The sequence below is a fragment of the Pseudonaja textilis genome, chromosome 3 (assembly GCF_049901715.1).
Source record: "Pseudonaja textilis isolate UNSWEBS1 chromosome 3, rPseTex1.2, whole genome shotgun sequence".
In the NCBI taxonomy this organism is placed as follows: domain Eukaryota; kingdom Metazoa; phylum Chordata; class Lepidosauria; order Squamata; family Elapidae; genus Pseudonaja; species Pseudonaja textilis.
Window position 1 is genome coordinate 144366287 of NC_141992.1, and position 66318 is coordinate 144432604.

At 36.0% G+C, this 66318-nt stretch overlaps 2 protein-coding genes across 12 annotated transcripts; one reads left to right on the forward strand and one right to left on the reverse strand.

Annotated features, from left to right (window-relative positions):
* Positions 1-8083: 8083 nt before the first annotated feature.
* On the reverse strand, positions 8084-41770 carry C3H18orf63 (chromosome 3 C18orf63 homolog). Of its 10 annotated transcripts, none has more exons than XM_087931010.1 (14): positions 41589-41709; positions 37554-37719; positions 35385-35463; positions 32808-32864; positions 24899-25010; positions 23709-23750; positions 22150-22226; positions 20947-21056; positions 19169-19265; positions 18960-19036; positions 16438-16621; positions 13278-13356; positions 12395-13176; positions 8084-9268 (listed from the first exon to the last, which is right to left on the reverse strand). In XM_087931010.1, exons 1-14 carry the CDS (start codon positions 41611-41613, stop codon positions 9185-9187), a joined length of 1971 nt encoding a protein of 656 aa, XP_087787136.1. In that variant the 5' UTR covers positions 41614-41709; the 3' UTR covers positions 8084-9184. The 10 variants fall into 10 exon arrangements, with proteins under 10 accessions (XP_087787136.1, XP_087787144.1, XP_087787138.1 ...); XM_087931018.1 differs by having other exon boundaries at positions 24899-24948; positions 41589-41669; XM_087931012.1 differs by having other exon boundaries at positions 24899-24948; positions 35441-35463; positions 41589-41668.
* A 107-nt stretch (positions 41771-41877) lies between these two features.
* On the forward strand, positions 41878-59107 carry CYB5A (cytochrome b5 type A). Of its 2 annotated transcripts, none has more exons than XR_015743157.1 (5): positions 41878-42163; positions 51274-51402; positions 52550-52862; positions 54420-54454; positions 58196-59107. XR_015743157.1 is itself a non-coding variant. In XM_026699454.2 (5 exons), the coding sequence occupies exons 1-5, from the start codon at positions 42014-42016 to the stop codon at positions 58272-58274; spliced, it is 423 nt and encodes a 140-aa protein (XP_026555239.1). In that variant the 5' UTR covers positions 41878-42013; the 3' UTR covers positions 58275-59107. The 2 variants fall into 2 exon arrangements, 1 of the variants encoding a protein (XP_026555239.1); XM_026699454.2 differs by having other exon boundaries at positions 52550-52579.
* Positions 59108-66318: the final 7211 nt, after the last annotated feature.

Here is a 66318-nt window from a genome sequence, read left to right on the forward strand (position 1 = left end):
ACACATAATCAAAGTCACTTTGAAGGATAGTAGCATTCTTGGTGGTGTTGAATAGTTTGATGTCATCTGCAAAGAGAACGCAGTTGCTTATAAGGTGATCGCAAAGGTCATTTACATAGAGTATAAAGAGTGTGGGTCCTAGAATGCTGCCTTGGGGGACACCTCTGTTAACTGGAGCAGGGTTTGATATAGCACTCCCTATTTTTACTTTTTGTTGCCTGTTTGACAGGAATGCAGTAATCCACTTATGGAGGGATCCGGAAATGCCATAAGAATTTAGTTTTAACAGTAGTTTGTCATGTACCACTGAATCAAAGGCTTTGCAGAAGTCTATGTAAATTGCGTCTCTAGCTTTACCCTGATCAAATAGAGTAATCCATGTTTTTGCGGTGTAGGAGTTGTAGATTGCAGGACAATTTTTTCCTGAAACCAAGTTGTTTTTTGGAGAGTAGATTGTTTGACTCTAAATGGAGTGGTGAATTGGTTAATGATTGATTCCATGACTTTGCACATGACGCAACACAGTGAGATTGGTCTGTAGTTTTTAACCAGGCTGGGGTCACCTTTTCTGAAGATAGTGATGACCATAGCTAAGGACCATAGGTTTGGTAAGGAACTGGTTCTGAATGATATCTCATATATAATGCTTAGGCATTCCGCTATGGCAGAGGAGAGCTTTTTTTAAGAAGTATGCACATAATCCATTGGGGCCAATAGATAGGGATGGTTTTAGGTTTCATAGTGCCTTTTCTACGTTATCTTCTGTAAAGTCAATATGTAGTAGGTCATTACAGTTAGTTGTGTTATGACTAGGAAATGTGGGGCATGAACCATTGCTGTTTACAAAGACTGAACTGAAGAATGTGTTGAAGAGATTGGCCTTAACAGCTTCATTGTTGCAGTCTTTCCATTTAGTCCTTTTAGGGGTGGGATGGTTCTTGATTCTTTAAGTTTGGTATTAACAAAATTGTAGAAGGTGCGGGTGGATTTTGTACGTAGGACGTTTTCCTCTTGCTTGCAGTGGTAATTTGTGCATTCTGCCTTTATCTGTCAACATAGGGTGTTGTATTGGTTTTTAAAGTTTGCTATGTAGCTAGTTTTGTTTTTACGCCATAGTGATCTTTTTTTTTTTTGATTGAAGTTTCCTTATTGTTTTGGGTAAATAACAATTATTTATTTATAACATAATTAATTTATTATGTTATTGAAGATTATCTCCAAGACCTATGCTGATTTTTCTGTGCCACCAGTGTCTAATGGTGGGGCCAGAAAAGAAGAATACCAGATACAATATTGGTATAATGTTCCAAACAAATGATTTTCACATTCATTAGCAACAAACTGAAATGTTTGAACTAGTTTGTTCAAAAGCAGGACTCATAGAGAAGAGTGCAATAATTTAGGCTGGATGCTAATGGAAGATAAATAATAGCGATAGATTTGCTTTTCACAAGTAAAGTCTTACATGCTGAACTGCTGTTTTTCAAAAATTCTGAATCTGGAAAAACTCCCAGTCGACATGATATATATATATATATATATATAATGTACACCGGTATCTATCAAATATTGTCTGATACACAGAGCATCTGACTTTTCTTCTTTCACTGAGCTGCCAAACTAGCTTAAACCATTTAATTAAGAAGATAAACAATATTAATAATTAAAACTGTTATAAATATTTTATTCTTTCTATATGCAATAAGAAATAATGATTGATGAGGTCTGTCTTTGTCTTCAGTGTAAGAGGGAAATGGTTATGCACATCATATTAAAAAGGAAGCTTTACTATTGTGCTGAGAATTCACTTTTATATGTTGTATTAAGCATTCATAATAGTTTCAGATGACACAAACTTTGGCTCAGCTTTCCCTTGAGAAACATTAGGAACTATGCAATAGGGAAACAGTTCTGTATTTTAGAATGTCATCTATTTTAAGAGGCTTCGGAATAAATATGTGATATTAAAAAGTACATTTTGAAAGTACTGCTGGCCATATCAAAGTCCAGTTTTCCCCCCATTCTAATGCTGTTTGACTTAGCAATTAATAGTAGATATTTCTAAAATCAATGTATTTCTAGCAGAAATATCAATTAGTTCAAGGGTGTCAAACTCACATCATCATGGTGGCATCACATGGCGTATCTGGACTTTCCCCCCCTTTTGCTAAACTGGGCATGGCCGTGGCCAGTGCATGACTCATCCGGCCCATGGGCCATGTGTTTGACAGCTCCGAATTAATGAATCCTAGCTAAGCCTTGAGAAGGGAGCATCTGGAGCAGGGATTCCCAAAAGGAGTGGTAACTTGACTTAATAAAATTATACAGTACGTTGCATTATACAATATCACTACCATTACACCACCCACCCATTAAAGAAATATAGATGGCATATTGGAAGACACCAGTTGGCCCAGCCCCAGTAAACTTATGAGAATCCTTTTCTCAAAAGAATTTATAGGGAAGACATATTCAGAGAGAAAAATTGAGGACAGCTCCAATTTTCCGTATTGTCTTAATTTAAATTCGCAACTCCTTATAAATTGATATTCCCAGTAATGGTGTACATGTGACATACTTGCAGGATCCTTGCTTTTACAAAAGGCATGAGCAAAACTGCAATCCCAATCTTCCCATCTCTGTGGGATTCAAGAAGCTCAAAATTAGAAAACAGAAAGTTTTGCTATCAAAGGGGCAGGACAGATGGAAGAAAATCAGCTTGACTAGCCATTAGGGACAGTAACATGACAGAGGGACCAAGGCAGGAGTAGGTAAAAATGTTTATACAAACATAAAAACATACAATACCTTCATAATGGAAAGCATGATAATGGTGATAATAGTAATAAATACTAATTAAATTATATGTACATAATAAATAATGATGAAAAAATATGGATCATGGAGACAAAACCATGCAAATTAATTTACTAATTAGTATATCTGATGCATATTCCCAAAACTAATGGAGGGGAGACATTTTGTGTTATCACTACAACCACTTCCACCACCCCTGCCTCCCTTACCCAAGTTCCCTTGTTATATTTGTCTTCTTGTGCATTTTAATCCTCTCTCGAAATCAGTGGCAGAGAGATTACCCTGTCAAAGAAAAACCAAGCAAGCATAATCCCAGAGCCTCTCGCTCTTAGATTCAACTTTCATCACAGGGTCATCAGGATGCTCCCAGAATTTGTTCTCTGAGCAACCTGGGTCTGTAAGATATGACTATGTATGGTTTTGTCCTTTGACTCAGTATATTTTAGCTTCTCCACCATTTTTTGTCTGTGGATCATTGCTGATCTCTGCAGGTGCAGGTAGAGAGATGGAGAAGAATAAAGTATATTTGAATCCTTGCTCTGGCTATTGGGTCAGCTTAAAATTTGCTTACAGTCTCTGTATATTTCGGACTCCCTTCCCTAAAGTATGAGACACCATAAGAAACACAATCATTTTGTGGAAATGTAGAACTGTTCTTGACAATGAATATATTTTTATGTAAAAAAAAAAAAAGCCCATTCTGGGTTACTTGCTAAATGGTATTTTAACTGCATTTTCTCCTGTTGTGGTTCCTATCTCTAATGTACAATTTCATGTGAATTAAATGACTAAAAACCTGCCCTTTGTTCTGGAAGTTGTTTAAAGAATATGTAAGGAATATTATACTGTATATTTTAGATACTACAAAGTCAATACAAAGAAAGAAAGAAAAAGCACATAAAGCCTGACTTCTGGATCCCACCCCATAATTATTTTACCAGGAATGCATTTTTTTCCGATATTGCATTGCTCTGAGTTCCTGCTCTCTCTTCATTTTGGACTCTCACTGATGTCTTTATCCTGTAGTTTTCAGAATTATCCCGCTGACAGAATTCCAAATGCCTTCACACACATTTCTTTCCAACTTTCCATTAGGTTGGAAAGAATAATAAGCTAGAGGAAGCATGTTGAGCATTGCTTTGGGCATTTTTTCTTTAATAAAAATTCTGCTTTAGAGCAGCCCACTCTAGGGGGCTAAGAAAAGAATTATTTCTTGAATGATATTGACCTGTCCCATGAGAATCTAACCTATTTTCAAACTGATTTCTTTTGGCCCTCCCCATTTGATTGCATTTAATTTCGGTTTCGGAGGGTTATCCCACTGACAGATGGATAGAGGCCTGAACCTCATAGATTTTTTTTTTTTTTTGCATCTCCACTGTTGCACTACAAGCTCTGCCCTTATTGTTCATGCATGCTCATAATGAAGAGGTAGATGTTTTTGATGAGGAAACACTATTTTTCAGCATTCTTCCCTCTCTGCACTCTACCAATGCTGCTGCATATTGTTCTATAGTACGTGAGGTGTTTTTCCAAATTTCTTATATAGTTTATCTATTTAACACATTAAAGCATAAATGAACTGTTCCTTTTTCTGTTCTGAATGAAATACGATTTATCTTGGGGTTAGGTGATTCATGACATTGTACCTTGTGAATTGAGCAGTAATATCCACAGAAATAATGGAAATTCTTACAGTATTTGATGTTTCGGCTCAGCTGCAAAAATCCAGAGATCTTTTCAAGAGTTGCCTTTGTAGAACCAACCAATAAGTGGTCCAATAGAACTAATGACAAAGCATTGCTGAAAACTGAACAGTTCTTTGCTACTTAAAATAAGCCTGCCTACCTAATAAGCAGTCTTCTTTAAAACCATTCTTCTTCCAAGAAAGGTAAAGTAGTGATGACTGAACTATTCTTTAAAACAGCATGTAGGCCCTAATAGAAGCCAAGCAGAAAATATAAAGTGACCTTTTCCCAGGTCTTCAGATACTGTGTTTTCCGATAGCCTTTTTATTAGGCTAGGAAAAAATGGCTAATAGATTAAGGATCTCTCTCTCTTTCACATACCCATACTTTTTCTAATTATGAAGGCAGAAAGAGTGGGTTGATTTCTGTTTTATTTAATAATTGAACTGAATAAAGTACCCAAATCTACCACATCCCTTGCCTTTTTAAAGATATTTGATATAGCATCGAAGGCCTGTTTTTCTAGGATTAATGGAGCAAATGCATTCCACACCTGACATTTTTTGGAAATGTGCCCAGATGTTTTCAATTATTGTAGTGCACTGACTTCCTCGCTCCACATTCTGAAATTTATTGGTCATCTTATTCTTAAATATCTCAGCAGCAGATATTGACATTAGTCCATTTAATCAGATTTTTATCAATAGGGCAAAGCATGGTATCTAGATACAGTATAGCAAAGCATAACACAGGAAAGGTAACATATGCCTTCCAGCATAATCCTACTCAAAATAAAGGGCAATTAAATTGAATGGAGTTCTCATGACTTTAATGGAGTTCAGACTTGAAGCTTAAAAACTAATTACCAAATTTAACTTGAAACATGATTATATTAAGATTCCACAGCAGAGTCTATACAAGAAAAAAGGACATATCTTCAGAAACCTATTTTTATACAATATTTTTAAAGCATTTTGGAACATGCTGCATTAGAATAGAAACATGAACTTCTAGATCTGTTTCAAAATAGGGGGAAACAGTTGTGAATTTCAGCTGTAATATTAAGAAGAAAATGCCTGGATTTTTTTTTTTAAATCCAGGCTCTTAACGTTTCTTCTGAGTTTAGGAAAGAGTATTTTATTGCTGATTTGAAATAATGGAGAATCCATAGAGAGGGGGATTTTGAGACATGACCTTCAGTAGCAATAATCTATTCTAAACCAAATGTGGACCATTTCTCTGCATGTGATGCAGACTAGAAGAAGAGGGCTCAATATCACTCCTGCCTTATAGCAAATCAATTTCTCTTTGTTATGTCAGCTTTTCAATTCCATGTGTATGTTTTAAAATTTTTGCAAATACAATGCAGGAGATTTGTTGGGCAGGGATATTAAACTATTATGATTTCTGTTCATCTGCTTAAAAGATGACCTCTGGAGTCACTATATGCTTTTACATTTCTACAACAAGAGATCAGCATTACAGCAGGCAAAGAAGTGTCCTTATAATTCATTTCTGTTTTTGTGTTTGGATTCATAACTTTTAAGAGATTCTGTGGAAAATAACTCTGCCAGAAAATTTAAAGGACATTAAAAGGCAGCTTGATGAGCTCAACCATATGGGTGATTCATATAGCTAAAATACTGTTTGGACCATTTTTAAGGGTTGTATCTTTTCTGAACTATTCTTTTCCAGAGGAAGATTCAGAGTTACCTGAATGCTGAGATTATCTGTTGTTAAGGACACACCTTTGGCTCATTCAATTATTATTACGGAAACTATTTACTTTAAGAATGACCATCTTCAGGTCAACATTTAACATATAACTGATTGAAAATCATGTCATTGAAATGATTTGCTATATCTGATCAGAAGGTCTCTATTCTTAAACTAAATGATTTTAATAATTATAATTTAATATCCACCATCTACTTCAGGATGGCTATCCTTGAACTAAACAATGCTAAAATTCTGAGATTCTTTTATGGGTCTTTTTAATTATATTGAAGATATTAATTTAAAAATGGTAGTACTTATTTGCTACATTTCTATAATGTTGTATTCCCATAGGACTCGTGACAAAATGTTTCTATTATCACTGATGCTGCCTTTTTTGACATTATCATTGTTTTGCATTTGCTTTCTTATGGTTTCATTACAATTCACTCACATCTTAGTATATTATTTAAGATTTTATAAATTGTACAATCCACAAATTAAATCTTAGGACAATATATACAGTAAACAATTTTGAGAACTGCTACAAACATGTACAAATCTGCTGTAGTATATACACACGTGTACCCAGAGAGAGTGGAGGTGGGGAAGAATCAGGAAAAGAGTGAGCTAAAAGACAGGATATAAATGAGAATAAAGAAATAAATTAGCTAGCTAGCTAATTGACATGCTGAGTGGGAATTCTGGAAGTTGCAGATCTAATGCTTCTACAAAATGCTAGGATGGAGAAAATAGGCATAAGTCAATATCCCCCTGGATACAGTACAGTGAAGTTACCTCAAATTTTAATATTAGGTATGGAACAATTATATGTGCAGATATTACTCCATATTAAAATCTACCTTTAGGGAAAACTAACATGTTTGGGAAGAGCTATAACTCAGCTTTTTGGTTCAAATACCATGTTCTGTATAACTGTAAAACTAAAAAAATCTGTAAATTTATCTTGGAATATAAATCCTTTTCAACTCAGTGATGCCTGTTCAAAGTACACATGTATAAGATTATATTAGCATGCAGAATATTCTGACAAATTACTCCCACTTTATAAAGCCTTTAAATTAAACCACTTATGCATATTAGAATTCAAATGATTTACAATAAAGCATGATTACAATTTTTTTGATTCATACACCAAAGAATCAAGATGCATATTCTTTAAGCCAATCAAGCTAGGCTGTATATCAATACAATTATTTAGTATAATTTTAAAGTATCTTAGCCTATGCTGCATTATAAATGCCTTTTTTTCAGAAACTGTTCAAAATTTTGTTTCAGGAGCAACACCTTCAAAGTGGGCATCTTGTTTATTTTGGTGCAAAGGAATATAAGTACATGCCAAAATAGGGTGCATTTGAATCTAGACCACTGTTGCTATTTTAAAGCTGTATTTTACCTTAATCTATTTCATAAAAAGTGAATCTTAATATGCAAAACTGCACGTGCTTTGTATTGTGAAATATGACTTATAACAATGGACACTACAGATAGTTCTCAGTTAATGAAGGCAATTGGGACTGGAATTTCCATTGATAAGTGACATAGTCATGAAGTCATTTAGCAACAGCACTTCCAGGTTGTTGTTGTTAAACAAATCCCACACCTGAGTGAGGACATCACATAGTCACCATTCAGCACCATTCTAAATTTGAATATACACTAAAAAAACTGGTCATTAAATTAGGACCACCTCTATATAGTGATCATTTTTATAACTGTTACATATGTATAACTTGTTTAAATAATCTCTTGATATATTATAGATGCACATAGCACATTTATGATCATATATACCAATCAAAATTAGAAATTGTATATTGATACAGAAAGGAAGGAAAGTACGCAAGAATGTTCTTTTATTATTTTTCAGAGGAACAAATCAACTACAATAATTATGTAACAACTTCTGAAGAGTATATTTTGATTTATAATCACATAAGTATATTCTTTCATCTATAGAAGAGAAGTATGGTGTCTTTAGAGGATATAGGAAATATAAGAGAAGAAATCTCCAAAAATTTATAAAAACAGTCTGAATTATAATTTTTAAAGAAGTATCAAGAATTAAATTCATGTTTTTAACAAAAGTTTATGTTTTAAACAACAGCAAGAATAAAAACACTATTTCAAAACATTTGTGTAGTGTGAACAAATATTAGGGTTTTTTAAAATCCCATTAGGAAATAGCAAAGAAACCACAATTAATGACATGCAAGGACGATTGAATATATGCTTTAGAGTAAAAGTGGAAAACTCCTGTTGCACCTGCAGTCCTTCACATTTTCCTGTCATTACTGCCTTAGATAGTTGTTGGCAAATCACCATTATGTTTACAGTTTTATTATAATTTTAATTCCTGGTGTAAATTGAATGGTAAGCCAGGATTTGAACAAAATAAACCAGAATCCTATTTCATTCTTCCTCTTAATGCAGAGAATTAGAATTGTATATCTGCACCTAGCACTTCCCGGTTTTCTTTCTGCTGAGATCTAGATCTAAACTACAGTTAGCATTGCATATGAACAATAGTAATCCGTTTGGTCATACTAATTATACATTCAGAACATAAAAGTTATACTGGAGGTTATTGCCTGTATTGTTTCCATTATTTTCAATGCAAATAATTCATAAGAATGAGTATTATTTGCCCAGAGAATATTTGTTATTGGCAGCTTAAAAATTTAATCAGTAATTCTAATGTACACATAGAACAACTATGTTGTATGAGTTGGATTCTATGCACAAATTGGGGACTTATTTGTCTGTTTGAATGTGTATGGTTTCTTGACTGCTGTGGGGGAAAAATTGGAACCTGGTCATTTTCTAATCATAAATTATTCAATCATGAAACAGGAAAAGCACAATATGAATTAAATACTTCAAGTCTTAAATGAAAACTCCATCACCATCCTTTCATGGTTTAGTTTCAACAAACCTGTTGTTTATTTTCTCTTTTGCATCTTTTTTCTACTTTGATGATTTACTGGTTCTTGTTTCTTAGATTTTGCATAACTTTGTTCTTTTTCCTGTCAATGTAATATATTAAGTATTAAAGTAAATTATATTTACATTTAAGAAAACCAAAATTGCTATCACAAATGTCATCTCTGTTAGTTACTAATTTATGTTAAAATGTATATATGATATACCAATCATTGTTGGCTGATTACCATTCATTTGTCTATCAAAAGCTATGATTTAAAAAGTAATCAAATGGACATGTCAAAGAAGTGAATTTCATTAGGCTGATAGTGAGGCACATTTGCACAGGTGATATGAAGCTGGTCTACTGTCATCCCATTTAATTTATGTATGTCAAAATAGTTCTGGGAACAGTAATATGATTTGAAGATGAATTATAAACAAAAAAAGGATTTTATCCCTATTTATTGAGCAAAAAAAAGAGTGGAAAGATAAAAAAAGAAAAGACAGTGCTGACCAAGATTTACAAAACTGGATTGATAACATATTTTCATTTCCTTCTTATGAACTGGCTCTTTATTCATGTAATGGAAAGTCTGATCACCATTATTTTGTGAGCTCAAGGCTTAAAGCTATATACTTGATTTTTTTTAAAAAAAGAATCCTTTTTGTTGCTTGTGTGTAATTCCCCCCCTTTTGTATATAAATAAAAAACACAAAATCAGAATATGGAACAGGGAATATGAATAAGAATATTTGTGAACAACTATTTCTAAAAATTGTACAGCTATTTTTCAATTAGTCTTATTTTAATCTATTTTATTTCATTCATTACTACTATGCACAATAATATTCACAATGGACTGGTTGATCCAAAATGATGTGGTTGCTTTTCTTGGAAAAATAGCTTAGTAAAAGATTTTGAGACTTATATTTGCAAAATTGTTTTCTGGACCTACTTCTTTCTGGGTTTCTCTCAGGGTATGAGGCTGAGACTTCTTTGTTTATCTCAAAAGATGACCTATATAGAAGAAGGAATGTAATTCTGCTAGTTCTATTGGACATGTTGGCATCTTTTGCTATGGTCAAATATGATAACTTGAGCAGTCTGGTTGGGCTGGGCATTGGAGTAATTATTTTGCAGTGCCCCTAGTCTTTCTTGTTGAGACTTGAAAAGAAGGTGGTTCTGGAGAATAATGATTCAATATCTAGGCCAGTAATTAATACTATTCCACAGGATTCTTGTCTGTTTATAATTTAGCATTTGCATGGAACTTCCAGGGATGATCACCCATAATTCTAGATATGATGCCATCAATACACCAATAAGAACTAACTCTGCTATTCCCTACTCTCTAATTTGAAGGAACCAATCAGTACCATTGATCACTACATAATTTGAATTGGAAAACAATTTGAAATTTAATGCATAGAAGACACAGGTGGTCCCTGGGTAAGGAGAAAGCTGAATTCCCAAAATGACATGTCTCCCCTTCCCTGAACTGCGAGATTGTGGGTGGTAACTGTGATGTGGGGCATGTCTTGTACAATTTGGCTTCCTGTGGCAGATGAAGTAAAGTGACAGTTATCTATGGCTTGCTGACAGCCTTCTTGATTAATGCAGTTGCTTTATCTCTCTCTCTTTCTGTATCTTTATTATTAATATTATATAGCTGTAGCTTTTAAAACAATGCAGACTTCAGTTCAGTAAAAAACTGTATAATGCTAATATTATTTTCCAAATAGTTTTATAAATTTGGAATTTGGAATATCAATGACTTAATAAAGAGTACATTTGAAAAACAAAATTGATCTAAAATGGTTTTATATTTGAAGTTTACACTAAAATTCAAAAATATATATAATATTAATCATTATATAGTTAAATGAATTATCCTGGTCATTCATTCTTATGCAACATGAAATAGTTTCTTTAAGATCAGCAATAGAAATCTGGAGAGCCATTTGCCATTCCCCAGATTCTACAACTGCAGTGGATTACAAACATTTTGAACAATCTTGCAGCTCTGCTGTTTATCATCTTGGTTGATGCTATTCAGAGCTGAAATATCTACAAGATACAGTCTGCCATTTCTAACGTAAAATATTCAATTCTACAACCTAACTGTTTTTAGGACACCAGCTATTAGACTACATATTCACAGCAGTATCAATTCATTTCATGTTGATTTTCAAACAAAAGATACTCCTAACAGTCACTTGTCTCTATATAAGACAATAGAAATTCAGAGAAAATTGGAGAAGTTCATAATTTTTCCAAGTTCCTAGGCCTAATATTGATTGTGTATATTAAAGGGTTTTAAGTTGCCCTGAACTTTTCTTCTTTGAAAGATTGATAATGAAAATTAATGTATCTTAAAATTAAAAAGTGTACTGCATGTTATAATATTTTAAAGAGCCTTTATGAGAATCATACAAATTTCAAAGGTTATATCAACTTATATTTTCTGCCATCTAATGTCATATAATGTTCCTATTAAATATTCTTATTAAAGTCAGTTTCAAAGATTTATTCATTTGTAACCTATAAAAGGAACTATATGAAAGGGAATAAAAGGTTAATCTTATATCTTGTTATTTCACAAATCAATACTTTTAATTTTAAAAGCTCAGAGATTTTCATGATATATAGACCAGGAAGTTTTCTATCCTGGTGCTCACTGCCAATGTATTATCAATATCTGGTTCAGGCCAATTTTTAAAGAAAAATCAATACATAACTTTTCTGTATAGCTCAGAATTTCCCTTTTTATGACCCTGTAATCCTTTAATTCGGGATAGAGGGACAACTGGATGGAACTGAGTGCTTACTGGCCGGATGCCCCCCCTGGTGCCTTGGAGCTGCAACAGATTTCTTTGAATCCTAGTAGAGAAACATCTGCTGCTACTTAGGATTGAACTTCCAACCTTTTGTGTGGGAGCTGAGAGTCCTCACCATTAGGCCACCACGCCCACTCTCTGTATATCTCAGATCTGATTTAATTAATTGACTTCATACATATAGACCACATAAACAATTTCATAGGAAAAGGCAATAGGTGTCACGAGAAATTTCTGGTTAAGCATGAGGAGTAACATACTAAAAGTATATGCGTGCAATTTGGCAGTCACATGCTTGCTCTCTGCTTTTCATTATTACTATGTGTAAATCAGTACCACGAAAAGCTCCTGAGCTGTCATGTTATGCACATCTATATTATTCATAATACCTGCACATGAGGTCTTGAGGTCTTAGTGATGTCTTGATAGGACACTGATTCTTTCCAATCTCTTTTTCTCTTGGATTTATTGGATATTGTCAGCCTTTCGAATCCTGGACTGGTTAATCTGTAAGCATTTGTTTTTGTTTCCTTCATTGGATTTTGTATCTGATTTTGAAATATTCTGAGAGCTCCTTCAGCTATTTCCTCAGTTTTCTTTGACCTGAGAAGATTCTGACCTGCACTGAGATGTGCAGGATTATTCTGACAGATGCTTGCTGTGTCATGCTTTGATTGGTTATCAGCAGATATCAAAGAAAAATGTAGCTTTGTAGCTTTGGTTTTATTGGAATGTTTGGTTAAAACTGTTCCACTAGGTAAAGGGAGGTTTAACAGATACCCAACATCTTGATTTTCTTCTTGTTCTTCTTTTATTATAAATTGGTTAGCTCTAATATTTTTTCTTACCTTCTGAGAAACGCTTTTATTTGTAACATTTTGAAATGATGTATTAGGTAGTGATTTGTTAATCTGATCTGCAATTGGGCTGAATACAGCCGATTTAGCAATTGCATGATCTGTTACTAGTTTTGGTAAATCTTTTGAAACATGTTTTCTTTTCTTTTCATTAATTCTTTTAGTGAACTGCCTATCCGCTTGCAGTAACTTTCCTTTGAAAATGGGTATGATCCTCTTGGTGTTATCTGATTTCAATGCTGAACCAGAATGTTCTGATATTTTCCACTGTTGTCCAATATTGTTTTTGTCTTCTACTCCTGCATGTTCATCATCTGCAGAAGTATATAACAGTTAAAGAAAATATTTCAGATGGTTGACTTTAAGCTCCACCTTGTGGCTATTATTTATAGTACATGCTTAAAGTTTGAAATACCTTTCTTTGGGATTACTTGAGTCAAAGGTACCTTGCAGTTCCTTCCTGCAGTAAGGTTGGCTGGTTTAGAGTTTACTTTCTAAAACACGGAAACCAAATAGAACAATTTAAATCACATTACACATCACTAATTAATTTCATAATGTAAATATTTTGGAATTAACAATTATAACTGAGTAATGCAACACCAGAAAATGAATAGAAAATTTAATTTTCTAGATATTAGTAACACATAAAATACTATAATCTTCTCATAAAAAGTGACACTGGATAAAAAAAATCCATTCAAATTGATCTGGATGTTTTATTAAGAGACTGAAAGTTAACAATAATAAGATAGTCTTTGAATTACAACCATTCATTCAATGACCGTTTGCAATGGCGGTGTTGAATGAAAGAAACGTACGGCTGTTCCTCAAAGTTCTGGCCATCACACTGCCTTCATGATCTGAGGTGGTCTCTCATGAAAACAAGACACTACCCAAAGTTGTCTTGGGATGAGAGCGCAGAGCAAACTCCGAAACCCTCTTTTATTAGAAGCAATCTTTGTTAACGTAGCAATTTTGTTAATGTCCTATCACAAACGCATTACATCACACAACATGCACTGATCATTCGCATAAAGCATACAAGGCTGCAGAGTTTAAGTTTGCTACAGTTCTGGTTAGGAATGGCAACAATTTGTCCTTGCTCCTTGCTCCGTGTTCCAGCCAACCACCAGAAGGCTCCGTTGTCCTAGCACGTACACAAAGAACAAAGAATCATAGTTCCTACAATGATCAGGTGAACAAAATGTGGATGCTTGGCAACCAGTTCATATTTATGGCAGGCTGCATAGTTCTGCTGTCATTGCCAATTTGCAATCTTCCCTGCTGGCTTCCCACAGGCAAAATCAATGGGGAAGCCAGTTAGGAAGGTTCCAAGTTGCTTGAGTAAGTTTTCTTCCTGGGGCCTTTTGTTTACTCCCTCTTTCCTGCCTTCGCTCACAGACACCCTGCACCATCTTTCCCTCACCTCCCTGCACTTGCACACACGTGTGCTCCCTAGTCCCCCACTGACGTTTGCTCTCTTCTTCCTCCCACCTCTGATGAGGCGTGCCTGGCCTGGCCAGCTTGTGGCTAGGCTTTGTGGTGCACTGAAGTACAGGGGCTGTATTTTGCAGGCTTCATACATTGAAAAAGAAGAAAGGAAAGGAAATAGCAGCTTTAACCCATAGCTTGCCCAAACAACTGTTTGTACAGAGATCCTAGATAGGGCTGGGGCTGGCTACATGCTGGGGAAAAAAAGAGAAAGGGAAAAGCAACCCAAAGCATGAAAGCAGAGGGCTAAAAGGGCATGAATGGAAAGAAAATAGGGTTGCTGCAATGTCCACACCTTCAGGCACAGGTCCAAAAACCCTTCTTTCAAAACTGGTGTAATTTCGAATGATCACTGAATTAATGGTTGAAGTCAAGGACTATCTATAATTCATTCTAGCTTCAGTGCATTTGCTGGTATCAGCACTTTTCTTATAAAGCTATATTACCAAAAGTAAGATATAGAGGAATTTTCACATAACACCTGGCAGCTATATCATAAAAAACATATTTTCTAAGATGAATTACCTTGTTTCTGCCATATAATAAAAATACTATTTTTAAACATTTCTGAATAAGATAACAGAGTAAATTAAACCTCGTTAGCCTTGTTCAGATTGAATGCATTTATGTTTTCATCTCAGATTTTAGCACAGTTAGTACCTGACTGGGCATGATACAACATCTGTTTTCAAATTAGAAATGGGACAAGATGCCATCTACATACTGACAGAACCTTCAGTATCAATTCCATTGTTCATCATTGCTTGCTGTGATGAATTTCTTTCAGAAATATCTAGAATACTTTGTTAACTAAAGCCAGATGGGAAACTAGTTATATTCCCTTCCTCCCTGGAAGATTTTCATGTAAAATGATGTAATCAAATTACATCTCTCATCCAGAAAATGTCAGATGTAGGGAGCTTGTTTTTATTTTAGTGCCAGAAAGAGCACTCACTGCCTTTGAACTAAAAAAAAAGGAACAGAGGCATAATCTGCCTTCAATTACTAGCCAAAGATAGTACAGACACTTAAATGCTTCTTTTCATGTTTCCAACTTTCTTTTTTCTTTCTTTTCCATCACTGTAACATGGTGAGAAGATTATTTTATTTTTTAATGTTTGAGTAGGGACCTTGGAGGTCTTCTAGTCCAACCCCCTGCTCAGGCAGGAAACCCTATAATATCAATTCAGACAAATGGTTGTCCAATCTCTTTTTTAAAACTTCCAGTGATGGAGCACCTACAACAAAGCTGTTCCGTTCTGTTAACATATCACTGAAAAAAAATGTTAGGCAATGTATGCATTCTAATAACTAAATCAACAGCAAGAGCCATCTTGGTTTACTATATTTCATATTTATACAATATAGATTTTAAAAATGGATGGAAAATAAAATATAAGAATAGAAAATTGTCTCCTGTTTTGTAAGCACAAACTTTTAGACAAAGCCCATATATAAAACCTCAAAGCTACATCTGTAGGGAACAGGCAGTGCTCTGCTGCAATGTGATCAACAGCTAATAGGTACAAGCAAACCCAAGTGATTTAAATTACAATTCAACTGCAGTTTTTAGAAATTACTGAGTATCTAGCCTTATTATGGAACATCTAAAAAATACAAATAAACAGTTTTGTCAGCTCTTCCTCCCTTATTTCTATTACTCAAGACAACTTAGATTAGACTTGTGGCTGATTACTATCAAATAATAATATTGATACAAATCTCCATCTGGAAGTAATTAGTACATAATTCTGCAAGGAAGTCATTTTTATTTTATTTTTTATTATTCAGGTTTCTATAGAAAAATAAGTGTCATAGTAGTCAGAATTTGCATTTAGCTAGTCCTTCAGGAATCGTTTTAGCTATTTATGGATATACCAGCTACATCGATTTTTATCACAGCAAAAACACTGTGTCTGCTCTTAGTGTTTATTATCACACTTTAGCTGCCTTCTATGTTATCATAATAAAGCATGAAAAAGATATATTGAGAAAAATGAAGATAATTGACTATGTCAATGTTTAACCAAGTATATGCCAATAAATGATACACACATACCCAGTCACATATATAGTATTACCTGAACAGATGCCGTTATAAAATTGTTTGTAGTACACACTGCTTTCTGTGTCATCTTAAAAGGAAATCCACATATATCAGGAATGGAAGTCCTCAGATCAGTAATAAAAGAATCTAAAATAGCTTCTATATCTGCTCTAGGAAAGTACTGTATGGGCTGACTTCTGATGCAACTGGAAGGATATCTGAATCAGTATTAAGGGATGCAATAAATAATTTGACAAATTGATATCAAAAAGCATCAGGTTTACCATAGATACAATTGCTTGAACGATAGGGATTTGTTAAAATAAAGGGAGTGAGTAAGATCTACTACAAGTACTTTCTGTACAAAGTCAGTGAAATGAACGAGAACTTCAGAAAAACTTGCTCATGTTTCAATTGTTTCAGCAAAGTCTGTTTGGAGATAAACTCATTATTTGATGATTAAGTTTAAATGTTGGTGTTGGAGGAAGGGAAATAAGAGTTTACAGGTTTTGGAAGCACTAAGGATCCGCTGGTACAGCAAGATTTGCTCGTTGAAGTTGTGTGGTTTATGTGTAATTGAGAGACTGGGACAATAAGAGAACAAGAAGAATTTGGAATGAAGTTGAGAAGAGATGGCAGTGGTAATACTGTTCTGTGGTGGGGATGAATTGTTCAGTCAGAGTTTAGCTGGCTGCAATTCGGTAGATCTCAGCAACATTGGCAGCAACATTGTAGTGAGTGAATATAGCAGCTGTTATTGCTAGGCTTATTCACTCAACATTGGTGAGGAGTGGAGCCCTGATGGATAGCTTTGGTAGTAGCAATGGAACTAGTAGAAGATCAGAGTGAAGCATGCACTGCGCTAAAGACTGTAGTCTGGAGCTAGAATGGCAGAAGTGACAATGGAAGGATATCTGTGATACTTCCATCTTCTAGGCATTCAACAACAATGGAGGAAGTAATGAAGCCAAGGAGAGCAGTGTATTATTGTTGTTGTTATCATTTACACAACAATTTGAAATCATAGTTAGTCCTCATACACATTGGGTTTTTCACAAGAACCTACATTGTCAGTATGATAATGACACCTACAAGTATCAGGACATTCACTGTTGAATAACATCAACCATGGACTAGTTAAAAATGTGCTTGGTAAAAAATACATTGAAAGAATGAGAAAACTGCTAAAGGCAAAATTGAACAGTGGAAACACCATCAATGCCTGGGTCCTATCTTTGATACAATACACTGCTGGAATTATTAAGTGGACATAAACCGATTTGGACACTTTGGACCAAAAAGCACAAAAACTGATGACTATTCACTATGCATTACTTCTCTGTTGTGGTATTGATAGATTATACCTGCCCTGTAGAAATGGAGGCAGAGATTTAGAAGTCAAACAAATGGTCAAAGAAAAAAAGTATGAATTGAGTAATTATGTAAAGACAGCCAAGAAGAAGATTGATGTAAGTTAAAAATTTGAACTTATGAATGTACAGGAACTAGAAGCCCTGGAGCACAATGGGCATAAACTGTTACAAGTACATTAAACAGTTAAAGAAGAAAAACGAACATTGGAAGAATATCTGAAGGCAGGTAAAGAAGATGCAATGAAATCAGTAAATAGAAGTAGAATGACTGTTTGCACAGGAAAGCAATATAGAATAGAATAGAATTCTTTATTGGCCAAGTGTGATTGGACACACAAGGAATTTGTCTTGGTGCAAATGCTCATATGGTATCAATAGTAATACATGCCTTGGGGAAAAAAATCCTCAAATATATGAAGCACCACACCATCACATCATCAACAATGATAAAGTCACCATCAACCAATTGCCAAAGATAATTTTACTTGAAATAGCTTACATCCTGCAATGATACCTTTAGTATAATTAAACAACATATTCCTAGTCTAGGTTTTTAGGAAGGACTTGCTAGGTGGACAAAAATGCCAAATGTAATGTAAACTTCTGGCTAACTGTGCAACTGCCTATAACTAATGGCAAATCACTAGATACAGATGAAGTAGGGCATGAAGCCTACAGCCATACAGCCTTGTCAGGGTTAAGTCAAAGTTAATTGTTTGCATTCAGACTTGTATACTCTAAATAAATTTTGAAGCCTTTTGCAGAACTTTCCAGTTTATTTGGAAACTGACCACGATGCGGAAAGTTGGAAAAAATAAATAAATAGTTGGTATTTACACTTCACTATCTTCTGAAGAAAAATGGCTGCAGATGGGTTTCTATATATGAAAACACAAAATGTAGATAATCTACAATTAGAGCACAGAATTCTGCTTTAAGAAACTCAGTTTGCAGTATATTGGGGAAAAAAATGGAACATGCATTGATTTGTTTTACATTTATCTCATCAAATGACTGTGACTATGAAAGTTTATTTTTAATGTGGTAGCAGACAAATATTTATTTAACTTTACAACTAATATTCAGTAAGGGAGTATTTTAATAGCATATCTTCATATTATAATCTTGGCTCATGTTCCTAAGAAGGCCCCACATGAAAATAAATAAAACATATAAAAGATACGTAAATAATTGTTCTCCTATACGTTTGAAATAAATGCTGAAATACATCTGTGAATCCTCTGGCAGAAGGTAGCCATACTAAAGATAAAATATATACATAAGATAATATATAATAATAATTTTGTCAATTGATTTATTGTTTATAATTGAATACACACACACACACACACACACACACACACACACACACACACACAAGTATACCCTTACCAGATTTTCCCAATGTAACTGTAAATCACTGTATGAATGAAACGGAGAATCATGCGGAATTAAATGACTGATACTCATTATCTGACCCATTTTCATACTGGCAGAGATACGAAAAGAATATTAGAAAATTAGTATTAAGCAGTAGAAACCATAATTATGTAACAGATATTTTGAACTAGGTTTGAAAGATGTGGACTTCTATTACTCTAAAATGAGCTAAGCAGAAACTGAATTTATCGTATTGCATTTATTTAATTCAATATAGTCATACGGAGGAAAAGCAGACACAGAGTAAAATATATAGAAATAGAAAGTTGTAAATATATATATATGTATATGTATATGTATATGTGGATCTTTGGTTATTCGGGTTTTCTCCCGCGTAAGATTGGAAGTATCTAGGCAACGTTTCAATGAAGTCTCATTCATCATCTTCAGGCTTGTGTCTTCGGCTCTGTGTTTCTCAGAGTGAGAATCACTCTGAATCACTCTGAGAAGCACAGAGCCGAAGACACAAGCCTGAAGATGATGAATGAGACTTCATCAAACGTTGCCTAGATACTTCCAATCTTACGCAGGAGAAAACCCGAATAACCAAAGATCCACATACTAATACCTGAGAACCTCAGAAATATATATATATATATATATATATATATATATATATATATATATATATATATATATATATTCTTAAATTTTCTATATGTATGGTATTCAGCTTTGTTCAGGTATTATCCCACGTCATTATAGTTGTGCTTTTAAAGTTGTAGCCTACAGTAGCCTAAGGTTGTAGGCTACAACTTTAAAAGCACAACTATAATGACGTGGGAAAATACCCGAACAAAGCTGAATACCATACATATAAATACCCACGAAAACTTAAGAAAAACACACACACACACACACACACATATATATTTGTTTAGTTTATTATTATGAATCAGCATTTAGTATACAAAAAGAGTAGACACATCTGGATTTAAATAATCCAAAAGCTTAAAGCGAAAGTTAAAAGGGACACCAAGTTCTACAAACAGTTGGGCATCATAATTACTAGATCACTGCAAATGTTCAGGCTGATTAAGAGTTATGAGATACAGAATTGAGATTGCTTGCTTGGAAAATTCCATAAAAGAAGAAAGATCTGTTATTCAAATATGTCTATAAAGCCATACCATAAAATAACAAAGTTACTATTTCCACTTCACCAATCCACTGAAGCAGAAACATGGCTCAAGTGATATACCAACATCTGCCCCTCATTAGTATTGCACATAGAAATAATGAAAAAGTCCTACTGTAATATGATATTGGAAATGAAGTTGGTAGAGGCAAGGCTGTTAAAAACCAAACCTGCATACAGATGACTGGAACCCCATTGTAATCCCCAAATATGTTGCTTGACTGTTGTTCTAGCATTATTAAAACCCAAAGAAATAAACGATACAACTGGATTTTTTTCTGTAGGGTAGTCTTGCTCACAGATGTGAACTTGTTATTTAGAATTAAGTGGAAAGAACTAAATATTATACTTGAGTTTTCAAAAATGCCTGTTCAAATTTAAAGAAGATATTCGTTTGGTTATGTTACTACTCAAAGTTGTTTGTTTTTGAATTTATATTTTAAAAAATTAGTCTAAATATTCATGAAACCCTGAGAATGAAAACCTTTTCTCAGTGGCTCCTATCACTAATATATTTACTGTAATAAAAATATATTGTAGGAAAAGTTTCATTCATCTTAGTACAATTCCTTGTAAATTGTGAAAAACATACCTTGGTAAAACATAACACCAATTACTTAAAATAGAATATTCTGAAATGACTGCAGTAGTATCATTGTTAAAGTTCTTTATGATGTTTGTTGAAATATCAAAATCTTCAAGCTAAAATAAAAATAAATCAATACAGCAATTTTTGAAAGGTTAGGTATAAAAGTATAAAACAGAAAGTAATGTATGTTAAAATAATATTGCACAAAAGCTTTTAGTTACTACATTTTTAACTGAAATTACATTTTAACAAATAAATCTTTTCATAAAAATCATTCTATAAAATTAAGGGATGCCTAATAAAGCAGTCATTTAAATCCTTTCAGACTTTGAAATTACTCTCAGTATGGATCTGTGATTTACAATTTACTGCAAAAATATGCATATTAAAATAAATTACAGCATTAAAAGAAAATGCATGTTTTTAAATTTAAGTACCTAATTTTCTTTCTAATGAGTTAAAATAACCAGTAAACCTTGATTGTGGTCATAATCAGAAATACACCTATAAAATGTGTTATTGTTGTCCGTCCTTCCTTCCTTCCTTCCTTCCTTCCTTCCTTCCTTCCTTCCTTCTTTTTCTTTCTTTTTGTCCCTTCAAGTCATTGCTGACTCTTGGGATATGTTTGGATTAGTCACTGCACTTTTCGTGGCAAGATTTCGGAAGCCGTTTGCCATGCCTGTTTACAATGTCTGAGAGTGATCTGGCTTTGGGCTTAAGGTAACACTAGAACTCACACTCTCCTGATTTCCAGACTGATGCCTTAACTTTTACACCTAATTAGTTTTCTCAGTATCTGAATACCTTTATTTTAAAATTTCACTGATAGATCAGAAATCACCAATACAACTCTTCAGTAAGATGAAGATTATGCCTGATAATTTTTGTATGCATCTGAGAGATGTGATGATATATTAAAAAACACTTGTTTTCTTGGCAAATGTTCACCCAATAATTAATTTTTAAAGAGAAAATGTGTGTGTGTGTGTGTGTGTATGTGTGTATGCGTGTGTGTATATTTTAGACCACAAGAAAAAATACATGGTAGTTTGGAGAAAAGAGGAAAGACAGAAATTGAAAAATGTGATGAATTGCTTAACAATTGTTGATTTTCTATTATGTAAAAGAATCTTAAGTAGCCCTTGATGCACAAGCACAATGAAGCCCCATAAAATGCAAATGTAAAAAGTTACATTAATTCTGTACCTCAGGTAGTGGTAAACATATCCTGCATATTTCCACACTGATGCAAAGTTGAGTTTCTGATACAGTGATATCCACAACTGAAATAAAATTCATAACATCCAGTATACAGCATTTTCATATATCCCTACTTTCCCTATAAGTGTATAAGACAAAATTTATAATGAATTCTAAAGCAGGACTGACCAAGTGACTTAACGGTCCATGAGTCCATAAAGTTTAAGTGAAATCACATTTTTTATTTTTTAATACATTTTAATCATTTTAATATTTTTTTAATAATTGCTTGTGGTTGCTTACATCTTTAAATATTGCTAAACAGGACCAGGACCAGGGGTGGGATTCAAATTTCTTAACAGCCGATTCTGTGGGTGTGGCCTAATTTGTGGGTGTGGCTTGGTGGTCATGTGACTGAGTGGGCATAGCTTTTATGTAAATATTGTAAATATTGATTTTTTTTTATTAAAAAGGAGCAACTTTTACCCAAAAGCAGGCAAAGCAGGCAGGCAGATTGAGTCGCTCATAGAATCACAGATTCACAGAGTTCTATCTATCTGCAATCGGCTATCTGAGTCTGTCACATAAAATTTGCTTGTAAGCAAACTCACAAAATTAACTCACAACACACCATGTATGTAAATATTGAATTTTTTTATTTAAAAAAAAGCAATTTTTACCCTAAAGCAGGCAAAGCAGGCAGGCAGATTGAGTTGATCACAGGATCACAGATTAATTTAGAGATCTCTCTATCTGCAATCAGCTATCTGAGTCTGCACTGAAAAGCTTCAGTCCTAAGAAAGGTTCGGTTCTGCTTTCTGCTCTCCAAGGATTTCCTGCTTTCTAGCTAATCTAAATCTCCTGGCAGAGCAGAACAGCTAATGGTGGGGGAGGCGGGGGGAAGATAAAATAGCAACTTACCAAACCAGGCAAGTTGGATGGCTCGCTTCCCAGGTAAGGAATGAGTGGGTGAGGCGGGCCGGGCCCAGCCAGTGGAGCAATTTGCCAGTTCTCCGAACTGGGGAGAATCATGTGTGCAGCGTTTGTAAGAAATCATCAGCTGTGCCACCTGGACAGCTGACAATTGCTGCGCTTGGGTGCGTTTAAAAATCCTCGTTTCCTGCTTTTTCAACCTTAGCTGTGCCGTGCAAAACAGCTGAGAAGGGAAAAGCAGGGAATAAAAGACAGCCTAGAGCCCGGGCAGGCGGGTGGGCCAAACACCAAACTGGTTAGGTGTCAGCTGCTCTTTCCAGCTACATGTTCTATAGAACCAGGCCAAACCGGTATCATCCCACCCCTGAACAGGACTAACAAGTAAACAAAGCAGTGGTATAGGTCTTCATTATTTGCTTGCATGGTGACTCTCAGTCTTGATTTCAGTCATTTTGATAGATAAATATATATGCCTAGCAGTTGCTCAACTGATAATCTCTGTAGGTTACATTTGATATACCATTGATTTTCTTCATTCTTCTTTTTTTTAACCAAGAGCATGTACAAAATATATCTAAGGTAATTCCAGGTCTTTAAGAGTGAAAAAAAATATTTATTCATAGTGTACTCACCAACTGCATTTTGCTTTCCCATCTGTGACAAAAAATTTCTCCCTTAAAAATATGAAAATACTGTATTATAACTCAAAGTTAAAACTTTTCGAAAGCAATGTCTGATGAGGAAAATATGTTTATATTTTGTTATACGTTGTTTATGTAATGCTTGCATTGCAACATATTCCTTATGTATTAAAAGAGGAATGTATTATTTGATAAATGGCCACAGGGAGAGAAGCATGATTGGGTCTGGGTGGTAGTTAACTCCTCCTTGGGAGAGGGAATGGTCCCATCTGTTCTTAAAGAGGCTTAAAGATCCTCCCCTCTGGCCTCCATAACTAAAGCTTGGGACCAAAGTCCATTAACTAAGATGACATGGCTCTGGTCTTCTTGCATTCTGATCCAGGTTCTATGTCAAGGCCCTAGGATTTCTCTACTTAACTGGGCCCCCAATCTTCTGGAGGAGGAGTCATGTCAGGTGGAAGCTTCTCATGAATGGCCATAAAAATCCTAGGGAAGAGATAGGAACTAAGACAGTGGTCCCAATTACCTGACGGTTCCTGGCAAGACAGTAACTACATCACTGCTCTTGAACCTGCTTTTTAAAAATGTACCATCCTTAAATACATATCATAACCTAGCTCAGCAATATTGAGTCAGCCAACCTAATTAGGGAATTGGTAGATTGCAATTTCAAGAGGAAAGTGCAGATTTTAATGGTATCTAAACATATTTATGTTGACCATAACTACATAAAATAAGCAATATGTATATTACTCACATACACATATAAAATATTGTGCAAACTTTCAGTTTTGAGGAATTTTCAGATGATAAAGAATTGGAGCTAGAAGCGGCTGATCTTGAAATTATACAGTCTACATTTGAAATATTTTCAGAAATGAAGAATCAGTTGAAGAATTTGTTTTCTATTTTATGATACCTAAACTGAGCCATTATTACTAGGCTAATAGAAATGTCAAATTTTTTGCAAAGCATAGGTGACTTGATAAACCACTATAATGACCATCATGACTTACCACCGTAATTGCAGGATCAATTACCATTGTAAGTTGAGGACTATCTGTACTCAGACTTATTGAACAATATTTTAACAACTATAGTTAATATTAAATATATGCATCATGCAGAACATATCTAACACTAAAAAAACATTTTCACTATCAGAGGTTCCAAATAATTACCTTGTATCAACAAGTGACCAGCTTGGTTCCAGTTAGGGGCAAGTTTAGCTCTAAGAGTATAAGAAAGGCAGACTTGAAAGATGGTTGGGGTAACTTTTTCTGGCATTCCTACCTAATAAATATACAAAAAAACCAAAACGCACTGTATTGCATTTTCTCTTTGCAAACATTGCCTCCTTAATAATTTGAATATTATTATGAAACACCTTACATTTAATCAAATGTAATCCATCTAGCAGAGCACATTGTATTCTCCAATGATTAAGAGTCAAACACAATAACCATGTTATTGCTTTTTCTTCAGTGAATAACCCTTACAGGATGTTCGGCCTGATAACATGTTCCACTGAGACTATAATTTGCATTCATGATTAACAAGACAGGAATAGACTTAAGTTAGGGCTGCATTGGGAGCAAAGGTTACATCCTCTCTTCTACTCTATTGGTCTCAATCAATATTATTCTCCTGTCATAATAATTATATACTAAGCAAAAATGCATCTATTCTAGGCTGACCTTCAGACAGAGATTGTTCTAGTCTCACAACCTCCTTCACTGATTTTAATATATAGAATCTTTCTGAAAAAGACATTTGTAAATTGGTTACTGTACAGTAAAGCATATGGCAAATTGCTTATTTAGGTCCAATATAATCCAGCTGATGTACTCATGATAAATTGCAAATCAAGTACTGAATGTTACAAATGGTAGGAATTGTATGACTGTTCTTAAAAAGTATGTTACACACATGAAGTAAAGAAATGTGCTAACTCCTAGAAGATTGTTGGAACTTCACACCTGTTTTGCTTTCTATTTCCTATCGGTATACCTTCAAAGGTTCTAGGGTGCCCTGGCAAGTCTTTGGTAAGGCAAAATTTTAATAATGGCAGCAATGCTATCACTGTAAAAGATACAGATAGTATCTAATTATCAAGCCATAAAATGACCCACAAATGACTCATAAAATTCATGCAAACCAGTATAATCACTTATCTATCAAGAAGAAAGATGCATGAAATTAGAAAAATCACATAAAACCACCAGAAAGACCGTTTTTCCACATTTATTTGTAAAATTACCTACATTCAGAATTAATTAAAAATAATTCAAACAATATCTAAAATAACAACAAAGGAATGATTATAATGGAAATGCTTAAAACTAAGGAAAATAATATAGTGCTGTTATTCATTTTCAATCATATAAACTTACATATTTATTGAAAAGCCTACTTTCTCTAAACCCATTTAGTAAACATATATTCCATATTTCTAGGAAGAAAGCCAAGTGTAAGAGTTACAGATATTTGTTCAGTAAAATCCAGTGATCCCACGATTACTGGTGGTAGAAACCAAAGATCCATGAAAGAAATAGATATATAACATCAGTAAAATATCTGAACAATGGTGTTGTTGTTTTACTACTGTAGTGTTACATTGTCAGTCAATATATTGAAGAATTGGTTGAGAAGAAAATTAGAATCCTCACTCCCTCTATTCCTGCTTCCAAAATCAGGAACGATGTTATGGCTGGCTGAACATAGAACACCATTTCCACCCCCTCCCGGCAGCTATCCCATCTGAATCAGAACAAGCAAAAAAGAAAAATGTTTCATAAGTAATCTGAACTCACTCCAGTGCCCCAGTATATTTTACAGAGAAATAATAGCAGTTGCAGGCATTACAGCAAAAGATTATTATCAAGTTATCTAACCATTCATGAAAAAACTCAAATTTAGATATATACCTTACAATTCAGATTTAAATATATACCTTACATTTAAAACAATTTGAGTTATACACCGAGTAAAAGAACCTTTATTATATTTTTAGCTAATTATCATCCTAACCTAAATTTCTGGTAGAGAGAGGCAAGGCAGATATACCCAATGGATGGTAAAAAGGAGCTAGGGCACTTACATTAAAAAATGTCCAAACATGTACAGATGCGTAACATAGAACCTACTCATATAATAAAACACAAACTGAGATTGTACTCATATATTAAAATACAAACTGAGGCAGATTAACAAAGCTACTGACCCAAGCATTATCAGGAGGCAAAGAATATTTCTCTTAGTGTAATTAATTGGGATACTGGTGAATATCCTGAGATCACAGGCACTGTCATAAGAGGGCACTGCACCGTTCAGCTTAATTTGGATATTGAGCTAGCATTTTTGCAAAAGAGCACTAAACCTTCTCTCAGAAATAGCTTGATTGAGGGGTCATAGGCACGGAGGACAGGTTTACAACATGCCAGATGATCCACACAAGCCTTCTGTGTTACCTGCGTCCTGTCACTATTTGTTGCACGTGCTAGACCCATGTTTTAAAATCATAGTTGCAGAACATTTCAGCATCTGCAACTTGTCACTTGCAAAGCTTTAAAGACAGCTAAATCTCACATTCCAGATACTTGCCTACTCTTGCCCAGCTTGTCCTATCACATACTTGTTTTTCCGATAGGCAGATAATACCCAGTGTGTGTGGGGGGGGGGGGAAATAAAGCCAAGAGAATCCATTAAATGTTTTTCATGGCTTGAGCTACATTGAAACTGATAAGGATGGTACCACTTGCCAGCCTTGCTATTGATGGAGAATAGAACTTGACAATCTGGGTAGTACAATTTATGACAGGCTATTTCTATGTAGATTCTATGCCTGGAGGAATGAACATGGACAGAACATTAAAAAGTATAAAACCTAAAACATATAGCAGTCTCGTAAGGGGGCCATAGATAAACACAAAGTACCACTTACCAGAAAGCAAATTGATGAAGCTGTCTCCCACTTCCTTTAGACTTTCAGGATGCTCTCTACCATCTTAACTTACTTACAGGTAGTCCTCTAGTTATGACCATAATGGAGCCTGCCCATTATGGCTGTAAATCAACATGGCCATATTTTACAACCTTTTTTGTGGTAGTTGTTAAGTGACTGCCGTGGTCATAAAGCAAACCAATGGTTTCCTATGTAGCTGGTCTTGCCTAAAACAGGAAGCAACTGCTGGTTTCCAGCAAAAGTGTAATAAAACATGGTTATGTGACCGCAAGATGCTGCAAATGGTCATAAATGTAGCCCACTGCCCAAGTGCAGTCATGTGACTGGCTGGGGGGGGGGGCAACCAATGAAACTTTGAATCTAAGTCATAAGTAGCTCTCAAGTAGGTCTGTTGGATTGGAGAGAAAGGGATTACAAGAGAATAACTAGGTACACAGTAAGAAATACACTGAGCTATTTGTACAGCCCACTCATGGCTCCCAGCCCTGAGAGCACTCTTTTCAAAGTGTATTCCCCATCTTACTTTCTTGTAATTCTTCCTTCTTAAAAATGATATACACATTTTCAACCACAATTGGAAGAAAAACATATATATTATTATTTTCTGATTGATCCATTAGGCTTTGACATCCTGTTCATTGACATATATTTTTATTCATGAAGCCTAAAATTACCACTGAATGGATGTATGTCACCAAATTTTCAGTAAAGCCATCTTGGCCAACATCTATACAGTGTATGGCCTAAGACAGGGTGTCAAACTCGCATCATCATGTGACGTATCAGGACTTTTTTCCCCTTCGCTAAACCAGGTGCGGGCGGGGCCAGCACATGACGCATTCGGCCAGCGGGCCATGAGTTTGCTACCCCTGGTCTAAAATATATTTTTTAGTTTATCATGGATACTCTTGTACACAGATCAATCTGAATGCATAGTTAAGTAAAAGTTCTGTGCAAGGTTTGACACAGTTATAAATATATTTTTGCTACTTTGTCATTACAGCTTATTAGCATGGCTTAAAAAGAAAGGTCCACTTTGATCCTGTAAATCAGGATTGGATAATTCATGGCCATGGACCATGTAATATCTCTAGCACCCCATTTCCAACCCTTTCTTCCCCAAAATTGCAATGCCAAAATTACCAGCACTAGCCAATTTTCAGGAACACAGTTTCAGGCCATCTTTAAACGCTTAGGTAATGAATTTAAGGTTGAAAATGGTAGTGTTTTCCAGAGGCTCCCCACTTCTTTTTAATTGTTATTGCTTCCCTCAAAGGCATAACACCTTTGGTCAAGCCCCTTACAGTGACATAATTATAATACGAGATTATTCTTATGGTTCTCCGATAGGTTGGGAGACAACTTGGAATCCCTGCACATCAGATCTGCCATCACTTACACCTACTTTCCATAATTTGGTCAGCTTCCAAATATTTGGATTTCAGTTACCAACCAAAAAAAACTCTGATCTCATCCTGACCTAACCCTACAGCAACATGCCCGCTCCCGTACACTACGCACAGAACTCAAAAATTGTCTAGACCAGTGGTGGGATTGAATTTTTTTTACTACCAGTTCTGTGGGCATGGCTTGATGGGCATGGCAGGGGAAGGATGCTGTAAAATCTCCAGTCAGAGGGGGTATTTGCCAGTTCTTGAACGACTCCAAATTTCCACTACCGGTTCTCCAGAACTGGTCAGAACCTGCTGAATACTGCCTCTGGTCTAGACAGTGGAGAGAAGGACCTGTACATTGATTACCGTGCAGACTGTATCAAAAGAAAGTCACACAACCCACAACTCAGCATCCAACCCTACTTCAACCAATCCACCATCACCCAAGACTAGGCACCCCCCCCCCAACTACCTCAATTTAAACTACAACTGGCCTTAAATGCAAGCACTCAATGCAAGAAACCTTGTAAATAAAATACCTTGAATTTCTCCTCTTACTAAATACGGCTAAATTCGACATCGTATTTGTCTGTGAAACATGGCTCAACGCATCTCTCCCTGACTCCATTATCTCAGTAAGAGACTATCATGTTTACCAATCTGATCGTGAAATCCATAGAGGAGGTGGTGTTGCTATCTTCTATAAAAAGTCCTTACATTTAAAAGACATCCAAGTTACCCAAGAGCTTGCTCTTCCTGAGACCACTATCTGTGAACTGACCTTAAATATCATGTTTTGGTTCTTACTATGTTACAGCCCCTGATTATGACATCAAACATGTAAACAAGCTAAATTCACTACTAACATGGGCAGCATCCTGCCCACATGCTTTTATCTCTCTTGGTGACTTCAACCTACCTCATATTAACTGGACCCTAAATGAATGTACAACTGAACCCATACATGCAACCTTCTACAATGCTGTAACAAATATGGGATTGGAACAACTAGTAACCAACAACACTAGACTTAACTTAACTTAATGTAAATTGAATTCAAACTATTGCAGAAGATGAGATCGAGGCAGTTGTTAAAACTGCCTCAATCTCATCTTCTGCAATAGTTTGAATTCAGTTTACGGAATACAAATTAAAGAACCCTTTTCCAACAGTGACCACAACATGATTGACTTTTGTCTCAACATACGTCCACACGAAAATAATCACAATGACAAAATCCCCAATTATAACTTCAAAAAAGGCAACTATGATCTTATAATCAATGATCTCTCTTCACTTGATTGGCAATTTCTGGATGCAATACTGTTGAAGAACATTACAACATATTCTTACTGGAAATCAAAAGAGCCATCAAACTATATGTACCAATAACAACTCCCAAATCCAGGAAAAACAGATTACCCATAACAATAAGGAAGCTTCAATCCAAAAAGAGATCACTTTGGCGAAAAAACAAATCTGGTCACGTTGCCAACTTCAAAAGCTGATACAAAAATCTATGCCACCAGATAAAAACTGAACACACTAATTATCACATTAAACAAGAGGAAAACCTTCTACACACAAATTCCACCCGTGCTTTCTACAATTTTGTAAACAACAAACTAAAAGACTCAAGGTCCATCCCACCACTGAAAGGACCTAATGGCAAAGATTGCAATGATGACACCATCAAAGCAAACCTCTTTAACACATTCCTTGGCTCAGTATTTGTAAACAGCAATGATCTAATACATAAAGATTTTACAGAAGACATTGTTGAAAAAGCACTGCACAATCTAAAATCATCTCTATCTATTGGACCGGATGGAATATGTGCCTACTTCTTAAAAAAGCTATCCACTGCCATAGCTGAACCTCTAAGCATAATCTTTGAAAAATCTTTCAGGACCAGCTCCTTGCCTAACCTATGGTCACAAGCCACGGTCATTCCATCTTCAAAAAGGGAGATCCCAGCCTAGTTGAAAATTACAGACCAATCTCCTTATGCTGCATCACCTGTAAAGTCATGGAATCAATTATTAACCAATCTATTTTCCTCCACTTACAGACAAACAACCTACTCTCTAATAAACAATTTGGTTTCAGAAAAAAACTATCATGTAATCTGCAACTCTTACACCGCAAAAACATATGGACTACACAACTCAATCAGGGCAAAACAATAGACACAATCTACATAGACTTCTGTAAAGCCTTTGATTCACTGGTACATGACAAACTACTACTAAAACTAAAATCTTATGGTATCTCTGGATACCTGCATAACTGGATAGAAGCATTCCTGTCAAACAAACAACAAATGGTCAAAAGTGGGAGCGTCATATCAAATTCTGTACCTGTCAACAGTAGTTTCCCCCAACTCTCTTCATACTCTACATAAATGACCTCTGTGATCATATTAAGAGCAATTGCGTTCTCTTCGCTGATGATATAAAGCTATTCAACACCACAGACAATACTACTACCCTCCAAAAAGACCTTGACTATGTATCAGAATGGTCAATCAAGTGGCAACTTCAAATCTCAACAAATAAGTGCTCTGTCTTACATATTGGCAAAAAAAAAAAAAAACAAAAACCCAGAAAATAAAATACCAGCTAAATAGTCAAGACCTTGTTGAGGATCCAAACTCTGTCAAGGACTTTGGAGTACTCATCTCTAATGATCTAAGTGCTAGAGCCCACAGTAACTACATAGCCAAAAAGGTATTAAGAATTGTTAATCTAATCCTACGTAGCTTCTTCTCTGGTAATATCACACTACTAACTGGAGCATGCAAAACATTTGCTAGACCTATATTTGAATACAGCTCATCAGTCTGGAACCCATATCATGTATGTGATATTAACACAATTGAAAAAGTCCAGAAATATTTCACAAGAAGAGTTCCCCACTCCTCTACTCATTGCAGAATACCTTATGCTACCAGACTTGAAACCCTAGACCTAGAAAACCTAGAACTACGCCGCCTCTGGTCTGATCTAAATATAGTATATAAAATCATACATTGCAATGTCCTACCTGCAAACGAATACTTCAGCTTCAACCATAACAATACAAGATCAAACAATAGATACAAACTCAAGGTTAACCGTACCAAACTTGACTTCAGAAAATATGACTTCAGCAACAGAATGGTCAATGTTTGGAATACTCTACTTGACTCTATGGTTTCTTCCCCAAACCCCAAAAACGTTAACCTTAGACTGTCTACTATTGACCTCATCCCTTCCTAAGAGGCCTGAAGGGGCGTGCATACGCGCACCAATCATGTCTACCGCACCAATCCGTGTCCTATTGTTTCTTTTTATTTTTCTTATAAGTATCTATCTTATGTATTCAAAACTATGTTTATTCTTATACCTGTATCTTGTAAGCGATTGACAAATCAAATAAATAAAAAATAAAAATAAATTGTCCAGTTAGCATGTTGATTGCTAAGAAATCTCGGAGATGAATTTGATACAGAAAGTATTGCCAAGTTTGCGGAATAATATATCATCAATATTGGATATGAATTGCATTGAACTAAATGCCCATATTATGTCATAAAATGAAATTAAAATATCTAAAACTCAGATACAGTAAACAAGCATTCAATTTTTTCATATTTAAGTACATAAAATGTAATTTTCCAACAACCTGTAACAATATACATGCATCTTGTATATAGAAGAACAACCAGAAAAAATAATGTTCATGACTTACTGTAGCTCCGTGTTTGTCCACATAAACTTGAAATGTTCCTGATTTGTAAAAGGGTATCTAAAACAAGCAAAAAATAAGTTTCAGCATATATTTCCTTTTTAAACTCTTTTTTTGTCTTTTACCTATTCTTGAATAAATCGTCCTGAAACATGAATCCTTTGGGAAATACAAGTGAAAGGTATTGTTTCTACTATAGGACAGGCCCTTGGCAGTTTTTCATTTAGAAGAAAATAGAAGAAACTCATTTCTCAAATAGAAGAAACTCATTTAATACTATTGTTAACATGTCCAAAATTGAAACCAACTGAGCATTTTAATCTGAAAGACAACTTCCATAAAATATGTAAGAAATCAAGAGAGACAAATCAGAGCTTCTGAGATGTAAATTTGTAATTAAGAAAATGTAGCCTTTAAGAACAGAAAAATAGGGAGGAGCTATTGAATAAACAGGTTGACTGATGCAAAGTTATGATAAGATTCAGGGCACATTCACATAAGAGAGATTTCACTTTTTCCCTGCCATCTGTCTGTCATAAGCCAACCTTTGAAGGCAACCTTATTATGATTTGAATTTGAATTTGCTTCAGAGCTGCGTGACCAATAGGGCAATTTTAAAAAATGAAACTCAAACCTTTAACTACCACAGCCTCAGAAATCAGAAAAAACCTCTTATTCCCATACCACCTAAATGAGAAAACAAATAGTTTACTTTCACTCCCTGCTTTCAAACACATTGTATGCATTTATGTGGCTCTCTGCACAGACAGACAGACAAACAGACAGAAATTAGTAAATTGGAGGAGTAACTCTAACCCTAACCCTAACCCTAACTCTACAAATGATTGTGGGATACAAGTACTCTAGATAGCAGTTCCTTGGATTTAGAGCTTTGTGAGATGACAGAATAGCCATCTTGCTCAAATCATGGTTGGAACTTTTGAAAGGACATTAAGTAATGTATACTTCCCTTTCTAATCACTTTTGGAAATTTCTGGTTAACTGCTTTTCAGCTATTAGAAACCTTTGAATCATGTCTGATTGTACCTGATGAGTTTTTTTTTAATCCTTTGTAAGTTTCAGCTACAAGTGTAACAACACATTTTTTAATGAACAGCAAACAGCCAATTAAAACTTTGATTTTAGAAAGTTATAAACAGTTAAGGGTACAAATAAATTTTAAATAAGAGTTTGAAATTGATTATAAAGAATTCTTCCCATAGGAAAATGCTTTTGTTTTGAACTTTTAAAAAACATAAGATTTAAACAACTGGACTCTAGAGGGAACCAAAGATGAAAATTAAAGGACAACACAAACTCAACCAATAATTACAGAATGATGCAAAATATTCTAACATTGGATATAATGAAGGATATTTTTGAAAAATGGATTCTGACGTTAGCATTAACAGTGATAGCTGCCTACATGGAAACTTTATGTCTAAAATATGTTATGGAGGAAAAACACATTTGGATTTACAAATCAGTTTGTTAAAGTTTCAAAGAAACTCAAGAGAAGGAACAAAGAAAAAATGAAAACATATCCAGTTCTACAACATTATTTGAATGGACACAAACTGATACGGAGAAATGGAAGGAATATAAAGTTGGTTTATCTGATCAAGGTTAAAACAGATGTTATTTTTTTCTGATAACCCTTAATAGACTTTTGCTGGAGACTGAAGTAACAATGCTTTATATATTTGTTTATAGATAAGAGATGATTTATGGGAAGTAAAAACTCATCTGTTGTATTTTAAGAGGTGATAAGTTGCTAAAATTGTTTCTACTTATTGTGAGAATAGATGAGAAGCCACTTCTTTATATATTTTTTATTTTTCTTTACTATATTCTTATTATCCTTTCCTTTTTTTGCATCTTTTGCTCTTTTTTCAAGTTTGTATTAGTTTTTACTGTATAATCTTATAAAGTATAAGTGCAATAATATTAAGATTAAAACTTAATATAATTATTATAAAAAGAACATTGCAATTTTCAGATAAAATCAAATATAACATTAACAGGGATTATAAAATCAATCAGAAGCATTAAGATTGGGTTTCATGACAAAGTTAGACATATTCCTTCCTTAACATCTTAAATTGCAGCAGAAGTTGAGCAAAATGTTCCTGCAATCAGGATTTGGGAAATAAAACCAACATAAAAGCAATCCACCTAGTCATTTTGTTTACTTATGGAGGACAAGATGAAATTCAAGAGACATCTAACACGCAAGGGAGAGGAAGACTGAAAGGGCATATGAAGAACAAAAATAGCACTGTTTCCTGTTGATGAATAAAGAACAATAAAAGGCTGATCAGGTGTATTTTATAGTAGGTAAAATATGTTATGATAAATATTGATAAGTTCTTAGGTCTTTTTTTATCCATTTAGTATAAATTGAGGGTGTGAAATACATATCTGCTTACCTTCAGTAGGCTAAAAGGGAAAAATGCTTTTTGAAACAAAGCACTCTAAGAGATATGTAAGAGCTTCCTATTGACTAACTATACATTTTTAAGCTGCATAAACTGAAATTCTTTTTATTATTTTTAATTAATAACATTTAATATTTCTGACCGTCATAATTACTAAAATTTGATTCAGTGTTCCAGGAACAGGTGAAGAAATGATACCTTGACACAGCAGCAGGAGTTGCCTAGGAAAATATTAAAAGCTTGTCATTAATCTTAATAATTTTATACTTTTAATTAAGATTTGTATATAAGGCATGGAATCTTTAAAACTTGCTAACAAATATTTTTTTTCTTTGACAAGAGAGGAAGGTAATAAAAATAAACAGGTAATCATACAAACGATATATTAAATTTAATATTTACTAATTTACTATTAAACTAATTTGGCCTACTTCTTTTTCTTGACCTTACTAAGTTTGGAATGCTTCCACAAGCATTAAAATCAATGGCCCTTGCCTCCCAAATTAAGAATCACAATGATAGCATTCCAGCCCTCAAAGTTTTATCCCTGAAGGGAAAAAATCCTAACCCTTTTTAGTAGAGTTTTTAAAAAATCTTAACAGCTTAAACTTCTTCTAATAATAAAAGCAAACATCATAAGACATAGAAAATAAGCAAAAATAAAAAAGAACTTTGTTCTAATGAACTGTTACTCTGCTGTTCTCATTATTCATTATTGTATGCAAATCCTACTGGTCCAGTTCTAAAATTATGCCAGCACTGGATAGCAAAAATTGATGTGCCAGTTATTCTATTGAAAGTAGAATTGGAATAACATTTACTTAAATTGAAACTGAAACCGAATTTGGAGATTCCTCTTCACACGAGACATTTATACCATTATAAAAGAGACTAGGTTTTTAAAATAAAAGCTTTATTTTTGCTGGTTTTTTTAAATATGTGCAATTATAAAGCTGAGTTCAATCATAAAGGTAAAAAATCTTTTTCCATAACAAAAGCATCAAATTCTGCTTGCAATCAGGTAGGTGTGGCGGCCTGTGGCAGTGGTGGGATTCAATTTTTTTGCTACTGGTTCTGTGGGCATGGCTTGGTGGCAGGTGAAGGATGCTGTAAAATCTCCAATCAGAGGTAGTATTCACTACTCAAAATTTCCGCTACCGGTTCTCCAGCACTGGTCAGAACTTGCTGAATATCACATCTGGCCTGCGGGCTGGATTAGTTATGCTCTGACCATGTCCACCCAAGCTCCATGAAGGGGGAAAAAACCCACAGAATATCCCGTGACAGCAATAGGAAGCTGTGAGTTTGATACCTGTGAGGTGTTAAAATATGAACTGTATTAAAGTATGCAAATGAAAGAATTGCTACAGTTTGAGCTACAACTAACATGTTTCAAATGCAACTTAACATTGACAGAACAAGAGTCATTCTTTGTGTCACCAGGCATAATCAATGCAAAGCTTTATTTCTATTAATTATAACAGCTGTTCATTTTAAGCATCATAATTCTGGGTGGCTTACAAACAGCAATAAATGCAGTAAAAGTATAAAAACTCCCCATGTCATCCCTCCCCTTTAGCAAAAACTTTATTGGCTTCAATCTCACTCTACTTCAGTGCTTGTATTAAATCTGGATTTTCAAGGCTTCACAGGAATGTGATGGCAAACCTTTTGCACTTGGTTTGTCAAGTATTTGGAAAATGCCTAACTTGACTCTGGTGTCATGTCTCTCACACACATATATCCCAAACAAAAGGGAAACGTTTTTTAAAAAATGTACATTAATTAAAAACATGCCAATGATGTGTGTATTGTATAAATAAATACAAAATTTAAATACATGTAAAACGAACTCATTTTTGGAGAGTCTAGAGCAGGGGTGTCAAACTCATGTCACGGTAGCATCAGGTGATGTATTGGGACTTTCTCCCCTTCCTTAAACCAGGCGTGGGTGTGGCCAGCATGTGATGCATTTGACAGCCCGGATCTAAAGACCCCATTCTCATGTGGCCTCTGCAGCATCACTCCATGACAGAAAGGGGCATGCTTTCGAGAACAGTTGTTTTCAAGTGTTCATGAATGTTGGTATGTCATCCAAACATCATGGCATGTCACCTTTGAAAAATGGGTCATAGTTTCACCATCATTGGCCTGCCTGTCATCTGGTGTATGCCTGTCAGATTTCAGGAAGAAAGGTGTAATTAAGTCAGATTCTGTGCTGACAATGCTTTTAATCAAAATATGGTAAACCTAAGCAATGTGTCATCCTGTATTTTATACTTTTTTAAACTTAATCTATTTCAAATTTTACTTGCACATCTTCCATTGCTCCGTTCTAACTTCAGTTGCTGCCAGTTGAGAACTCAGTATAATCTTCAAAGCATAAAGCTTCTGCAGTTCAGGTAGACTGCTGAAAAACAGTGACTGACTTCTAACATCATTCATTTTGTTTGCTAACCATGAGAAGGTAATCCAATCTGTAATATAAAAATGTGGTTGTCAAAAAGATTTAAAGATATGATACAACTCAAGCTATTAGAAAGCTATTTTAATGTCATTCTCTTTGATAGTGAAGTTGGATGTTTGAATGTAGTACTTATCAATATGAAACATGGTGTTCTAAGCCAAAACATTCTTGTTATCTTATTTTATGCCTAAATTGGATCATTTTAATAAATCCCATTAGTACTTCAGTATGACATTTTGAAATTCTTTGCAAATGGCTCAAAGTATATTTTAACTATTCAGAAGCAAGTCCTATTCTTCAACTCATAAAGCTAGTACTAAAGGTAACCCATTGACTTGGTTGTGAGAAGCAAGCAGGAGGTTGCTTTGCTTAATGACCATGGGATGTAGTTAATGATGGCAACTGGGCCTGCAGGGATTGCTGTTGCTAAGCAATGCCATCATAATTTATGACCATGACACTAAGTGATGGAAATTCCAAACTCAATTCCTGTTGTAAGTTGAGGTCTACCTGTACTGTATAGATACAAGTAGTCTTCACTTAGCAATCACAACTGGTACCAGCAACTCCATCACATGCAACATGGTTGTTAAGTGAGACGTTATGTGATTGTATTGATTTTATGACATCAGTTCTGCTGTGGTTATTAAGCATGATATTACTTCAAGTTGCAATTTTACTGCTGGCTTCTCCATTGACTCTGCTTGTTGAAAGCCAGTTGTGAACATGCAAACTGTTGTAAATGCCCCCAGGTTCTACAACAGATAAGACTGGTTTTTCAATCACAGAAATGCATTAGGGCCCCTTAGGAAACCAAAGTTTTCAGGATGTAACAGATTAAGATCCTATAATGTCAGGCAGCAGTGCAATTGGCTGGAAAGTACTAATAATTTAATTAAGGTCACAAAGCTGAGTTTGTTAACTTTGCCCAACACTTATTAGGGTAGTGCTGCACCAAGGAAAAAGGATGCTCAGGAAGAGATATCAAGTTAGATATCTGAAAAGCTGAACAGTATTTAATTATGCTATGCCCGCTGGAGACATGAAGACAAATTGCTTGAAGTTTGATAACCCTATTGGAAATTAACTAGAATATAAGACCAAGTAATAAAAAAAAACCTTATGTTGATTTATAGCTATCATTTTCAGTCATAATTTCTATCTGCAGGTCTTACCACACAGATTTTAAAAACTGAAGCAAAGTTGATTTGACTGTCTTAAAATAATTATTTCATCTAAAAAGTTAAAAGGGCAGAATACTTAGAATGTCAGAAATATTTTTTTCTCAAAGGTGTGAGAGAAAAACGTGATGGAAACCATTTATCCCCACCCCCACCCCTGATTATTACAAAATATGGTAACCTTAGAACTGCTACTTTAGAGTTGCTTTAACTTTTTTTGTCTCCAGGCCTAAACCTGACAGCCTGGGAAAACCTGAAAAACATGAACTAAACCACATAGCTTTTGTTTCTCTTCCTACAAGATAAGCTGGGAGCATTTTGTTCATCAAATATATTTGTTGACCAGAGGAAATCTAAGCAATTAATATTTGTTTTAATATGGCTGAGTCACCACAGGTTTAATGGGAGCAAAACCTTCCTTCTGCTTTATATCATCTATCTTCTCAGTCTTTAATGCTGAAAAAAGAGAGCAAATGATGTACTTTGGGGAACTTTTCACATAAATAAATATTCCACTAAGTAAGGCATCAAGTGCTTAAGTAGCCTAGTTTGACTAGAAGGGCATGTTTTGCATGCCCATTGTGAAATCCATTTAAAGACTATATCAAGTTGATGGATGAGTCACAACTGTCTGAAAAGTCATGTTACTGTAGGAAAACTGCCACTGAAGAACGATCTCAGTTAGGAAACGCAGTAGGCCATATTACTTGTACGATTTCTCCAGCTCCAAAACGCTGGGAAAAATATGTAGACAAGAAACAGGCTATCTTAAAAAAAAAAAAAAACCGCGGGAAAATGTTGTGAGGCAATAGAAAGGACGCCAGGAATGGCGCACAATGGAGATGGACAATAAAGGCAGAAGCAGGAGTGAAAGACAAAGGCGCAGAGAAGGAGCAAACCACGCGGGGAAAGTCGTCGATTTGACTTTAAAAATCCGTCTTTTTGTTTCCTTGCACTTCACGTTTTTCTGTTATGCCCCGAAACGCTCAAGAGAGGAAAAGTACGCACGTGATTTAGCAAAAGCGAATGTATGGCGATGTATGTATGTACAAGTATGTTTAGCAAAAGGATCTGTCGTACAATTCAATGCCGCGGAAAGATGGGCGCTGACTAGTATCGCAACCCCGGATTCGGCTGAGTTGCCGGTCCAAAGTTCACCAGCACGTGATAACCTTCAGCCTTTGGGGCAGCCTCGAGGCACTCCGGAGTTGGGGACAGAAAGCGGGATTACGCAACCCTTTTCCTTCTGATTTGTAGAGGGGAAAATGTCCCGGCTTTTAAGAAGATCTTAAATCTGATTCTGACGTTACAGTAGATTACGTAATTGCTGTCGAACTGCTGGACAAGTGGTTTTAGTGCCACGAGGAAATAAATATGAGGCGCCTCCGTAAAAACATATAGAAATTAAAACATTTTTTAATTTCTGTAATCTCTGATCATCCTGAGTGATAGCGCAGGTAACTAACTATTCAGAAGTTTGTTTTGAGCTTTATTCCCGAATAAAGATATTGTCCAACTGTAAGAAGATTGGGTTTATTTTATTTTTTCTAAATCGGAGCAGCTATTTTTGATTTTCACATGTTTTGACAGTCCACCAATTGTTCAGCTTGATCATAGTGGATTGCATTATCAGGATTTCGGAAAACTGTAGCACATATAAAGTGGGATAATTCTAGTTCAAAACTATACGTTTGTGTCCTATGCAGTTCAAATAAAAAGACTAAACAAAGTTACCTATTTTGCAAATACATAACTACACGTGAGCAGATACTTTTAGCTCTGTTAATTGTGGTAAAATGTCACAAATTTGTCCCCAAAATTTGAAAGGTTGAAGTTGAAACTTTCTGCTGTCCCACAAGAAAGTTATACTGAATTTACATTTCAGGTTTTCTCATCCTATTTCATTCACCTTGCCGCCCATCAAAAAAGTGGGATTGGTATTGGAAATATTCAAAATACCCAGGGAAGCCAGATTTTGCATCTTTTTGCCTTTTATTTTTTCTTGTGCCAGAATGTTTTGTCTGATTTATTACTCTTGAAAACAAAGGCTGTTATCTGAGAATTTGCAGCTTTAAAAAGTTGTATTTGAGAAGATATTAAACCCAAGTCATTGCCATATTAGTCTTTGTGCTGTAACAGTTTGTCCACATTTCAACATCACTATTTACATTGCAATAAAGTATCAGGAAAATGCAGGTGTGTAATTGGTTTAAAGAAATTATCTTTCAACCATGAAGAGTCTGGCCATAGTGAGATATTTGTTGTATAAATGATGGTGTTAGAAAGCATCATGTTGTAAGCTGTCTAGAGTCACTTGTTAACGAGATGGGAGTCATATAAATGTAATAAATAAATATAGAGACAATAAAGTCTTTAGGTGATTCTATGCCACTACTGTTCAACTTAGACACAAAAGTTTACATCAATCACAAATTTACATCAATTTTGAACAGCCAAATTATACCCAACTAGAAATAAAAATAAAAAAGAACCAGACCTCTCAGCAAAAATTACTTTTATTAGTGATAAACTTTTGTGGACAATGCAGTTGGCTTTGGATATACTTTAATGTACCACAAATATTCATTGAACAACTTTCCATCGGTAACGTGCAAAAAACATTTCGCAACACCAAAAACAAATTAACATGCCATTTGATAACAGATAAACAGTTTGTTTCCCACGGTCGAAGTAATACCTGTGGTACAATTTATAATTCGCATCGCCGGGTTCCGTTTTCTGCTTCGTTGTCTCTGCTCTTTGCACGAGTTTTATCTCTATATTACTTTCGTCAATTGCTCCTCCCCTTCTCTTCTGGCGTAAGAAAGCAAGAGTTTCTTGGAATCTCGCAGCGCTGATTCAGAAAACCAACCCAGCAGCAGCCAGTCAACCAATAAGAAGCCGACAAAGGCTATTTTTTTGCCCCCTCCCCTCTCCCCGCCCCTCAAGCGTGCAATTTAAGGGTTGTTCACGTAAAGAGTTTATCTGCGCTTGCGTGAGGTGAGGGGCTTATAGGTTATTGCGCGTTCCAGTTCCAGTTCCGCCGTTCTGGTTGCTGGTGCTGCGGCTCCGCGTGGAAGTTTGCGTTGCCAAAGGCGAAAAAGGGGACAGAACCAAGCGGCGATGACGAAGTCCAGCGGCGACAAGTCCGAGAAAGAACCGTGGCGGGGTTCCTATTACAAGCTCGAGGAAGTCCAGAAACACAATCATAGCCAGAGTACTTGGATTATTATAAACCGTCGTATATACGATGTTACAAAGTTTTTAGAAGAAGTGAGTATATAGAGCTGGAATGGGATTAGAGAGGATTGCTGACCGCTAGTTACGTGCTGCTAAAGTTGCAGGAAAGAATTAACGGTGGCACTGATTAGGTTTGGGAGGTTTTCAAGATTCTGCATGTTTAATGAAAAGTAATGCTTTGCCTGTGCCAGGGTTCAAACTGACAATCGTTAGCTTCAGTTGGGAAGCTGTTGCATCACTCTAGTGGTGGCTGTTTTAAGTCCATCAAGGTGCTTGCGTTGTAAAAAAACCCACAGTATTTTAAAACAAGGGATTATATTGTTTATTTGAAATTAATACCGGGACGTATTTCTGGAATAAGAGTGATATTGTAGAAAAAGCCAGTTATAATTGAGAAAAGCAAGATTGCTAAAATTGTAGGAGTTGCTATCATGAAACAAAATCCTCTGTTTGCTTCCATTAAGTAATGCACCTTTCACTTACCAGATCTTCATAGATAAATGGTTGAGCAATGTGTTTCTTGTAATGGAGAAGGATTAAGGACAAGTCATCATTTTGCAGTAATATGTATGCGATTTTTTAATAATTGTGTAGCAGAGATAGTGGAAGATGGAGATTGGGAAAATGATAATTGTGACTCAATCTAAAATGCATAAAAAAAACTCAAGCTGGGCAAAACATACCATTTGTTCACATGTTTGAGAGTAGATATAGCTATCAAGCTGATTCATTCTGTTGAAATGTATTTGCTTATATGTGAATATATGCAGCTATAGCATGTAAAATTTTGTTTTCATTTATGCTACCTACCCAGCATACATTATAAGATTAAGCTATATATGTTGGTTAAGTAGAGGAAATGAATATAGACTCACTCCACTGTTTACCTGGTGTGAACTATTGCATTGGTTAGATCTAAAACTTGTTTGTATACTCTGACCCATCAAATTGCAATACAGATAGGCATATTTAAGCAATACGTAAGATTAATAAGCCAGTGACATTATACATGTTGCTTACCTAATAGTTAATACATAGAAACCTACACAGTTGCTAACATATCTCAAATCTAATCACAGGTTTCATAGTAAAGATTATCTCATTTTCTTCTATCTTGGACTGGGTGTGTATAACATAGGACATCAAATGTTCAACTCTTGATAAGATTTCTTAAAGTTTTGGAACTTTTCATTAGTTAACTGTATTATATCTATGAAATATATTTTTAAAAATGCATTGAATTCCCTGCATGCGAAATAGTTTTGATACAAAAGAAGAAATAATTATTCCTAAGATAAGAATAATATGTTGCCAAGTTGGGTTATCCAATAAAGAGAAATATAAAGTATGCCTATATTTTCACTAATGTAAATAGGACAATATAGTTCTCAATTCTCTTATCTTCTGGGCTGGAGAATGATAAAATTAGTAGGTATTGTTACCAGGTTAGCTTAGCCTTCTGCATACTTACGGTGCCATTTCTCAGGGACTCTGTTCTGGGTTTGCTGAGTTAAACTGAAATTCTACTTACAGTTTCTCTGGGCTGGAGAAAGAAGTGTGGTTAGGTAGTTTTTATGGTATTGTTCATAGAAATGCATGCTGAGATGGATCGATTTAATGGCATTGTTAAGAAAGAATGGAATAATCTTGTTTCAAAGACCGCAGTGTTGACATCATATATTTGTAAATCCACAGCTGCATCTATCAGTTTGTATGGAATAATAGCCAGCTTATTGCAGGTAGTGCTCAACTTAACAATTGAGTCCAAAATTTATGTTGCTGAGTGAGACATTTGTTAAGTGAGTTTTGCCTCATTTTATGACCTTCTTCCACAGTTGTTAAGTGAATCATTACAGTTAAGTTAATACGGTTGTTAAATAAATCTGGCTTTCCCATTGACTTTGCTGATCACATGAGCCCAGGATGCTGCAACTGTCAAAGATATGAACCAGTTGCTGCAACAGTCGTGTGAAAAACAGTCCTAAGTCACTTTTTTCAGTGCGCTTGTAATTTTGAACGGTCACTAAATGAGCTGTTGTAAGTAGAGGACTACTTGTATTCCAGACCTATGCTGTGAGTAATGCTAATATACTGAAAATCTTCCACACAAATTCTAGGTACAATAGAATTTTCAGGAAACAGCATATTTGGAAACTATTGGCATACCTGTTTATGTGCAGTCCATATATATCTCAATCCACTGGACTTTTTTTTTTTTTTTTTTTTGTTAAATAGTTGCCAAAGAGAAACGTTTACCTTTGAAATCTCTGTTATTTGGTATAAGATATATAGGGAAAAGGTTGGGATAAGCAGGGTGAATTTGAGGAAAAGGTATAGAGAACTGGAGTGAACTGGATGCCATCTTGCTGGCTTTTAGATCCTGTCATACAATACAACCGTACCTTTGATCTTTCAAAAATGTCAGTAATCATGAGCAGGTCAAGGGTAAAAAACTTAATTTAATTTTAAGGCACAGTAACCACAGGTTAAATTAAATCCATTTAAATACGTTTAGTCCCCATTATGTTTAATCGTTTGCTCCTTTTGTCATGTTAAAATTCACAGTGTTACGGTAATTTTGAAGAACTTTCAAGGTTGCATTCTCCTAGATAGAACAGGGGTCTCCAACCTTGGCAACTTTAAGAGTTGTGGACTTCAACTCCCAGAATTCCTCAGCCAGCAAAGCAAAGCTGGCTGAGGAATTCTAGGAGTTGAAGTCCACAATTCTTAAAGTTGCCAAGTATTTGGAGACCCCTTTCCTAGAGTACCTATGGCTTATACTATATATATATACATTAACAGGTCTCTCAAGAAAATCCTTTTCTGCATTTAAATCGGGTTTTTATTCTTGGTTATTAATCTTGTCTTCTCTTTTGGATTATATTTCAAAACATATTAACCTGAGGAGCAGTATGAAATCCCTTACTAGATTCTAGGATCGGGTTGAAGACACACTTTAATTCACTGTTTATTTGAAAACTTATTTATTTTTTTGGAAACTGCCTTAAATCACTGTGAAGTTAGCAGTATGTAAATGCCATTAAGAAATCAGCAGTTAATGATACATTTATAGATTGGTTCTAATCTCCATTGTTCCTTGATTTTTATTTAATATATCTGAGCTCAACCTTTGTAGTTTCTTTAATAACTTAAGCAGTTCATTAAAGTTACTTATATACTTGTTGCAACTGATTAAGAGAAAATGCTTCAAATCTTAGATGAGACAGCATGTCTTTCCTGTTTATTAAAGCCAGCAAAGCTTTTCAGTAATTTTAGCTCAAGCTTTTTCAGGCTGTTCCAAAGCCTGAGAGAAAGCCTGTTGCTTTAAGGGAGGGATCGCCAACCTTTTGGATCTCAGGGACCACCAAACTCATAATTTTAAATCCTGTTGACCACTAATTAGAATCCAGTGCACAGCTTGCTGAAGCACCTGGGCTCCCATTGATGGGATGTGGTCCTTCAGGCACTTAGCTTGGCTGCCTGTTTCTGTCAACCTTAAATACTCAGAGTCATTTGGACTACTTTCCCACAGAAAAGAAAACACCGGGATCTCTCTCTCTCTCTCTCTCTCTCTCTTCCCCCCTCCCTTTCTCCCTCTTTCTCTCTCTTTCTCCCTTTCTCCCTCTTTTTCTCTCTCTCCTTCCCTCTCTCTTTCTCCCTTTCTCCCTCTTTCTCTTTCTCTCTTTCCCTCCCCCTCTTTCTCCCTTTTCCCTCTTTATCCCCCTCCCTCTCTTTCTCCCTTTCTTTTTCTCTCTCCCCCTTTCTCCCTCTTTCTCTTTCTCTCTTCCCCCCTCTCTCTGTCCCCGGGGGTGGGGGGAAAGGACCCTCTGAATTAGTGCTGGATGGTCAGAATCTGATGTACGGAGGCCAACAAGCCACATGCTGAAGACCAGATGGCTGGCGGGGAAGTGGGGCAATGGGTCATACCGGCGGCGGATGGACTGATACGTGCAGGAGATTGAGACATCAGAGCCCTTCCGGGTGTTCTCTGGCCTGCAAGAGGGTGGGGATGTGGGGGAAAGGAACCTCTGAACTTGCTCGTTACCCTCCCTCCCCGTGTGTATTAGTCCATGTGCTGCCGGCATCACCTCTGTTGCAGACATTGGTGCACTGCGGCCCACCAAAATTTTCTCACGGACCACCAGTGGGCCATGGCCCGCCGGTTGGCAACCACTGCTTTAAATGTTCCACTCCTCAAGATTAATACACTTCTACAAAATAATAGCTATCTTTCTGGGCTGATGAAGAAGGGTTAAAGTCGGGATTTTTCAAATAAGATATCTTGCTCCAGCATGAGGGTTAAAGCATTTCTCTTAAATCATTTCTAAAGAGTGTACTGCATTGCAAACCATGTCTTGAAACTGGAAAGCACAAGTGGCTTTTTTTAGGTCAAAGGTTGCATTTGGTTGAGTTAGTGGCTGCATTCCAAAGTGAGGGTGGCCTGAGAAAGTGTAATCTTTAATTCAGTACAGTTGATTTTTTACTTCCCATATACTTGTGTTTTCCTCCCCAATCTGTCATGTTAAAAACTACAACTTAGTTTCCTAATCTTTTTGAACTGACTTTTGGAATTTGCATTGGGGGTGGAGGCAGCTTCCAAAATACAGTCTTTGAACCTGGTGTCAGCTTTCTTTCTGAACAAAATGGTTAGACCTTGCTTTGTAATTTTCCAAGGTTGGGGGAGCTTTCAAATTCTTTCCAAGGCTGGGCGGTTCTGGCAGTTGTCCTATATATATTGAACCAGAAAAGGCTGGGTCAGATAGGGTCAGATAGATTCCAGGTTTCTTACGGCTTTTAACAGCCATGAAATTGTTTTTCAACCAATAATTGTACAACTCTCTAGTATAGTACGGAATGAATGGACATCTCATGTGTATTAATTTTGAAGACATAGTTTATCTTTGAAGAAAGATACTTTGCTATCGCTAAGAGTATGGAGTGAGTAGTTTTGAATTCCAGAACACTGCATTTAGAAATATTTTGAATAAAGAAAATAATTGTATTTTTATTTTATGTGAGAATTTATATATGTGGCTGTTTTTAATGACACCCCCCCCCCCCCAAACATATAGTTATGCCATAGATCTTATTAGATATCTACTTTGCCTTAAGGGAAACAGTGCATTGATAGTACAGTTTGGGAAAGCTGGTTAATCCTAAAGGAGGACAAAATTCTACTGTACACTTAATTATTTTCACTTGGGTTCCTAAATTTAGCCCCAGAGATTTTCATCTAACACCCACTGAATGCCTAAGTTAATCCTACTAACTCTTGATATTTATGTGCATTCAATGTAACAGCACAGTACATGTTTACCTTTTACTTCTAGAGCAAAATATTATATATTTGGGTTAATTTTAGATCCATTAACAAGTGGATGTTTTTCTATTAAAAATGTCCCTGTGTAAGAAAATTGCACAGGGAGCAAATATGTCCTTAGTTTGTTTTCTCAGGCTTTTGGTAAAATAAAAAACTGTTTTTATTATTAATGCAGTAACTGTTACCAAACTATGTTAAAATTTTGAGTGTTTGACATCCATGACTCTTGGGTCTGAGATGTGTAAGTAAACTTAAGCAAACTAACTTGTTTTCTGGTTTCAGTTGGTTAAGATTAAATCTTAAAGCACTGGATAGTTGTTTTTTATCCTTAACACTGTTGCTCCATTCTCTTGAGTGTTTCGTTATCAATACTGATTCAAGGGCAGAATTTGGCTCTCATGTTTGCATGTCAGTCTTGTGTAACTTCTTTGGATGCACTTCCTTAACCTTTTATGAATTGGTGACCAGGCATAATCTTTAATCTGTGCACTTTTGCTTAGTCATTGTGCATAAGCATTTTATATTTTCTAAACCTGAATGTTTTGTTTAGGAAAAAATAACCTTTGAAAATTTACATATTTTAATTACTGTTAGCAACACAATTTGTTTTTAGATTTTATAGAATATTTTATTTTATTTCTCAAATTTATGAAGCTGTCCATATCGCCAAAAGTGATTCTGGGCAGCATACATAAATCAGTACATAAACGCATAAAATTAATTATTAATTATAAAAAGTATTAAAAAGCTCAAAGAACAGAACAGTTCGAAACTACTGTGTTTCTCCAACAATACGCCCCCCGATTAAGCCCCTCCCCCAAAATTAGGCCAAGTTTAAAACATGCAAAATTGGGGGGGAAGGCGGGGGGGAACTTGCCATTAGGAGTACCCAGTGAGCTATGCCTCACCATCAGCCTCTCCTAACACCATGGTGGAGCACAGAGGGCTCCCTTACCCGGGTCAGCAGGCGGGCGGCATTGGTGTGGATGCCCGGCAGCGTTTCAGCCGCTTCTCAGTCCTCCATAGCTTCCACGGTTCCCACTGGTGCTGCCGCCTCTGTTGCCAGCGCCATCTCCAACAACAGAGTCTGAGTCGCTCCCGCTTTTCCCCTGTCACAGTAACAACAGGAAAAAAAAAACATTTTGAGGTACCTGGGAATGCCACGCGCTGCATTTTGGTTTAATTCCGAGCGACTGGGTGGGCATGAGAAGAGCCGAGCGAGCGTCTCTGCTGCTGCTACCCTTGGTGCTGGGCGCTTGGAATGCAGGAACGGGCTGCACACCGGGACTTTTGCAAACTTGCAGAGCCTGAGGCTGGAGCACCAAGGGTAGCAGCAGCAGAGACGCTCGCTCGGCTCTTCTCACGCCCACCCTGTCGCTCAGGATTAAACCAAAACGCAGCACGTGGCGCTCCCAGGTACTTCAGAATGTTTTTTTTTTCCTGTTACGGGGATGGGGGGAAAGCGGGAGCGACTCCGACACTGTTCTTGGAGACGGTGCTAGTGCACGGGGGAGGGGGGGAAGAAATTAATTCACCCCCGAAAAGATGTCCTAGCTTCAGTTCATGAAGGGCTTAAATTGCAGTCTGGACCATACAGATACAGTGGTGCAGAGCAGAGGTGTCCCCTAATACTGTCCTCCCACTGCCTTTTGCACCAGCTGACATTTCCAAATACTCTTCAAGGGCAGCTTCATGTAGAGCACATTGTAGCAATCCATTTGGCAAGTGACTTAAGGCATGAGTGACTAATCAGAGCACAATGCAAAGCTGTGCAAAGCAAGAGCCATGAGTCAGGAAAGACTCCCTGATAATTCACAGGATCTCTCTGGGACAGTGCAACTCCACCTATAACAAGAGATGGAAAATCCTCAAAAGCAGGGGATCCTGAAATCTGGCACCACTTGTTCTCACTAGGGTTGAGCTGCAGCTGTTGTTCTCCGTTCACACTGGTGCATAGCGGGCTTCTTGCTCCATTCAGGGCCTCTGTGTACCAACCAGGGCCTATATTTGCGTCCTTCTTTTGTAAAATATGCCTGTTATGGAAAAATGCCCAGGATGCCCGACTGCAGAACTTTTCTAGCCAGGATCATCTTTTGTGCATCAAGCTTCTTTTGCAGAAGGCCTGGGATGGACCACAAACAGAAGCCTAGGTGAAGCACAAGAGAAACCTCTGCTGCGCTGGCACAAGAAGCCTCTAGCTGGTACAGCAATGTAAGGGGCAAAACTGGGCAGTGGAAGCAGCTGCTGGCAGGGGGGGCTATGCAGCAGGTGGGTGGAGTTCAATAGAAAGCAGACTCTTACCTTACTGAAGTTCTGAGTGGGAGGGATCAAGCTGGGTCTAACAACCAGTGGGATTTGGTTAATGACAACTGCCAGCATTTTGGTCGGTAAGTGATGTAGTTACATGTCATTGTCCTTTATTATTTAGTACTGAAATTCCAATCTGGATTATTGTTAACTGAGGATTACCTGTATGTGGTTGGCTGTTTTTCTATAAAGAAATGGGACTTCGTTCCAAGAAGCTAGAAGCCGTAATGCTAGTATAGAAAAAGAACAAGCAAGCCAGCTGGTAAAATTAGATTATGATGGAATGTAGAGATTGTGTGTTGGTATAATTTTGAACTTTCATTCATTTGGCTTAATTTCTACTCTTCACATAGTTTAATATACTTTTTTGCCTTGCTCTTTTTGACTTTGTAGTTGGGTTACTTTATTGCTGCCCTAAGAAACTAAGTCTTAACTCTTACATACAGCAACAACTCAAATATATTTGTCTTTATATAAAATAGGTACATAATTCCTACCCTGAGCTAATGGATGGCCATTTATACAGCAGATACACATTTGCTGAGCCAAGACAGTCCCCAACTGTCCATCTGTCCGTCCCCACCACTCTGTTGAGCTGTTTATGAACATCTGGAAAATATTGTTGGCCTACAATGTAACATCGATTTGTTTGCTGGTACAGGTCAGCTTGAGTATGTGAATTCTGTCCTCTGGATCCCACCTCTTCATATGCTTCCAAATACTCAATAGTTCAGTACATTAGTTTTAACATTTGAGCTCTCTGTGGCTTGATACTGAGATAGTTGCAGGATGATTTTTAAGTACAGTTTGGGGCCTGCTAACTAATATGCACTAGGAAAGGTCTGTTAATGAGAGATTGCCAATTTACTTCTCTTTGAAATAAAGGAGACAGAGCACACAGAAACTGTTTTTATGTTGCTTTGCCCCTGCTCTAGAATAATTTCACCCTGAAAATTTTATCAGCTTCCACGTTGCTGATTTTCTGCAAGTTATTAAAAGCAGAATTATTCAATAGAGCACTAGAAATTTGAAGTATTGTGATTGATTTTATTTGCTTTGTAATTGCTTATGTATTAACTGCTGTCTGCTTATCTTCATTTTATCTATGTATTATGGAGGCTTTATTATGTTGCCTTATCTTGTTATTGCTATTTTTATTTATTGGACTGCGGAGATTTTATTCTGTTGTTTATGGATGAATTGCAAACCACCAAGATTCTCCTTAATTTCAGTGGACATAAATTGAATGAATAAATCTGGTGGCTAAATAATGGCTTGGTTAAACGGACATTTAACTTCAATTATAGGAGTTATGCTCTGGTATTGAACCAAGAAGAAAGATCAGAGTCAATTAGTGAACAGGAAAAATGAACTTTATTTTCAGATTGTACATTAAAAATACTAGGATGCTAAATTATACTCTAAATAGATCAGTTTGCATAGTGCAAGTTACAGCAACGTTTATTGATTCTAAAGTATATACATTGAAGCCTTCATGCTTTCTTCTTTTGAACAGCATCCTGGTGGAGAAGAAGTCCTAAGGGAACAAGCAGGTGGAGATGCAACAGAAAGTTTTGAAGATGTTGGACATTCTACAGATGCCCGGACATTGTCAGAAACGTTTATTATAGGGGAGCTTCATCCAGTAAGTACAAAAAGCATGGATATTACATGTTCTTATACAGGTGGGTCTCGACTTACAACAGTTCATTTAGTGACCGTTCAAATTTACAGCGGCACTGAAAAAAGCGACATGACCACTTTTCATATTTACGACTGTTACATAATCACGTGATCAAAATTCAGACACACTGCAACAGATTCATATTTATGATGGTTGCACTGTCCTGGGGTCTTGTGATCACCTTTTGCAAACTTCTGACAAGCAAAGTCAATGGGGAGGCCAGATTCATTTAACAAGTTAAGGCAAAAAAGTTGTAAATTCCCTTAAGAATTGTATCACTTAGCAACAGTAATTTTGGGCTCAGTTGTTGTCGTAAGTCGAGGACTACCTGTAGTTTTCATATTTTTGTAAAAGCTCTTAAGTTAGGATTGTTAAAAACATTTTTCTGTAACCTAGATTCCTCAAGATATTTTTGTATTAGCCAGTCACTATATAGCCTGTTATCAAGAATTACAATAATTATTCAAAGTAATTTGCAGGATGTGAAAACTGGCACAATTGGATAATGTATTTTAACTAAAGTACAATAATTGAAGTATATTTTATAATATATTTCTATATTGTACTTTTACATTCAAAACATATTATGAAATATTATAAATTCAAATAAAAGAGCAACCTGACACAGGAAAGAAAAAAGGGACATTATTAATGAGCAATGTCTTCCTATTGCTAATGCTATGTTAGGTTTATTAATCTTTTGGTTCAATACTGTGTTCTGTTCATTTCAAAATTGCAGGGCTGCTCCATGAAAATGTAAATAAAATTATTAATTAACATACGTAAAACTGATATATATTTTGATTTCTTATTCTACATTCTTTGTAAATGGGCTCTCCTGCTGATTAATGGTTCTCTATGGAAAAGTACAGCTTTGTATTTCACCATGATATTGTATATGTTAATTCTTTTAATACCACCTTGCATATCATTCTGTCATTGCTGCAGTTCAAGCTGTGCTATGCTCAGTGGCTGTGCTGTAAACACTTGTCTATTTTTTTAAAGGAAAGATAATGATTTATCTCTTGAAGAAGTAACCAAGAGTTATTCATGAATGGATTAGATACATATATATTTCTAACAAAATAAAATGTCTTATATCTTTCAGGATGATTGGGAAAAAGTTGAAAAACCAACGGTAAACATTTCTCTTTCAAATCCCATTTCATAACATTTTAAATAAACACTAAACACACCTACAGCTACATTTTCTTAAAGGAATCCCAGATTTTGGAGAGGTTGACAGAACTGTAGTTTTATTCATCTTCAGCCCAGTCAAACATTTTCTAATGCAATATCTCTTTATCTCAGTTTTTTGAGTGTTGGGATACGGGTGGAATGCACAAAGGTTTAAGTAGGAGCATCCTATATGATGAGAAGAGCTATTCATTATACTGGTGGGATTATTTCTGAGAGTTTAGGTAAATATCAATACTTGAACAGATATTTTTTAATGCAATCTATGGGATAGTCACTAGATTGTTAATTAGTATGTATGGTCTTAACATTGTCTCAGCAAGTCAGTCTTGTATTACCCAATGATGTGAATTAACTACAGTTGGTCTATTAGCTAATACCGATAGCCCCAGAGAACCTTGAGCAGGGCACCATCAAAGATTATGCCACAAATCATTTATTTGGAGTTATTATGGAGAAACCCTAAACTTTATGAATGCAGGCTGATATTTTTTTTTTTTATGGATTCTTGGTAACTGCCTGGACTGGTCCCTGCAGTTTTCTTGCTAAGGTTTCTCAGAAATAGTTTGCCAAAATGTCTGCTTAAGGATAAGAGGGAGTGACTGGTTCAAAGTCACCCAGCTTGCCTAATTCACAGTCTCCTGGTTTCTGTACTTCAAACTTTGTAGAGGTAACATTGTCAGAGTGATTTCCCTCTAAATTATACCAGGTAGACGATTAGAATAGGTAGTATGTTTCAGTAAAAATTAGTCAAAGCCAACTGCCCATTGTACTATATACTCTTTTGGAGTTAACAATGTTAAGCAAAGTGTAAAAAAATATTGTGCATATTAAGGTATATTTACTGAATCTTGTTGTTCAGGTAAGGTTAAAGTAACAATAGAACTTGTCCCAGAAAAAGTGGTTGGCTAGTGGGTTTGTATGAAGAATCATAATTCCTTATGCCTTAATCAAACCAATAACATATGCATCAGTTGAAAATTGAGATTTCAAACCAAAACATGGTAATAGTAGGCATGTTCAAATTATTTGAATTAATGTATCCTGAGAGTATTTACACCAAGACAAATTCCTTGTGTGTCCAATCACACTTGGCCAATAAAGTATTCTATCTATTCTATCTATCTGTGTACACATTCCCCAGTTTTCAGCAATAAAGTAAAGTCAATACTGAGTACTCTCCAAGATGTTCATATATATAGAAAAATGTTTTATTATCTATGTTTTATGAGCAAAAAAAGTGGGTGGTTCTTTTGGTTGGTTGTGTCCTTGTGAACGCTTAAACTTTGTAATAAAAGTTGGACAATTAATCTTTATTGGCAAGCATTCTTTATAGTGCCTCTACCAGCTTTTTCCATTCTGAAGAAAAATGGAATGCACATGTAGTACTTAATGTTAATCATTTATCTAACTCAACAGACAACAAATTGAATGTTTGGAGAATTGTGTGACCAATTTCATGAGTAAAAATGCTCCAAATGGAATTCCTAAAAACACTGTGTAATTCATACATTTAATTCGTTTGTGCGGAGTTTGGATCCCATTTAAAATACTCTAGAATTAAATGAATCAGTATTCTAACAATTCTAACTAACAAGGGAGCACCAATATTTAATGATATCTCAAAATAGATAGGACAAGGGTACAATAGTAAACCTGGGGCTAGTTTGAAGAATCCTAGCAGAAAAATGATCTCAGTCATTGTATGAGCTCTTTTTCTACTACGAAGGAAAATCTTAGAAATCATTTAAGGTCTGTAACTAAATGTTTTTGTCTTTCAGGACCCTTATATTACCACTGTTGAATCTAATACCAGGTACATTTTTTATTCAATTTGCAATTTGATAGTACTGTGTTCTAATATTTTTTTTAATCTAGCATGAGTTCTATTAAGAATAGATTGGGATAATAATGGATGAGCAGAATTGCTTTTTGCTAACAGTTACTATAGATGGGAATTTCTCTATAATAATTCATATGTAATAATTTATCTTAATTTCTTAAGTATAAATGCTTTTATTATGTAAGTAAGTTACTTCCCATAGCAAATGGTTCATGTAGTATAACATATCATCATATTTGGAAAACTAGGAAGGATACTTAAAGCTAGCATGCTTGAAGTATCCTTTATGGCTGCAGTCCAGGAATGACTATTGATCATTCCTCCTGAAGCTTTCACTAATACTTTTGGAATCTCCTATTTATGTTGGATATGCTTTGAGAGGTATACAGTTGTAAGAGTACAAAAGAATTCATTGGGCTTATATCTTCCTGAACAGCTCAGATTGTTAAACAGAAGACATCTCTTAAATCAGGCTATATCTAAGAATACGTTTGTGGTCACCTTTAACTAAAAAAAACAGAACTGTTATTATTTTGCATTTCATTTACGACCATGATATATATAGGTGATATTGCCATTAGGAGTGCTACGCCTCGCCATCAGCCGCTCCTAACAGCCGATCATGGTGGAGCGCTCCCTACCCCCACCAAGCGCCTTTGCTGCAGACCCATGTCATCAGGCAGGCGGCGGTGTGGATGTCCACCGACAGAGTTCCAGCTGCTTCTCAGGCCTCTGTAGCTTCCACGACTCCCACTGGTGCTGATGCCTCTCTCGCCAGTGCCGTCTCCAGCAACAGCATCTGAGTCACTCCTGCTTTTCCCCCATTCCCATAACAACAGGAAAAAAAACATTTTGAGGTACCTGGGAGCGCTGCACGCTGCGTTTTGATTTAATTCGGAGTGCTGGGTGGGCATGAGAAGAGCCGAGTGAGCATCTCTGCTGCTGCTATCCAGCCTCGGGCTCTGCAAGTTTGCAAAACTCCCGGTGTGCAGCCCGTTCCTGCATTTCAAGTGTGGCCAAGCCAAGCTGCAGCTGTCCCTCTCTCGCCAGTGCCGTCTCCAACAACAGCAGCAGCAGCGGTGGGAACCGTGGAAGTTACGGAGATGGCTCCCCCACCCGAGAAGCGGCTGAAATGCTTCCACGGTTCCCCCCGCTGCTGTTGGAGATGCTGCTGGCGAGAGAGGGACAGCTGCAGCTGGGCCTGGATGCGCTTGGAATGCAGGAACGGGCTGCACACCGGGACTTTTGCAAACTTGCAGAGCCCGAGGCTGGATAGCAGCAGCAGAGATGCTCACTCGGCTCTTCTCATGCCCACCCAGCACTCCGAATTAAATCAAAATGCAGCGTGCAGCGCTCCCAGGTACCTCAAAATGTTTTTTTTCCTGTTGTTATGGGAATGGGGGAAAAGCGGGAGTGACTCAGATGCTGTTGTTGGAGACAGCGCTGGCGAGAGAGGTGCCAGCACCAGCAGGAACTGTAGAAACTATGGAGGCCTGAGAAGCAGCTGAAATGCTGCCGGCGGACATCCCTGCCGCCTGCCTGCTGACCCGGGTCTGCAGCAAAGACACTTGGCAGGGGTAGGGAGCCCTCCACGCTCCGCCATGATTGGCCGTTAGGAGTGGCTGATGGCGAGGCATAGCTGCCCACGGGCCGCCCTAAGCAAGGGTGCGCGTGGGGAGGGGAGAAATTAATTCACCCCCGAAAAGACATCCTAGCCATTTTTGGGGGGCTCAAAAAAAAAAAGACCCGGCCTTATTATATGAGAAACACGGTATTGTTTGCTCTTGTGTTGTTATGGTTGAAGCTGAAGAATTCATTGACAGGTAGGACATTGCAATGCGTGATTTTATATACTATACTTAGATCAGACCGAAAGTGGCGTAGTTCTAGGTTTTCTAGGTCTAGAATTTTGAATCTGGTGGCATAAAGTATTCTGCAATGAGTAGAGGAGTGGAGAACTCTCCTTGTGAAATATTTCTGGACTTACTCAACTGTGTTAATATCAGATACGTAATGCGGGTTCCAGACTGATGAGCTTTCAAGTATTGGTCTAGCAAATGTTTTGTATGCTCTAGCTATTAGTGTAATATTACCAGAGAAAAAGCTACGTAAGATTAGGTTAACAACTCTTAACGCCGTTTTGGCTATGTAGTTACAATGGGCTCTAGCACTTAGGTCATTAGACATGAGTACTCCAAGATCCTTGACAGAGTTTGGATCATCAACAAGGTCTTAACTATTCAGCCTGTAGTTTATTTTCTGATTTTTTTTGTCAATATGTAAGACAGAGCATTTATTTGTTGAGATTTGAAGTTGCCATTTGTTTGACCATTCTGATACATAGTAAAGGTCTTTTTGAAGGGTAGCAATATTGTCTGTGGTGTTAAATAGCTTTACATCATCAGCAAAGAGAAGGCAGTTGCTCTTGATATGATCACAGAGGTCATTTATGTAGAGTATGAAGAGAGTTGGTCCTAAAACACTGCCTTAGGGGACACCACTGTTGACAGGTACAGAATTTGATATGACGCTCCCACTTTTGACCATTTGTTGTTTGTTTGACAGGAATGCTTCTATCCAGTTATGCAGGTATCCAGAGATACCATAAGATTTTAGTTTTAGGAGTAGTTTGTCATGTACCACTGAATCAAAGGCTCTACAGAAGTCTATGTAGATTGCGTCTATTGCTTTGCCCTTATCGAGTTGTGTAATCCATATATTTTTGCAGTGTAAGAGTTGCAGATTACATGATAGTTTTTTCCTGAAACCAAATTGTTTATTAGTGAGTAGGTTGTTTGTTTCTAAGTGGAGGATGATGGGCTGGTTAATAATTGATTCCATGACTTTACAGGCGATGCAGCATAAAGAGATTGGTCTGTAATTTTCAACTAGGCTGGGGTCTCCCTTTTTGAAGATGGGGATGACTGTGGCTTGTGACCATAGGTTAGGCAAGGAGCTGGTCCTGAAAGATTTTTCAAAGATTATGCTTAGAGGTTCGGCTATGGCAGTGGATAGCTTTTTTAAGAAGTAGGCACATATTCCGTCTGTATAGTTCAACTCAAGAAGGCTGCTTTCTCTTGGGACACACACAGGCAGTCTTAATTATGTTTACTCAATCATCGTTGTGTAAAGCATTTATTTTACTATCAAAGAGATTGTCTCACTGCTTGCCTAACCATGTGGCAACAAGTTAATTTCTTTCTGTGTTGAAAATACAGGTAGTCCTTGCTTAACTACTGCAATTGGGCCCATAATTTGGGTTGTAAGTCATTGCAGTTATTAAGCAGGTCACTGTGTGATCTGTCTTGCTATTATGACTGTTTTATGATGGTTGTAAAGCAAGTCACCAGGGTCATTAAGTGAACACATGGTCATTAAGTAATTCCAGTTAAGCAAATCCAGCATCTCTGTATTTTTTGCCATTTTCTGCTGGAAAACAGAAAAAAGAAAAGTTGCAGATCAAGGTCACTTGACCATTGGATTCTGCAGTCATAAAGTGAACGGTTGCCAAGCACTTGAAATGCGGGAGATAATGTGGCAGTTGTAACTTTGAAGGTCATAAGTAACTTGCTTTGATACTATTGTAACTTAAAATGGTCATTAAGTAACCAGTGGTTAAATGAGGACAACCTGTAAATGAATATATCTTCTAAAACATTTTGTAAATAGTGGATATAGTATGAAAATAATGTTTGGGGTTTGTTTGTTTTCCAGTTCATGGACCAACTGGGTGATTCCAGCAATAGCAGCTATCATTGTGGCCCTTATGTATCGCTTCTACATGTCGGAGTAAACCCAGTATTAAGAAGTAATAATGGGACACTCTGTTTTGGGAAAGAAAATGAGATATATACCTGGAGCGGCGCATCAGGACAGCATCTTAAAACCAACTTGAAAGAAGTGCATTCCTCTTTTTATCAGAAATTCAGAATTAGATTGTTTTAATACCGTCCTACATAATGTTGCCTTTTTCTATTTTGTTTTCAAATGCTAATATTTTTTCTTTTATTTCTTCATGTCTATCATTTAATCGCATGATGCTACAATGCTGCTCTTAAAATTAAGAACACTCACATAGTCTCCAGTTTCTTACTATTTAAAATTTGTCTGATTCTTTTTAATGAATTATTTAGGCTTCTTTTACAAAAATAAGTAGATGGAGGTTTATGTCTGTAGCAAACTTTTCCATCTTTGCCATTGCTTATATTCTATTTTCTTTATTGTATACCTGTATCATTTTTAAAGAATTTTCAGTATGGAAATGATAAACACTCAAAATAATTTCAATTTTGTTAATAAGAACATTGCTGTGGATCCAAATATTTCATTGTGTAAAATAAAATACTATCTTTAAATGATTTGAGATAGGGAGGATTTATAATGGGCACAAAATTGTCAGTGGTCTTCATTGTTTATATAAGATCTATTGAACGTCATAAGAAAAAAAGGAAAACAATAATGCCAGATAGAGGTTAATATATATGTTAAACAGTAGGTCATAGGGAGCATTAATTGAGAGCAAATCTAGATCTAAATAACTTCATCTTAAAATGTTTATGTATTGTGTTGTATGGTTCCTGGCTGTCTTATGGATCATTGATTTATTAAATTGTTGTACAGGTATGACACAGCAGAATAGTGTCCCTTCAAAAACTTGTGCAAGAAATAAAAAAAATGTCTTGTGTCTGTATACAAAGAAAAAAAAAGTACCAAATGATTCCATCTTATTGGTGTTGCCAGCAAGAAGTTTGGAAAGTCTGTTGTAAGTTACCCTGGGTATGGATTTCAGTTAGTTGCTTATATTATTATGTTATGTTATTACATGATATATAAGATGTTCCTATAAGATTTGCCTGCCTTGCAGAATTCAGTACCTGAAAGATAAATACCTAATTTCCAGCACCTATTCGTGCTTCATTGGTAAAATATTGACACTTATCCTAGGCCCATTTCCCATTTGCTGCATGTTGACAGAGTTTAGCTCACATCCCTGAATTACTTTTCTCAATGGCTTCATGTATGTGTTAAAGAGCATGGGCAATAAAATAGATTCCTGAAGGACACACCATGTCACCCAATCCCAGTGAGACAGAAGAATACACCCAAAGGCCATGTTTTCAAAGTAGCCTTCCTAGTGGAAGCAGAATCACCATTTTACAGTATCCCCATAACCCAACACTGACACTCTAACCAGGTAACCACAGTTGATAGTATCAAAACCGACTGGGAGATCTGGGAGGACCAAAAAAGTCATATTCCCCCCATCATTTTCCTGCTACAGATTATCCGATGGAGTGACCAAGATGATTTCTGTTCTGCAAAAGCCCTAAAACTGAATTAACATGGATTTAGAAAATCATTTTCATACAAGAGAGCCTTGAGTTGATCATTACAATATATTATAATGTTGGGGTGTTCTTCTAAAGGCTGGTAGAATTGTTTTGAAATAGAGAAGGAGCCTTGGAGGTCTTCTAGTCCAATTCCCTGCTCAAGCATTTCAGACACATGGTTGTCTAATCTCGTCTTTAAAATGATGGAACACCACAACTTATGAAGGCAAACTGTTCCACTGTTTAATAGTTCTCACTGTCAGGAAATTTCCCCTTATTTCTAGGTTGGTTCTCATCTTGATTAGTTGCCATCCATTACTTCTTTCTTATCTTCAGGTGTTTTAAAAACTAGGTTGACCGCCTCTTCATTGTGGCTGTCCCTAAGGTATTGGAACACTGCTATCATGTCACCTTAGTCCTCTTCATTAAACTAGATATACCCAATTCCTGCAACCGTTCTTCATATGCTTTAGTCTCCAGTCCCCTAATCATCTTTGGTGCTCTTCTCTGCACTCCATTTTACAGAGTCCAACATCTTTTATGAATGAAGGCAAATATATGTGTCCTAGGATAATGTCGCATGGTCCAATCTGGGTCAGCCTCCGGGGCCAAAGGTTTAATCTTCCAAGCTTTCAGACTCCTGCTGGAACCCATCCTCAGGAGACTTCTACCGGAACTTGTCATTTATCTGAAAGCTCAGAAGATTAAACCTATGGTCTAGGTGACCAACCCACATTGGATGCAACATCTTTTTTATATCATGGCAACAAAAACTGGATGCAATATTCCAAGAGTGGTCTTACTAAGGCATTATATATGGTACTAAACTTCACATGATTGATCTTGATTCTACCCTTTTATTAATGTAGCCTAGAACTGCATTGGATTTTTTGGTGGCTACAGCACACTGCCGGCTCATATTTAAGTGATTGTCCCCTGACACTAGGACAAATGAACAGCATTACATTTGAAATTGTAATTTTTCTAAAATATAAAGTTATTCAAAGTTTTAAAAATGAGTAAAAATTAATACAAACTAAAAGGAGGAGGAAAAAAGGAATAAAAGACAAACCTAAAGTGCAAAAAGAAAAAAAAAAGCTGGATGAAAATTAGAATAGAAAAAAATGGCTTCTGATCTTTGCAGTAGTTGTAAGTACAATTGTAGTTTTCTTTCTTTCTCTAAAGTTGTATCATGATTCTTCTTTCTATAATCTGTCCTAATTGTCAAAACCATAGAACATAAGTTCATTTCCCATTTTAATGCAAAAAGTCCATAAGGAGTTTCCACTCATCAAATATCTTTTCTCTAATCAAACAGGTCAATTTGGCCATCTCAGCAACTTCTGTCATGTTCCCCAACTGCTCCTGTAATAAGCTTGCCAAATCTTTCCATCTTTCTCCATACAATAATCTTGCTCTAGTTATATATAAAAACAATGTTCCATGAAACTGTATTTAAAAAAGCTTTAAGCAATATTAAAAATGTAATTCATGACAGCAGGGAATTGCTTATTTCATTGCTCTGTATAATTCAATAATTGATATTTTAATTGTCACTAGTAAATGTTCTAAATATTTGACCTTAATTTGTATGAAGGTATCCATGAATTTGTTATCTTGGGCAACAAAAAGATATCTGGATTTTTTAAACTGCAATTTGTAGGACTAAAAGTAAAACAATGATGGGAGGTAAATGTTTTTCTGTAAAACTAGATTTAAATAATTGGATACTACTTTTAAAAAACGCAAATACTTGGTTTATTTTAAGATTTGATAATGCTATGAACTGACAACTTTTCAAGTATTGTAATGTCATCATGTAATTTCATGATTGCTCTTGCTACTTACAGATTACTTTTTCTTTCTGAAAATTAAAGGTGTTATTCCAAGAATATGATTACTAACGAGAGTCTTTATATGACTGGCAGGATATAACTGTGATACTGTATATAAGTAAAATATAATTGCTGAAGTTGACAATACATATTGCTTTGCTGTACCTAAATTCATTTTAATGTGCCAAATACATAAATGGATGACTACACAAATTGATGTAGAAGTTTTATTTGCTACTTTATATTCAATTCTTTCTGAAATAACTTGACAAAAATGTTGAATACATAAGTCTATTAAACATACAGTAATGGGATAAAAACATTCCAATCAGAAACAAAGGCAACCTGTACAGACTGAACACGTTTGAAGAGAATCAATTTGGAAAAGGCAACATCATTTTTATTATAATCATGAGTAAATTTCGTGTAAATTTTCAGCAGTTGTTTTGCATGTATAGTCAATTATTTCTTCCCTAAGGTATAATATTGGTTGGATGTATGAATGTTTTCACAGTTCATTACCTTCTTTTAAAAAATGCAGCTGAAGAACTGGAATTTGGTTTTCCATTTAGATGTTCTGCATAATCTTGCATTTTGTAAAAAAAAAAATGATGATCATTATTTCTAGATGGTTGGACCTTGGATTTTTGGATGCTCTTTATTAAACATTTTTCCAAAACTTAAAAATGATATGATGATAAAGGGCCACATTTCTGTCCTATCATCATATCATTGTTAAGTTTTGGAAAAATGTTTAATAAAGAGCATCCATTTAATCTTGGAATATTAAACCTTTGGCCCCAGTGACAGACCCAGATTGGATCATGCGACATTATCCTAGGACACATATTTGCCTTCATTCATAAAAGACGTTGAGACTGTATAAAATGGAGTGCAGAGAAGAGCAGCAAAGATGATTAGGGGACTGGAGACTAAAACATGAAGAACGGTTGCAGGAATTGGGTATATCTAGTTTAATGGAGAGGACTAAGTTGACATGATAGCAGTGTTCCAATATCTTAGGGACAGCCACAATGAAGAGGCGGTCAACCTAGTTTTTAAAACACCTGAAGATAAGAAGTAATGGATGGCAACTAATCAAGATGAGAACCAACCTAGAAATAAGGGGAAATTTCCTGACAGTGAGAACTATTAAACAGTGGAACAGTTTGCCTTCATAAGTTGTGGTGTTCCATCATTTTTAAGACGAGATTAGACAAGGTTCAGGTTCTGGTTTGCATTCGGACTAGAAAAGTACTGTGGAGGTCATCAAAATATATACTTAATATGCTACATTTTAAAGCCATATGAAGTTTGAAAACTGATAAAAGAATAAGCAATCTCAAAAGCAGAAAGTTCTTTTTTACTGAACTCTAGATATACTTTAACAATATTTGAAAATGTGTTTTGGCAATAATTGCTGAATAAGATTATTCATCCTCTGGTGAAAAGTGAAACAGCCTGATAATAGTCTCAGACCGAAAAAGTGATTTCGCTTATTAAAAGAATACTATTAAGTGAGAAATTGGTTTTTAAAAATCGTAAGTGGGAGAGTACATTAACAATAGGTTCATTTGTTGTTAAGAACATTTCTGTCCTACAAATGACTAGATGCCTGGGCAATTGATGAGGAAGAAAATTTAACATCACCAGGTTTTAACTGGTTAGATTTGCTTGAATAAGATGCTTGCAGAACAATGCAGATCTAAGTAACCTGATGCCATCCTCATATTTTGAAATACAAGTCCCATAGTTCCTTGTCACTGCTTGGGCAATTGAGACTGAAGAGAAATTGAGGCTAAAGCATTTGGAGAACATCAGATTGCCTCAAACATTTCAGCTTTTGTTGGTGCTTACTTTTGTTGACCATATAGTGGATGGTCTTGCATTAATTATATTAAACTCCACAGCAAAATACACTCGTCCTTCAAAACAGCAATTTCATAAGCTGTTCGTTTCTACTAAAATCCTCTGTGTCACATAAACTCAAAAGTTAAGAACACTATCAAAAGTTCAGGGTCAAAAAATTTGCAGCTGATCCAAACTTGATTATAACTAATCAAGCTGAAATACCAGCTAAGCTAAGCACTTCTAAGAATACTTGTCAAAATTATACAATAACCAGAGAAATTAAATGAATAAAATGTGGGAGTTTCTCAGTAGGTTGGTCCAACATCAGCTTTCAGCATCTGAATTAAGTTGCATCTTGGAGTTGCAACTGTTTCAGAAGCTTTATTTTCAATCTAGATAACTACAGATTTTTTTCTAATTCCCCTGGTCCTGGCATGGCAGCTGGTCAATCTCTAATGCCTTACATAAGAGAATAAACCTGGTGATAGAGTATACTAGAAGTCCTCTAGAGTATGTGGTATTTTGAAAGATGTAATTTAAATAAAATGGCTGCCATATGGGGTCTTTGTCATTCTATGCCGACATGATCTTTTTATTAATTTTAGTAGTACAAAACAATGTATTTCATTACACTAGGCTTTTATGTAGGAAAAGAAAGAAGGTAGGATGAAAATGAGGCAAATGGGAAGAAAAGGATATTGTATTCCAAGAATAAAAACTGAGGTGAAATAGATCTACCTGGGTGAGGAAGAAGGAGTTACAGGTAGTCTTTAATTTAGGACCAGAATTGGAATTTCCATTGTTCAATTGTTAAATGAGTCATGACCAATTTTATGTCTTTTTTTTGCTACTGTTAAGTGAATCATTGTATTGTTAAGCAAATCTGGCTCCCCCCCTTCACCTTTCTGGTCAGCTGTTGTGTGGGAAAGTCTCAAATTGTGATTGTATGACCCCCCTGGATGCTGCAAATCTGGTAAACATATGCCAGTTGCCAAGTACCAGTTGCAACAGTCATAAGTGTGAGGAGTGGTCATAAGTCACTTTTTTCAGTGCTGTTGTGACTTTGAATGGTCTCTAAACAAATGTTTGTATATTGAGGATTTACTTCTAATGGAGGTATCCAGAGCTACATATTGGAAAAATTTTATGTTTGGCTTCTGTCACTATCCCAGGCATTTTGTCCATGACAAGTTCTTGAAATTCAAGAGCATTTACCAACCCCACTTCCCCAACTGAGGAGCTTTAATCTATGCTCCTCCTCAGCCATATAATTGTACTGAATATTAAAGTTGGCATCATTTACCTATGTTTTCTCCTTACAAGAATCTTATGAAATATGGTAGTCTGAGACAACAGCGATTTACGATGCTAATGACTTCATAGGAGGAAAAAGCTTTTTTCTGCTCAAAAAGCATATACTCCTCTTTTTGGAGTATATATGAGATAGTTTCTCAGCAGTATCTGTCAGACTTATTTTCCCCATAACAACCTCTGAAATAGGTTGGGCTGAAAGAGAGAGTCACCCCGGTGCCTTTCATTGGTTGAGCAGGCATTTGAACTCCTGGTCTCCTGCTTTCTAGCCTGGTGCTTTAACCACTAGACCAAACTGGGCCTCATATTTCCTGTCAGAATAGAATAAATCAGTCAAACTCAATTTCATTGAGGGCCACATCAGAGTTGAGTTTGACCTCAGAGGGCTGAGGATGGGTGGAATGTGGCTGTGGGGAAGACCATGGTGGGCGTGGCCAAGGAATGGCCATGGTGGGCCTGACATGGGATTCGTGTTGGGGGCACCTGTGGTGGCCAAGTGCTAAGGCCTGGAAACAACGAAGGACCAGCCTACAGTTCCTCTGCTAATGAAAATGGAGCTTTGGGGGCGTGTGCAGTCCCCTGAGCTCCATTTTCACTGGCAGAAGGCTGCAGGAGACCATCACAGCTGAAAACGGGATGCTGGGGGCTGCACACAGCCTCCCAAGCTCCATTTTCACTAAGAGAGGCACCATAGGCCAGTCCTTTGCTGTTTCCAGGCCAGTCCTGCAGGCCACATCTAAGCACCCCATGGGCCAAATTCAGCCTGTGGCCCTTGAGTTTGACATCCCTGAAATAAATGGTTAAACCTTAATGTAAATTCTGCAATTGCTTTCTTTTATACTAGTTTGCTTTTCTTTCTTTTTAATGAAATTTTATTGGTTTTTAAAAACAAACATAAACAAACAAAACATAAAACCATCAAGCTGTCTTCCATAAGAGTACATACAGTGTGCCGGTTGGTTTACAAATTGTTTTGTGCTTCCATTTCGTAGTCTTCAATTACAATTACATTACATATAATCTCATATTGTCAATCAAAAACTAAATACCTTAGTAACCAGTTCGCTTTTCTGATCTGCAGCTATAGAAACAGTTCACTGCTGTCTGTACACTTTAGCAGGTGGTTCGTAGCTTCACTATTCTGGCTGTTTCTTTTCTATGATGTATCCATCTGCCACCACAATTTCCCAGCTCAATTTTACTTTATTTACTGCCACCTGGGCTTTATGTCTTTTTTGTGTAAATATGATTAAAACCAAAGACTGTAAGAGATGCAGACTTGTGGGGAGGGAGGGAGTTCTTCATTTGAAAGAAGAAAAACAAGTTGTGAAATAAGAGTAATCTGAAATGAATGCATCTCTGCTCGTTTTCATATATTCCCCAACCACCTCTAAGCATATCCATATTTTATACCGAGACACATTTTCTAAGAAATCCCCTGACAGACAAAATTGCACAGGACTGACAGGAGTAGCACTTCTTAGTCTGGAAGAACTTGGGTTATTCTGGA

Bases quoted from the DNA above. Each gene is read 5' to 3' on its own strand.
- CYB5A (XM_026699454.2), top strand. From the start codon at position 42,014: ATGACGAAGTCCAGCGGCGACAAGTCCGAGAAAGAACCGTGGCGGGGT. The intron at 42,164-51,273 runs GTGAGTATATAG...TCTTTTGAACAG, and splicing joins TTACAAAGTTTTTAGAAGAA to CATCCTGGTGGAGAAGAAGT. The intron at 52,580-54,419 runs GTAAACATTTCT...TTTGTCTTTCAG, and splicing joins AAAAAGTTGAAAAACCAACG to GACCCTTATATTACCACTGT.
- C3H18orf63 (XM_087931010.1), bottom strand. From the start codon at position 41,613: ATGCGAATTATAAATTGTACCACAG. The intron at 32,865-35,384 runs GTCAGAAATATT...TGCTTGTTTTAG, and splicing joins AAATTTTAGTAATTATGACG to ATACCCTTTTACAAATCAGG. The intron at 13,357-16,437 runs GTAATACTATAT...TCCGTGTTTTAG, and splicing joins TTATAACGGCATCTGTTCAG to AAAGTAAACTCTAAACCAGC.